Source organism: Panthera uncia, chromosome D1 (genome assembly GCF_023721935.1).
Source record: "Panthera uncia isolate 11264 chromosome D1, Puncia_PCG_1.0, whole genome shotgun sequence".
Taxonomy (NCBI): Eukaryota; Metazoa; Chordata; class Mammalia; order Carnivora; family Felidae; genus Panthera; species Panthera uncia.
Genome location: NC_064808.1, coordinates 41,431,882 through 41,503,970, shown reverse-complemented (window position 1 = coordinate 41,503,970; position 72,089 = coordinate 41,431,882). Strand labels below are relative to the sequence as shown.

At 43.5% G+C, this 72,089-nt stretch overlaps 1 long non-coding RNA gene across 1 annotated transcript; it reads right to left on the bottom strand.

Moving 5' to 3' along the window:
• Positions 1-47,552: 47,552 nt before the first annotated feature.
• LOC125935585 (uncharacterized) lies at positions 47,553-62,942 on the bottom strand. Its single transcript, XR_007461714.1, has 3 exons — positions 62,707-62,942; positions 48,389-48,588; positions 47,553-48,009 (listed from the first exon to the last, which is right to left on the bottom strand). It is a non-coding gene; the product is annotated as an uncharacterized LOC125935585 (long non-coding RNA).
• Between the last annotated feature and the right edge of the window lie 9,147 nt (positions 62,943-72,089).

The following is a 72,089-nucleotide window of genomic DNA, read 5'->3' as shown; positions in this document are numbered from 1 at the left end:
CAAAAACCAGCATTTGACCAATAATTCACATGCCTACACATATATAGTAAACCCTCAGACTCATATAAACTTGAGTAAATTCTTCTATTCATTCAATACTTGTGTTTATTCAACAAATGTTTACTTCCTTCCCATCATAGACAAGCCCTCTAATCTGATGACTGATCTTATTCTGTCTCTGTTTTCTTTTTGTACATCATTGCTTCTGATCAGAGCTTTGATTTATGCTGCTATGACTTGGAAGGAACAAATGCAGCTTCTTTGTGGACAAGCAAGATAACAGCTCTTGGGTCCAAAAGCCAAGGAAGCCCAGGGTGGCTTGATGCCTGCAGATAACTAATTCCATTAGCTCCTTTCAAGGCACAGGTTAGGGGGAAACCTCCCACGAATTTACCAGCTTGTGAAATTGAAATTGAATTTGAAGGGTCTCTTGGGACAAAACCTACACAAACAAAAGAATACTTGGAGTGCAAATCTGTTCTTTTCCTTCCCTAAACTTCATGTGTTTTAACTGTACGATGGAGACAAGAGATATCTACCCCATAGAGTTGTTGCAAGGATTAAATGAGATCATCTATGGCATGTGCTTAGCACAGTGTCTGGTTCATTATAAGGTCTGTTGCTGTTAGTTTTGATCAGAAAGAAGAAGCCAGAATGGCATCTGGAAGTATCTTGGTTCTATCAACTCAAGGCCCTGTCCACCTGCATCCTAGCGGTCCAGGAGGAACATTAGCAACACACAGTCTGGGCCTGGAAGACCCAGCCTTTGATAACTAACAGCATCAAAGCCTGCTAACTAACACACTGAGCCTGCATGTGGGGCTTCTATGCATGAAACTCTGAGCCGTGTGAGATGATGAACCCGTGTGCATCTGCCCCTCTGCCAATCTTCTGATCTCTGCTCATATGCACTTATTGACAATTCTACCCATATACCTCGCAATGCCCAATCCCTGAGCCAACCCTAACGATGACAGAAGGGACCAGCTTACAGTACTTGTAATGAGTCATGCCATCAGAGACCTGGTATTCTATCTTCCTAAGAGGAACTCTGGAATCTACTTTCCCACAACGCTATCCATTTATTTAAACCTTACGGGGCATATGTTGTAGAATGAGTTCCCATGGGAGTCGACTCTGAGACAGAGTCAAGCACACAGGATGTTTACTAAGGAGTGCCCTTGGGTTCAACACTTAGGGAAGAAAAGGAGAAAAAGTAGGAGAGGATGGAGGGAGAGGTCTAGCTGTGATGCAGGCCCAACCACAGGCTTGGCCATCCCCTTGGAAGATGTGGATATAGAATGGCCCTTCAGAGTTTTCTTGGGTGGGCCGAGATGACCAGGCCTTTACACCCCTGCACTGATCAGTCACTGAATGTGGCCTTGGTGAAGGGTGTTACTGTGGGCACAGGGGCCTCTGGGCTGAGGCAACAAGTTCTTCTCTGAAGGGTGACTTAGGAGGCATGTTACAGCAACCACACCGCATACTCTCTACCCAAATGGTCTTCAGCTTCACTTTTCCCTTCAGTGTATTATCTACCCAAACCCACCTCCAACCTTAGCTTACTTGGCTATGGCCCAACAACTGCCCAGTTCTTCCTGACCCCTCTCCTTGGGAAATAGGAGAGAATCAGTTGTGTCCAGCCTCCTTGGCTGGTGTCATGCTCTCAGGGGGATGATCACTTCAGACCTGAATGCTGATACCTGTTGGAGTTTGGCCATAATTTACTGCTTAGAAAGTACAGGTCTGTTCACCAGCTGGGATCTCCTTGGGCACTGACCCCAGCTTAATTTCTACATGTACGGATTATGCATTGGTTTGCCTTTCATGTCACCAAGCCCTTAACAGACACTGCCTCTTCTTAGTCAGGATTTGGGACTTCTCTGCACCTCAGTTTTCTCACTTGCTCATAAGGATAATCTTACTTATGTCATAAAGATTTGTATATACTCAGATAATGAATGCAGAGCACTGAGTCCACTGCTTTGCTGCAGTGCTCAATTGTTGCTCAGAAAAATGCCCATTTTTCTTCCTTGAATTCCCCTCCACCAGCCCTGGCTGGGAGAGGTGACAGGAGTGAGGTCAAATGAGAAAGGAGGAAGAGGGTTACAGGTAGAAACAGCAAAGCATACCAAGACCTTAGACAGGAAAGAGATTGGTGGCAGCTTGTGGCAGGATGCAGTGTGTCATAAGCAAGAAGGAGAGTGGCACAAACTGACCAGTATAAACTGACTGGTCAGTATATACTGACCAGTATAAACATTCAAGGACTAGGTCACACTAAGACCTTTAGGCCAGTGCTTGGTTTTGATCCAAGTACAGGGAGAAGCCATCAGGGGGGGTTTAGAACAGAGGAATGATGTGATCCAGTTCTCACTATAAGAACATCACTCTGGCTATTGGTGGAAATGTTTACAATTCAACCTTTCTTCCTGTAATATCAGCCCTTTGGGTGAAGGAAATTGGGTGTGTGATTATTTAGTTAGTTAGCTAGTGTATTAGTTTGCTAAGGCTGCTGTCTTACTCCTATACCAAAATAACCCACTGCGTGGCTTGTAAAAAATGGAAATTTATTTCTCACAGTTCTGGAGGCCAGAGGTCCATGATCGAGGCTCCAGCTGATTCACTGTCTGGTGAAAGCCTGCTTCCTGGTGCGTAGATAGGGCTGTCTTCTTGCTGTGTCCTCACATGGTGGAAGTGGGGAGGGAACTCTCTGGGGTCTCTTTTGTAATGGTGCGAATTGCACTCATGATGGCTCCATCCTTACAACCTACCCGTTTCCCAAAGGCCCCGCTTCCTAATACCATCATAGTGAGGATTAGGTTTCAACGTATGAATTTTGGTGAGCATAAACATTCAGTTTATAGCAGCTGCCATAATAAAATCCCACAGTGTGGGGGCTTCAACAACAGAAATTTATTTTCTCACAACACTGGAGACCAGAAGTTCAAGATCAAGGTGTCAGTAGGTTTCATTTCTTCTCAGGTTTCTCCCATTAGCTTGTGGATGGTCATCCTCTCACTGTTTGCTCAGCTCTCTTTTCTAAGGGTACCAGTCATACTGGATTAGGGCCTATCCTAACAACTCCATTGTAACTTAATTACCTCTTTAAAGGCCTTACCTTCAAATATAATCACATTCTGAGGTCCAGGTAGCGGGGTAATAATCCATATTCTGTGTCCAGGACCAGGGATGGAATCTGTCACACCTGAATTGTTTTTCAGCAGGGGAGGACACAATTCAGCCCATGTTAGTTAGGTAGTTACTTAGCTAGTTAGCTTCGTTTCGTTCGTTAGTTAGCTAGTTAGCTGGTCCTTCTGCCATGTAGTAGACTGAATAGAGCTAAAATAAACTCATGTGTAATCCTTCCCATATCACATAGTGTAATGTTGGGTCCATGCCAGGAATTCACCATATGAATACATTGAGGTGTTTGGCTTCGTCATGTAAAAACCACAGAAAGGGAAGCTCTCATTATGGTCCATACACTTTGGTGCCACGTACATAATGACTGTGTCATGGGACCAAGGACTGGCTTTCATCCATAGGGGTTCAGGCACCTGCAAAGCCTAAAGCTTGGCCCAAACTTACCAGGCAGGAAAGGCTCCTGCATCATCTCTGACCCAGAGTCTACAGTTGTTGCTTGGACACCAGCAAGGATAGAGTTCGTCACTCCATCAGCGGACAGCCCATTCCTTTCAGTTCTGGATGTGTAAAGAGCAGAGGTAGCAAACTCTTTTGCCCAGGGTCCAGGGTGGGAAAGTAGTTGAGTGATAGGATTGGGGTGGGGAACAGTTTAATTCTCTAAAGGGAGCAGTCATCACTCACCACCAGGTAATTTCCTCCTTGTTGGAACATAGGGGCCAGTGTTACCAGATTTCCCAATTTTCCCACAGATCCCAGAAATCTAGATGCTAATGTAAAATCTCCCAAACTTTAAAATCTGACAGCTCCTTCAGACTAAACACACACACACAAACAAATAAACAAAAAGAATTTGCTGGCCTATAAAGAGTATCTGTAGCCCAGATACTGTCATCGGCCACCTTTTGGTGACCTCAGTTCAGGGCCACAACCAGACTACGTGATGGCTCTGTGCAAATCAGAAAAAGCACTTCTTAGAGGCAGAGACAATAAAGTAAGGCGCAGGTCTCAATCCTCACTCATCACCTCGGTTAGAACCTTGTGCAGTACACAAACCGGCCCACTACCGCAGTCACAGGCCTCTCTTCTGACTTCTAGGCTGAACCCAATCACGCTGTAGTTCCCGCGCACTGGTCCTAATTCTGACCACTCATAAAACCCCAAGGTGCCACTGACTACTCTCCCCTTTTGATGACCAATCACACTTAAAAGTACTCATCCAATGTTTGTCTTTCCAAGTAGATTAAAAGCTCCAGGAGGTCTGGAGGCCTCTTGTTCCCCAGTCTATCCTCAGTGATAAGCACAGAGTCTGGCACATGGAAGACATCCAGTAACTTTGGTAACAGGGGCGGGGGGTGGGGGGAAGACCAAATCTGCTCTTGCTTTCAGATTTGGGTGACTCCCAGATGTGAAGGCAGTTAGTGAAGATCCTCGTCTTCTCCACACCAAATGCTCAGTTCCTTCACCTGCTCCTCATAGGGCCTGGGATCTGGACCCCTCATCATCTTCGTTACTTTCTTCAGGACTGGGTTTAGTTTCACCAGAAACCTTCTGAAAATGTGGTTTCAGCACTCCAGTCTGTGACACCAGCGACCAAAGGGGATAAGAACTCGGTTTTACTTTACCAATCACTTTACATCTGATACTTCATTCAGTCCACAAAACAGCCCTGATAGTAGGAATCAGAGGAAAGACGAGGGCTTCCAGAAGTTAAGTAACTGGTCTGACCAAAGTCACATTGTTTGTAGGCATGACACTGGGATTCAGACTTAAATTGTCCTGACTCCCCAAAGCCATGCTCTTTCCACTATGCCAGGCCTCTCTGTTCCATTGAATTATATTTAACTGTCAAGTCAGGGACTGTCTTGGGTCCAAATATCTCAAGCATGAATGAGCTGGGATTTTCCAGGCTTGAAGGGTCAGAATTGGTGGTAGTTGGGTCCACAGAGAGCAATGTAGCAGGCCACTCCATCGCAGACCATGCATCAGCAGCACAAAGGGAATGATGTCTGGGGCCAGGACAGCTGAAAGGATGTTTATGGGACAAAAACCTGGCGGAGATTAAATCCTGCGCACCCACAACGCCCTTGATCCCAGACTGCTGTTTATGGGCCAGAGCAGTAAAAAGCCAAACAGAAACTTTGTTTTTTTCTTTTTCTTGGTAATTGCTTTGGGGATTTATCTTGGGACAAAGGAAAAAGGTTACTGACCTGGGACAACTGCCCACCGCCCCCTCCAAAAAAAGCAACATAACTCACAAGTCACAAATGGCAATGAGGGGAGGTGAAGTCCAAACCTCTCATCTTTCCATCTTAGCCTAGCTTCCAGCCCCTCGTCTTTGGCAGTTGTCAGTGACTCGAGGAAGTGTCTGAGTCAGGGGTGACTGCTGCCATTCCGTCTTGCTCTGGAGGGCATTTCAAGATGGCTGGGAAAGGAGAGTGAGGCCAGAATTACCCTTACAGTCCAGTCATCTTTGAACAAGGCCCCAACACCTCAGCTGGAAAAAAAAAAGTCGAAATCACGTTTGCAGAGCCAGCAAACATATTTTCTGTTCTTTCCAATCTTATTTTTACCTTCAAAAAATTTTACAAAGAAGACAAGCACGTTGAAAAGAATTGGAGAAAAATTTTGCAGAAGCAAATTATAAAACGAACAAACTTCATCTCTAGTCACCTTTTCCCTCTTCTTTACCTACATGCCTGGCATTTCTATATGTTTCTTTTCCATTTTTTTTCTTTTCTCTCTTCTGTATTGCAACCAGGTTGCAATCAGTGTTCATATAATGCTTGTTTAAGTCTACATATTTCCAATTAACATTAGATAATAAACTTAAAAAAATTAGTCTCTATTATCACTGAGAGCTGCATAATATAGCTTAATTGTTCCTTGACTTCAGCATTTAAACTGCATTTTTATTAATGCTTTAGATTGCTATTATTAATATAATAGATTGCTAGTAAACTAATTATTGTTTAAATTTAGTCATTGTTCTTCAAAACCAAAGATATATGACCCAAAAATAAATAAATAAATAAAAGCCCACAATTTGTAGGAATGTGTAAATTACACAGGCTACTGATTAAGGAAGAACTCGGTCCCAGACTCGTAGCATTCAAAGGGAATGTCAGAGTCATTTCATTCAAAATTCTAACTGGTGATGGTCTCCTTTATGTTCATATAAACAAATTCAGTCATGGGAAGCTCTCTCTTAAGAGAGGCAGCCAGTCCCAAGTAGAACAACTCTGATGTCTTTCTTTCTGTAACCTCCCCAGTGTAATAAGAAAATAAGACTCCTCCCCCTTCCATAGGTGGTAACACTCGTTCCTTGTCCCAATTAAAGGAGCAATCCCAGAAGTCAATTAATTTGTATCTAATTGTTCCGTAAATATTTATCAGGGCTCCAATATGTCAAACCCTTTAACAGACACTGGAGATATAATAGAGAACACAACATGCAAGGCTCTGGGCTTCATGGAACTTTTATTACAGTGTAGACATGATCTGGAAAATGAAAGACATATCAATTGGGTACCTAAGGCAGACCCAAGGCACAGAGAAGGCAGCCCAGTGGAAGTACAAGTGAGGCGGAGACGAGAAGGCTGTTAGCCAATCACAAATTACGGACAGTGTTTCAGGCAGAAGAAAGAGTGTCTGCAGAAGCCTGTAACAGACACTAATCAGAGATGCTAACCTAGAGAGGCAGGCAGCATGGGTCTTGCTCATGCACATAAGGAAATAGCTTTTTGTTGTTGATCCTCCTGCTGATTAGAAAAGCACAGAATATCCTCAGACTAAGGAGCCACAGAGATGATCTAGATCACTATTTCCCTGAGTGTGTGCTGAGCAGTATTAGCACCTTGGGTGATAAAGGCCTATACTGGGGAAAAAAGACTTTTATGTTCAAAGACATTCTGGAAACACTGTTTACACAAAGAGACACAGGTATTTTTGTTGCAGGATTTTTGGAGCCATTCATGGGCACATCAGCATTGTCATTCTCTAAGGGGGATCTCACATGGGGTTTCTAAGCATATTTTGCCATGAAATCATTTTATGTGAATTATTTAGTAGGATTAAGTTTCCCTGGAAACTTCTTTGGGAAAAGGAGATAGAGACCAATCCTGGATTTTTACAAATGAAGAAACCAAGACCTAGAAAGGGACAATAATTTCCCAAAAGCACACAGAGAAAGAGAACAGTAAGCAAGTTCTTCTGACTCTCAGATCATTGCACGCTCCAATGTAATTTAATGTCTTGCGGTCATTAAGCTAATGTCACCATATCCTACTTTTCCTTGTGTACTGGAACCTACAAGATACCCATTACACAGTGTGGGTCTTTTGATACAATGCCCACCATTGCCCTGAGAAGTTCTGGTTTGGCTGCAGAGAATTTTATAGATATCCTGACCTGGAGTTTCCCGTTGCCTGCCATGGGGACCTCTTCCTGAGGCTGCAGCTAGGCCCTACATCCCATCAGATCCTTCCTTGTTGGACCTGCTATTGCGATACGACTGGTGGCACATGGGCTTGGGATTTAGGAGACTACCAAGTAAAAGGAGACTTCAGCAGCCATCCAGTGTCCTTCCTCTCCAACAGAGGATCATATGTCTTTCATGCAAACATTTCCAGAAATGGGTAGCTCACTACCTCAGCCCATTATGGGTCTGGATGGTTTCCAGAAAGAGCAATCCTACAGACCCATTACAGAAGCTTAGTCAGAAACCAAGCATGGAGCTCCCTTTCACCCTGGGAGAAAATGGTTGTTGGGTAGAAACGTGCAGCCTCAAATGCCACTAACTTCTCTCTCCCCTGGTTGCACTGTGGAGAAGGTGACAAGGAGAAGCTGACCCTGGGAGCTCAGTATTGGCAGCCAGCAATCCTCATTTTTGACTTGAGGAACAAAGACTTTCAAGATGATTTGTGTGAAGAGAAGTAACTATGGAGTTGGCTTGGATTGCTCTTAATTCTCTTAAGCAGAAAACCTATAAAGAGAAGCAGGAGGAAGAGAATTTTATTGTCTTTTTTTCTCTTTTTAATGACAAGAAGAGACACACTGAAGAGGAAAGGGGGCTTTCTTGTGGGTGCTTGGTCTATTTGCCACAGGAAGAGGCTGGCTGAGTCCCAGCTCCCCAGAAAGGAACCTGTGAGAAAATGAGGCAGCGGGGGGAACAATAAAATGTAGAAAAGGGTGTGTGTCTTAAGAGGGAAAACCAGAGCTGCTGAAGGAACAGGGAACTCATGCAAACAAGATTTGTGTCTGATTGAGGCTTGGAGCCTCAGGACAAGGGAAAGGGACACTTGGTGAGAGAATCTGCCCTAAGGAAACCCAGGAGGCCTAAAGACAGCATAACTGCACGCTGAGCCTTATTCTTAACCTACTCATCACACAGTGAGAGGCAGCAGGAGCCCCTGCGAGGGTAGGAACAAGAGGTTGGAGTGAGGCATGTCTGTCCATTTGTCTGTCAGCAGCTGCTGTGGCCAAGCCCGCCCTGGGCCCTAACCCTGCAGGCAGAGTTGTTTGCTTGCCTAGTGCCTGTGTATTGTCACCTCCCTGACTGCCGTCAGATCCTGTCCCAGAACAAAGTCATGTCCATAAATCAGCCCCCGCAGGCCCAGGAGAAAGCTCACAGCTTCTAGGCCTGGCCTTGCCCTGGCTGGTCTTGTCGCAGGCCCAGCATGGTGAGACATTCTGAGCCGAGGAACTCCAACTGTCGTCCAATGGATTCGTGGACTTGGAGAATGTTAGGGCTGAGAGGCACCTCTGTGATAACTGATTTTCTTGACCAACTAACAGATGAGGAAACTGCAGAATGGGCAGAGGAAGGGGTAGGCTCAGGCACACGCGGTGGACAAGAGCGGAGCCAGGTGTTCTGGATCTCACGTCAGCTGTCTTCCCTGGGCTCATGACAGAACAGAACCAGTATAAACAAAGAGAGCTATACCACCTTCTCCTCAGGCACCCCCAGTCCACACAAAGGCACATGTTGACATGCCCTCAACCAGAGCAAGGGGAGAAGGGCGTGACAACAGACTTGTCAAACCTACCCCAGGTGGCACTCAAAGCAGGATCACATAAAAAATGAGGTAGTTACCAACACCACTGTTGGATAGGTTTCTGGCTTCCAAATATACAATTTGCCTTAAGCATTCCTTTTATGGTGTGACCTTCTACCCTAGAACTGTCAGAAACTATCCTTTGTCCAGGATATTAAGCCCTGGTATCAGCCAACGTTCAGGAAAAAAAAAAAAAAAAAAAAAGATTGAGCTTCTTTAAAAATTATAAGAAAAAAAAAATAAAAATAACAAGGGGACCCCCCAAATGTAGGAAGAGTTTGGAGAAGTGAGAAGGCTACCATCCGAGGATCAGATAAACACTTACCAGAATGAAGCCTGATGAACTGAAACAGACGAGTTCTCCAACCACTGCAAACATGGAGAGTTAGGAAGAGGTCTGGACGCCTGCCATGTCTGACCACCACAACCTCCTGTGAAGAACGACTGCTTCATTTTCACCTTCCAAATCCCATGCATCTTCTCATGGGCAGACTAACCCAAAATTCTACAGGGAAGCAGATTCATCCTCAGAAGTGCGTGGTGGCAGCACTATGAAGAAGACAACTGCCAATCTGACACAGTCATGTTCTGCATTTAAAAGGCATTTATAGAGGCACCTGGGTGGCTCAGTAGGTTGAGCATCTGATTTCGGCTCAGGTCATGATCTCATGGTCCATGAGTTCAAGTCCCAGATCAGGCTCTGAGCTGACAGTTTGTAGCCTGGAGCCTGCTTTGGATTCTGTGTCTCCCTTTCTCTCTGCCCCACCCGCTCTCGCTCTCTCGCTCTCTCTCAAAAATAAATAAATAAAACTTAAAAAAAAAGGCATTTACAGTTCAGTCCCTCCAGTCTGATACCCCTTCCTAGATAGACAGGGACACAGAAGCATGGTGTCCCATGCCAGCCATTATGTGTGCACAGCTGAGATTATCACAAGTATCATATGGGGCCATCACTGCAGTATCCAGGTCAACAGTTAGGTCATGAAATACTAATGGAACAAAATGAGATAAAAGGAGCCAAGATGGGCCCAGCTGCTGGGACCATGGGATACTGAGTGGGTGGTGATTATAACAAGTGGAGGTGATGTGGAGCCAGAGGCCTGAAACAGATTCTCTAAGCAGCGTTTCAGATATTCACCAGGTTTCCTTAGATCACTTGTTCTCAACAGTGGCTGCATGTCAGAGTCACCAGGGGAGCTTTTACAACATACCAATGTCCATGCCCCAAGCACATGAGGAGTCTTGACAAAGTACAAGAAAATGCTACTGGCTGAGAGTGGGAGTGGAGGTAGGGGAGAAGCTGACTTGGAGACTTACAGATTGAGGAAGATTGGGACTTTTAAAGAAGATGCTAGATGAAATCAACCAAAGGTAAGGTTAAGACCATGAATTTGTAGAGTACCAAAGTTTATCGTTATTTGCTTCTTCTCCAGAATCAATCAGCTCTATACACATATAGAAGATGAATAAGTAGAATATGAAGGAAATTAGAGCTGAGGTTTGTTCAGGCAGATATGGCAGAAAAACAAAAGGGCAAGGAAACTGAGGATGCCTTTGAGAAAGTAATTGCAATGATCAGCCGTGGGATCCCTGATGGATCGGGAAGTGGGGGAGAGAATGGCAGGACCAAGTGACAGTCTGTGCAGGTGTAGTGAGAAGCAGGGGATAAGATTGCTGGAAGGAATTGGTAGTTATGGTCAAATTCGGAAGCAGGAGAGGGACTTTTCTGAGGGAACAGTCCCATGTGATAAGATGTGGCCCTGAAAAGGAATCGAGGAGGCTCAGAAAGTATGAAGCTATACTGTTTGATAGATGACTTATGTAGATATTAAAATCTCCTGGTATTGTGGAATGGAAAGATTGTGATCAACTCTCTAAATCTTCAGTAGGAGAGGGGAAGGGCCTGGAAGACAGTATGTGACAACTGTAGGTGGGGGACATGAGCCTTAGAGTGGATGCTTTTAGATAATTTGGCCTCATTCAACAAATAGCCACCAGGCACATGAGTAGACTGTGGAGCTAACTGACCTTGTCCATCACTCAGAAGTCAATGCCTGACATTGTATTTGGAACAAAATTAGCTACATTTATAAACCCTTATGTGCCAGACCCTGTGTTGGGGGCTTAGGAAGGTATAAAGATGAATCAGTCATGGAGTAAAGAACATCCTCTTATTCCTGGAATATATTTTCTTTGATGACCATTTCTGTGCTGTTTGACATTTACTTTACTCATTTATATCAGGCTGTTTTGTCAACGTCATCATCTTATTTCTTGTTATATCTTGAAGCATCACTTTGGCAGGGAGGGAGGGAAGGAACATTATCATGTGATTCTCCAGGTTGGGATTTGTAGTGGAGAGAAGGTGCCATTTCATACCTTCTTTACTGTCTTAAAGAGTGATAACAAAAAATCAGGAACCCAAGCCTTCAAGAGAACACTTGTTCCATATGAGTCATCAGCCTCTAGAATGTGCAACTTAAATAATGGTAAAATTGGCTCTTCTTCTTTTCTTTCTTCTTCTTTTTTTTAAGTAAATTCTACCCTGAATGTGGGGCTTGAACTCATGACCCAGAGATCAAGAGTCTCATGCTCTATTGACTGAGCCAGCCAGGTGCCCCTGGTTCTTCTTTCTTAATTTAGCTAAAGACAATATAGACAACACTTCAAAGTGAGGTGAGAAGTCACGGAGCAGGATTTTCAAAAGGTATGTAAAAGCCAGGTTATATCACTCTTAACTTCCACCCACAACGAAAGCGGAAATTAGTTGAGTTGGAGTTTAGAAGGAGATTTTGTAGAGAAAGCTATGCATTTTGAACCTCGCGTCCTGAAGGGAGAGAACTGGAAGGTACTTCTAGCTTTACCTCAAGTTAAAAGAGAAGAACTTCAAAGACATGACTAGCAAACCTTAATATAAATCTTCTGGGTGGAGGATCGGGGGACTTCAGTGGTGTAGCCATGTCTAATAAGTCTATAGGGGCAGACTTTACGGCCAGGCAGCTGCTCGCATGGAGGAACAAATGACAGAGAGCTACATTTGGGATACCTCTTCAGATTTGGAGAGGAAAGGAAAGCTGGCCCACGCTTGGGGTCGTGTGAGAGAGAGCCTGCATGGGGCCATCTGAGGTCTTACCTAAGAGGACCTGAATAGATGAGAAGAACTTGGCAGAAACAAAGTTGGGGCACCACCACATGCAAGGAGGCTGCAAAAGGAATAAGCAACTAGCTGGGAGGAGGCATCATCATCGCAAGTGCTGAAGATGAAGACCTCCAGCAATAAGGATTCTGGAAAACCCAGATGTGTGCCCTCACTCAACAGGACCACTCATGGCAGAACTCTTGTGCTCCTTTTCCTTCTTCTGAATCATTGTGCTCCAGCCCCGGAGGTATACAAAGCAGGAGCGGGGAGAGAAGAGTAAAAGCACTGAATGGAAAAGGGAAGAGTGGCCCTTTGGACCCTCTTCTCTCACTTCAGCCTTCCTCTCTGCAGCAAACCCAAGGTAGAAGGAGGAGAAAAGTCATGACTGTAAATCTAGATAGAAAATTCCACTGTGATGTGAGATTGGACAATTTAATTTGTAAATTGAGACTATATTTTGAGACCTTAAATAACTGGTAACTTTTTTTTTTTTTAATTACAGAGAGAGTCCAGGAAGTTCAGGGGATAGCTCAAGTTTTCATCTAGGGGCAGAGGAGGAACTGGGTCCTACCATCCCTTTCCGGTTGTCTTACCCATGCAACCAGCTATGCTCATCTTTCACATGCAAGTGTTTTCCCAAAGATGCATCCACTGTGTCAGGGTGGTGGGGGTCGAGGGTAACACTGTACTAAGAACTACTCCTCCCCTATGACTGTGGAGTGGTACCTGCTCACCGTGAGTCCTCAGATTATTCTCAGTTTTCTGAATTGTTGCTTGTCAAGATGAGCAGTTTGGAAACAAAGCACCCACCATAGTTGCTGTCCCTGGCACTCCTGTTGATGGCCCAAGAAGAGGAAAACAACTGGAAGTCAAGGGTACTGCTCACCTGGCCTGCTCCATGAGTCAGAGGCACTCACCACCAGAATCATTCCTCAGCCAGCCCGCAGGTCCAGAGAAAGTCTCTCCCTCTTTTGTATCCAAGGCTTGTTCAATTTCCCACTCCAGGACTGACTAAAAATTGAAATTCTCACAATATTCTCCATTGCTTCTAATAGACAATTAGAAAAACAAAATAACCTGAGATGGTTACATTTCCCCCATGGTTTAAGAGGTACAGTCTTATTCCATGACTACTTTATTATGTAATTATGTATAAATGTGCCTTCCCCTCTCTCTGGAGAGAAAGACTTTGGAGTCAGGAATCATACTATATCTAATTCATGCCTATATTCCTAGATCCTGATTGTGTATCTGGTACATGGCAGAAACTCAATCAACATTTGTTAAACAGACAGAAAGCTAGTTAGGCAGATGGACAGGTGGGCGGATAGGTGGGTGGGTGGGTGGATGGATGCTTGGATGGGTGACAGATGAATAACAAATTAATAAATCTGTCACCCATCCCAGGAGCATAACAATGCCTCATGAGCCAAGCCCTTTGACTAGAAAAGAGTAACAAAACATCAGTATTATTTATCAGAGCTTAAAAAACTTTCTCCTAGACTTCTACTGACCCTCTCAACAAAGTTATAATGTGGATATTATAATCTGATTTTCAAGATGAAAAAGTCAAAGTTCAGAGAAGTTAAATAGCCAGACTAAATTCAGGTACTGTGCTCCACGGTCCAGGCTGTATCCATCACTGAGTTGCCTCTCATAACAGACAGAGAGAGTGGGAAACCTCTAAATTCTTGAAATTATATTAGAGTTTTTATAGAAATAAATGTTTAGTGTGCAGATTAAAACTCTAATGGTAACATAAAAGACAACAGGGTAAAATGAACACAAGAATAGAGTGAGTTTATTACAGAAGAAATGCACATTTGTATTTAATGTGATTTTACTTTCTTTTCTTTCTTTCTTTCTTTTTTTTCTTCTTCTTCTTCTTCTTTTTTTTTTTGTAAACCACCATCTTGCAGCAATTAGGTTATAGTTACAGGCAGCTTGGAGAAGGATGTTTTGAATTAACAACTAAATTGTCAGGTTTCTTTGTGAAGCATTTTATTGTTGGGTACAGTGAGAGGGAATCAGTCCCGGGGGAGGCCCATTTGTCATTCACTTCATTCTGCTAAACAGACGCCTTGCCCACAAAGCTTCCCTTCTGCCTTCTCCTCAGCCCTCAGTCACGCTTCACCAGGCCACCACGGCTGTGCACAGAGCTTCAGAGCTGGAAGGGACCTTGGAGAGCAGCTAGTGTGAGCCTAGGTCCATGTAGGTCCCTCTTCAATCCCTCACCATGAGGTCACACAGCCTCTGCTTGATCACTTACCGGAATAGGGTCAGCGTGAAGTAGAAATTCAAATCGAAGCTCTTCTCTTGCTCTTCACTAGCTCTGGGATCTGAGGTGAGTTCTGTGACTTCTCTGACTTCCAGTCCTCTCAGCACAGAAAGTTTCAGAGACAAGGTGAGAACTTCATGATCAAAAATACACAAAATGCCTCATACAGACCCTGGTTCATTGTAAGTGCCCAGAAAATGGCAGTATTCCATTGTCCCTCCCTTCACTGGGGGCACCTTTAAAATGTCGTGGGAATATCTTCCTTTGTGTCTTCTGGTTCTGGTTTCTCTGACCATGACAACAGAGCTTAAGCCCTGGGCTCTTCAGCTCTTCCTTACAGCATGGTTTCTTTTTCCCTCTATCTTCTGGTCTCCCTGATCTGCATGCACCCTGCCTCGTGAGTGATGCTTGTATGGTGTCACTGTTCCAAAAAGAAGTCCAGCTAGGGAGGTGATGAAGCTCTTCACAGCTCTCTGTCTTCTCTTCTCTCACAACCCCAAACTCTTTGTGCCTTCATATGCCCCTACCTCACCTCCTCACTGATGGCCCTGAGTAAGTAGGAAAGGCCATACTGTTGAATTCAATCCAAATGCAAGAGAAGATACTGATAGGAGAGTGGGCCCCCAGACATCCCCAATAAAACCCCACATGAGCAACTTGCCCTTCATCCGCAAAGCACCTCATACCTCTTCAACCCCGTCTCGTAGGGGAGGACTCTTATTACCTCCCTTGTCTCCTGATGATGGTGCCAAGGATCATTTTACTTCTCCAGGTGCTTCTGAGTTCCCAGGAGACAGGGGAAAAATCTGTGGAATTTTCCACGATGCTTTTAATTCCTCACAAGTATCAGCAATTATTGCCAAGAGAGGGTAATGGTTGGGGCATCGGCTGAAGTAGGTCCCTCCCTATTCCTATGCCAATTATTGATGTATTTGTAAAAAAGTTAACGCAATATTCAGAATCATAAATATGGGCCAGAGACTTTAATGTATATCCAAAGTATCTGAATACATAAGGAGATTTGCGATAAACTGGAGGCAGATTTCTGAGATTTAGCAGCTCTTACTCTAATCTCTGATTTATTTATTACTGGAAAGTCAAAGATCCCAAACACTTTGTGCCAATGAAGCATCCAAGCCAGGCCTTTAAATGTGTAGGCTTAAAAGAGCGTTAAAGGAAGAGGCATGTCATTTGGCATCAACTCAAGCTTATAGGTGCAAAACCCGGCCTGGGAAGGGCAGTGCTGGGCATTAGGAAGCAGCATGTTTCCTGCAGTCCCCAGCATGCTGCAAAGCTGCGTCATTCAACTGGGTAGGGAGAGGAGAGAAAGGGTGTCAGAGGGCAACGCGAGCTGTTTGTCAACATCTGAAGGGTGACCAAGTGGGGACAGAGCTGTGTACAAGCTGCTGCCTCCTTTCCTCCTAGACCCCCGGTTGGGAGGCTGGTGTGGGTCTTCACACAGCTCCTAGAAGGCAGCAAATTGGAGACTCCTGGTCACGAATGACATCTTGAGAACTCAGGGTGCTGAAACCCCAACCTTTCTTTACAACCAGTAGTCAAGCATCAACAAGGCTTACTCACCGGAATCGTTTGGGAGGTAAACTCCACTCTGCATTAGAGACTTGCTTTTGGAAGTGCTCTCCTAGCACACAACGCACTTCCAAATGTACCAAACTATCCTGTTTTCAGGATGGGAGACAAGGACACACTTCTGGTTTCTGCCTTCGGGCACAGACTGGAGCTCAGGATGGGGACAGAGAGAGTATACCCACACGTCACACGGAAGAAGAGGTAGAACACCGAGTTATACATTAAGCACCGTTTTTAAAATCCTTTTTTCTGCATCTTCATTAGAGTTAAGGCATTATGTCATCTCAGAACAAGCTAACAAATGCCTCATTAAGGAACTAATTTGTTTTGAGCCTATACTCCTCAACAATTACCATTGTTAACTATTACAATTAAGTAATTGTTCTCACAGTTACGCCTTACAAAATCCAAACCTCTAAGGTCAAATCGATTTCTTTCCTTTTTGCCAATTTGGATGCCAACATGCAAAAAATCTCTGAGTGACTTTCCCAAGGTTCAAGGGCTTGGTCACTGAATCCTGCATGATTTCCGCTAGACTTTACCAGTCACTGGTGTCTTGCAAAGGGCTGGATCCCAAGGGGAGAAGAGGCAGTTTGGAATAGGGCGAAAAACTTTGGGGATCTGTACTTACCAGCTGGGAGACCTGGGGCAAGCACTTTTGCCTCTCGAGTCTCGGTCTTCCCATCTGGAAAACAAGAAGCTCACTCCTTACTTTACAGAGTAAAATGTGCATGCTTAGTGTATGTGGCCAGTGCTCCATCTAAATAAGCTGAATCTGGCTCAGGCTCCAGACACTGATTTCAACAAGGAAGCTGGTGGAGAGGTACACACAAGTGGCATGGAACATACTACATGAGAGGAAGACCCATCATCCAGCCTGCAGGGCCCTCAGAGGCCAGCTGCCAGGGTTCCCAGCTCTGGAGGGAGCTGGTGTAACTGGGAGAACAAACCAGAAGCCTGTCTTGCCACCTCCCCAGCTTGGGAGAGACCAAAGATGACACTCACTGTGTGTGATGTCCAAGGAAGAACAAATATGGATGCCCTCATCTTCCCTCAATCATTGGTTGTATTTGTCTTGTGAAAAATTCTATTGCGATCTTTATGACAAATTGTAAAAGAGTATTTTTGCTCCTCATTTATCTAAGAAGAGCACATTGCCCCCCACCCCCATAGTCATTTTATTGTGACTATACTCAAAGCGGAAAACAATTTCATTTTCCCCCTTTGAGGTCCTTGGAAACAATTGTAATTTTGTAATGAAGTGTGGGTTTGCTTCTGAGAGACAGCAGACAGGGGTGTGAAGGCAAGGACCGGGGAGGCAGAGCTGGGTCCGTGGCGGGGAGCTTCCCCACAACCTGTGCTCCAGATGGCTTGGAAAGCATTTCAGAAGCCATCTGTAGTGCTCTTTCTCAGCAGGCGCTGACCGTAGAGGAGAGTGGAGCATGAATTCACTCCACTTGGAAGCAGAAAAGGAAAATATCCACAGGGGAGAAATCCAGAGTTTCAGCAGATCCCAGGCCGTGGTGGAGCTGGTGGGCTCCCCAGAGAGAAATGGATCTGTTCCAAGGTTATGGGGGCTTCCCTGTGCTTCCGGCTCTCCCCTATGAAGAACGGCCTCCCCACTCCCCGCGCTCCAGGCCAGAAACTTGAGTCATACTAGATAGTCCTGTATCCCCACAAGTCTTCAGGTATTAAGTCTCCTTATTTTTCTCTTGAGTTTTTTCCTTGAATTCATTTCTATCCCTGTGGCCACCTTTGCTCAGATACCATCATTCACTCCAGTCTGGGCTATCACAGCAACCTCTGACTGGTCTCTCTGTCTCCACCTTGCTCCCACCCATTCCTCCTGCATGTCACAAACTCTGTCTTACATTTTAGTCTTCTGCTTAAATCTTCCAGCATCCCTTGATTATCTTGAGGATTAAGTCCCAGTTTCTCAGGTTGGTATATAAGACTCCCCATTATTTGACCTCTATTTACCTCTTGTTACTTAGAAAGAATTGCTTTTTTGTGAGATTCTTTTAATTTTTTTATAAAGTTTGTTTATTTTTGAGAGAGAGAGAGAGAGACAGAGAGACAGAGAGACAAAGAGACAGAGCGTGAGCAGGGGAGGGGCAGAGAGAGAGGGAGACACAGAATCCGAAGCAGGCTCCAGGCTCTGAGCTGTCAGCACAGAGCCCGATGCAGGGCTCGAACTCATGAGATCATGACCTGAGCTGATATTGGACACTTAACCGACTGGGCCACCCAGGCGCCTCTGTGAGATTCTTTTATAAAAATGTACCTAAAATCTTATTGACGTATTTCCAACATTTTATGATGAGAATGTTCAACACAGAAGAGTGGAAAGAATTATATGGTGAAACCCATATGTCCACAACTTAGCTTCTACAATTAGCATTTCACCTTTGCTTATAACATATTTTCCTATTCATTTATCGGTCCTTCCATCCATGCATGAATTTAACCTATTTTTTGATGCATTTCAAAATAAGTCCTGGACATCTGTACTTTTCATTCCTTAACTTTCAGCATGCATGCAATCATACAACCATTAGATTTGCTTACCCCTCAAAATGGCTTCTAAAGGGCACCTGGGTGGCTCAGTCACTTAAGCATCTGACTTGATTTCAGCTCAGGTCACAATCTCATGGCTCATGAGTTCTAGCCCCATGTCAGGCTCTATGCTGAAAGTGTGGAGCCTGGAATTCTCTCTCTCCTTCTCTCCCCACCCCTCCCCTGCTAGCACACTTTCTCTTAAAATAAATCACTTAAAAAATAAAAACCTAAAATTAAACTAAAATATGTGGCTTCCAATCAAAGAATGGATGTATTAGAACCAAAAGATTTGCAAAAGACAAAATTAAGTATTAAAAAATAAAAGCAGGATGAGAGGAGAGAAAACTTTATTAAGAATCTCTGACTGGGGCACCTGAGTGGCTCAGTTGGTTAGGCATCTGACTTGGGATCAGGTCATGATCTCACAGTTCGTGGGTTCGAGCCCCGGGTCAGGCTCTGTGCTGACATCTCAGAGCCTGGAGCCTGCTTCAGATTCTGTCTCTCTCTTTCTCTGACCCTCCTCTGCTCACGCTTTGTGTGTCTCTCTCTCAAAAATAAATAAATGTTAAAAAAAATTAAAAACAAAAAAAGAATCTCTGACTGAAGAAAACAATAGCAAGGGAATAAAAAAAAAAATGCCTCCAAACTTCCTAGAAACCAAAAACCATATTAGGTATATTGCTTTAATTTTTTTGTATTCTTGTAGAAAGCCCTGTAGGGACAAGTTTTTCAAGTCTTGAAATCTGTGAATTTGTCATAGGAGTATATGTATGAAGGGCACTTCATAATATAGGAAACAAAGTCAATAGAGTATAACGGTTAAAACAAATTAGATTCTGAAGCCAAAGGTCTTAGGTTCAAATTTAGTTTCCACCCCTTACTATCTGTGTGAACTAAAGGAAAAGCATTGAACCATGTTAAGATTCAGGTTCCTTATCTGCAAAATGAAGATTTCACAGTATCAACCTCATCTTGCTCATTTGGTGACCATAATCAGATTATGTGTGTAAATCCCTAGCTATAGTGCTCAGCACATAGTAAGCACTCAATAGTTGTAGTTGTTGTTTTAGCAATAAAAAGGAATGTTTTAGTGGAAAGTGAGATTACTACATTAAAGCATGGTTTCATGAAAGCTTTTCTGTGAGTGGACACAGTGTTTGGACAGTGTGAGTTGGTCCACAGTGAGTCATAACAGTCAAAACAGGAACAATGTTCTCTCTTAATCAGGCTTAGTACAACAAAAAAGCTAGAAACTCCTGGAGAAACTGAATGCTTACCTACAAATGATCCCTACTTTTTTCTAGCAGCACCCAATTTTTTTTCCAGGTAACAGACAAAATTTGGGGCAATATATTAATTTCTAGAACATGAATCATTCTAATTCTAAATCAAATATGCTCCTTGTATTACATAAGGGAATGACTGATATAGAAATAATTGGTCTACAAGTAATAAGACTTAAGGAACAGTGTGCTGATGTGAGTGTGCAGAGGATCTTTCTGATATAAAGACACAGAACACTCCAAGAGAAAGACCTGTTCTTTACTTCCTGTTTTAGATTTTGTGTGAAGATATGATACAGTGCATTGCAGCAGCCACTTTGTGACCATGAGGAGAAAATCAAGAAATTGCAGACATGTTGACCACAAAGCCTTGTCTCCTAACTTCTTGTTATGTGAGGTAAGTGGATGTTTGAAAGCCACTTTTTAGATGGGCAGTCTATAATATTCAGCTGAAAGTATCCTTAAGTAAACATAAAACAAAGAGCAAATTTTTCCCTTCAGCTCATCCCTGTTGTTTATTAACATTTCCCAGCAGGGTTGACAATAGTTGAAAGACAGATAATGGGCCTTAAATGAGTTAGTCTTGCATTGGGCATAATTGTGGTGTCACTAAGAGCAGACACCAGCATGTTCCAGAAACTCCAAGTTTGAGTAGGTCATATGAGTCATTTCCTACATTTCAGAAGTTCTGTTCACTGAAATTGGCAAATTTTTGGCCAAACAGTCATATCAAAAGGCCCATTGTCCAGAAACTTCATTTAGAAAGAGTAAGCTTGTCACTTGTCAGAGGCATCCTCTGGAATAACACCTTCAAGAGGCTCTTGCAGGTAGAGATTCTTGCTATGTGCTAGAACAAAGGCCAAGTAGTTGTGGCAGATGGGTAAGTCAAGCCCCACAGAGTTAGCCAAATGGCCATTTGCTGTGTATTATGTTTAACACATCAATTTGTTGAAATCTTTCCACAAGGTCAGAGAAACCAATTGTATATTTGGCTACCATATGGCAGGGTTTAGGTGAAAGGAATCAACTATTGGCAAAATTGGGGTACCTGATTGGTGTAAATATAAAAATCCATAAATGGGACTTGTATTCTGTTTGGTGACCCAGCTCCAAAATTATTATAGAAATAAGTGGGACCTAGTTGAATATAAATAATACCTAGAAACATGGAATTCTTCAGGAATGCTTCAGATATGAGGGATGCCTGTGGTAGAGGCTGTGTGCAACCCAGTGCAGTTATGATCTATGTTCCCCATGCAGAGTACGAAGAGTGAGAAACTGGAGAGAACTAACTTGGATGGAAGTGATACAGATTGCTTTCTCTTTGCTAAAATCCATTTCCTTTTCTTCCTGGACACATGGCAAAATGGTGGTTCCCAGCTTCCCTTGTAGTTGGGCATAAGTATGTAAGTTCTAGCCAGTGGAATTTAAGTGGAAGTAACACGGTGGCCACTTTGAGGGTTGAGGAATAAAATCTGCCACATGTCTCACTCCATGCTCTTTCTGGTCCTGCCATTTTGGTGCAGACAAAGACAATGCCCTACAAGATAATGAGTCCCAATATGAAAGAAGGATGGATCCCTGAACTGCTGCATGGAAGAGAGCTGACTATTCCCTGGTCGACCACATGGGATTACCATGTAAGCAAGAAGTAGCATTACATTGCATTTGAGCCATCATACATTGTCTGCTTCTATCTGTGTGGCGTATTCTATCTATTGAATCCTGCCAAGGGATTCAACCATGTATCTAGTAAGTGCAAGGGATGTTCTACTTCTCTGGAATCACAAGTCTACTATAATATACATATGAATATATACAACAAGGTCAATAGAGGGGCACCTGGGTGGCTCAGTTAGTTAAGCATTCGACTCTTGATTTCAGCTTAGGTCTCACAGTTTGAATTTGAGCCCACATCTGGCTCCAAGAAGGTCAGAGTCTGCTTGGCATTCTCTTTCTCTGCCCCTCCCCTACTTGCATGCACCCTCTCTCTAAATAAATAAACAAATAAACTTTAAAAAACAACAATAAGATCAATAGAAGTATATTATTTTAGTCTCTAATAAGGTAATATACCCCAGAAACTCACTTTTGTTAAAAAACTATATGTTTGAAAAGCCTGGTAGGGTGAGGTGGCCTCCCAGGGCTTTCAGTTCTACAGCCCTTCCCTGTGAGTCCTGTGAGTTCCCTCCCATGGGTCCTGAAGGGGGAAGAAGCAAGCTAAATGGTGAAATCCAAGGTATGTCCTGATGTGATTCCTTCTCCATGGCCCCCATAGTATTTACAAAATTAGCTTAGCTCACCAGTGGTTTCAAGTAGCATATCTGGAAGGCATCCATGAAGAACTTCTGAGTTCTGCACTCTTTTGGGCATGGAGGAAAGGGCAGGCATTTCAGATACATGTAGGGTTAGAGCTATTTCGGAAGATGTACAAGGGGCTCTCGGAGCTCCAGAAGGGAAATATTCTCCCTGGAGAAGTCAAAGAAAGCTTTGAGAAGGAACTGTCTTGAAAGATGATGAGTCGGAGCCTGCCAGTCTAGAGAAGGAGCAAGGGCATTCCAAGCAGAGAATAACAAATGGATTTCAGCCTTGTCAGGCCATGGACTTCACGCATTTCCCCAATTACTGGGCCTGGGTGCCTGACCCTGTCGCCCTACCATGGTTAAATGCAGTTAGACTCTCATGACTGTGGCTTGTATTTCTGCTGGTTACCTAAGGACAGGAACATAAAACTCGCTCAGATAAGGGGCTTATGTGCATCCCAGCAATCTTGTCAATTATCCCCAGGGCTGATTTGCATGCCTGCTCCTTCTGGCTGGTAGAGGGGCCACTTCCCTTTATCGGTGCCTATTGTGCTGTCAACCTTGGTTTACAACCCAATAAGCTTACAGACACTTACAATTAATGAGCTTCTCATGAGTGTTCACAAACACATTAAAAATGAGCAGGTAGCAAATTATCTATGGATCCCGATAATCTGCACTTATGTAAATATCCAGGTTTTAGTAGCCTGGAATTGTCTAAAAGCCCCCATCATTTGTCAGGTAGTGTGTCAGCCTAATGGGCCCAGAGCTCCTTTACGGGTCACCATCTTCCACTAAACTGTCTAAATTGTCTGCCTGTGCTTCCAGAAACCCACCCACGCCTAAAGAGGTGACTCCAGAACATGGGGCTTAGCCAAACTTGACATCTGTGTGTTTGTGTACTGCTTCTTGGGAAATACACTGGAATTCTGAAAAAAGTTCTCTTTGTTTTCGTTTGTTTTTCTTTTTCAAAACTGTGCACCCACAAGAGAGATGCAGGTGTGGAGAGAGTGGGGAAAACACGTACGGATTTGGTTTGAATCTCTTTGCCACTTATGAGCTGTGTAATTTTGAGAAAATTACTTAATGGCTCAGTTTCTTCATCTATAAATGGGGATGATAACAACAGATATGACATGAGGATGAAATAGAACAAAGAATGCAAGTGATAGTAAATTTACACAGCACCATGAGCCATGGGGTCGTAAAACACTTTCTGACATTAAATCAATTTATCCTCACTATAATCTTACCTCACAGGGGCACCGGGTGGCTCCGTCGGTTAAGCACCTGACTCTTGGTCTCAGATCAGGTCTTGATCCCAGAGTCATAATTTCAAGTTCCACAATGGAGCCCACTTAAAAAAAAAAAAAATCTTACCTTGCAGAGAAAAGCCCTATATTATAATTCCATTTTTTTGATGGGAATATTGAGGCCCTGGAAGGTTAAAACATCTTGTTTAAAATCACATAGCTAGTTAGTGGTAGGCCCCGGGTTCAAATCAGGCACTAGGATGCCAGAACCCTTGCTTATTCTGCTACACTAGGTGCTGTGGTACCTGCAGAGTAGGAAGTAACTGCTCTGCCCATAGGAAACCAGAGGTACGAATACGGTATACACCCCAACTTTAAGAAAATACCAGTCTGTCAGAGAGAGAAGACAATTTGAGCCCTTGGTTAGTAATACAAGGCTGCCATATGGATCAATTTTGACTGTTGCTAACAAATGACCACAAACTTAACGGCTTCGACCAACACCTGTTCCTTACCTCACAGTATCTGTGGGTCAGGAGTCCAGGCACAGCTCATGTGGGTCCTCTGCTCAGGGCTCAGAGACCGTCATTGAGGAGTCACAATTTTCCTCGCTGGAGCTTGGGGTCCTCCTCTGGCCATGTGACTGCTGGCAGAATTCAGTTCCTTACATCCAGAAGACCAAGGCCTTCAGCAGGTAGAGGCTGCCCATGGTTCCTGCCCACAGTTCCTAAGGCCCTTCCCTCAGGCAGTTCACATCATAGCAGCCCATTTCTTCAAGGCCTGCAGGGGACCCACTCTCTTTAGTCACGAAGACAGAGTCTTATAAAAAGTGACACAACCAAAGGATGGCTATCTTGTCACCTTGGCCACATTCTATTGGCCAGAAGCAAGTCACCAGTTCTTCTTGCATTCAAGGGAAGGGGTCAGAAAAAGATATGACCCAATGGGGGTCACCAGAGGGTGTGTCCACCACACCATACCGTCTACCGTTCAATTGAGACAGTTTTGAAGGTGAAAAGATGCTATTAATGAATCCTGGCATGACAGGCATAAAGCAGGACGGTCCCAAGGAAACTGGGATGTATGAACAACCCATCTATGAACAGCATAAGCACCTGATTACGGGGCCGGTGGGGACAGAGTGTGATTCTGACCATGTAGATCTGAGACTACTCCTTTGAGCAGATGCCTTTTTTATCAGGCTGTGAAGGATGGGTTAAATGCCTACAAGCAGAAATGTGGTGGCAACAGGAGAGCATTCCAGGTAGAGGGGGCAAAGATACAGCATTGGGGACACAGGCTCTCTAAATGAGAGATGATGGAAGAATCTTGTGAAGTGTGTTTCAAGGCTTTCCTTCCAAGAAAGCGGGCATAGACATCTGCTTTGCTCTGTGCTCTTTGGCTGAAGTTTCTAAAAAGAGGGCACCTTTCCAATCCTTAATGCATCTTGGATATTCTAGAAGACCCACAGAATGGGAGAAAGAGGCCCTCAGTTTTCTTCATTCCAGGGGGTGGGGCTTCCCTTGTATTCATATGTGGATCAGGAGCCCCTTACCTTGTCACTCTTGTGGAGAGCATACTAGAAGAAGGAGCAAAAAGGGATCAGCTAGTTCCACAAATTTGATCAATGATTTGTTACAACTGCAATTAAGTAGGCACATTAATCCACAGATTCGCTCCACAGCTGTCTCATTCAGAGCCATAATGGGTACATAATTCAGTCCATCAGTGTTTCCTGTGGGTCTCTTCCATGGGGCAGTGTGTGTCTGACCAACCTCTCTTCCTGCTTCAGGGGGTGGTCTTGTTGGTTTCCCATCTGTCTGAACCCTTCTGTGACTCAGTGATTGATTGCCATGAAAGGGGGTTCCTGACCTTGTACCGCTTCATCCTTCTCTTAAATAAGAGTGACCCTTGACATGGCCATGATGAGGCCTGTGCTGCCACTAGCCACTGGTCAAGTGAAACATGCGGGCACCATGTAAGAACCACCTCCAGGGAAGTCCAGGGAAGGCACCGTAAAAGACAAGGTATTTGGTTCAGACAAGATCTGAATCATTAGACCAGGTTCGAGCAGAAGTTGGGATGGAGACACCAAGTCACAACTGTGCCAACCTGTGATGGCTCCTTGGTTTCTTGTTCAGGAGCAGAGGACTGGCCATACCCTGTAGTCTCAAGGAGAATGACGGGGGTCCACATGATTGGATCAAGGAAAGAAGAAAGAGAGCCAGTTAAGTCCAAAAAGTTGAAACACATTGATTCTTCTCCATTATAAGACAATATAAATTTCTTGGGATCCATATTCCTTCACTCTGCAGCATATTCCTTAGTCTATATTGATCTTCATCTATGTGCCAGGCACTGGACTTGGCAGTGGAAATTCAATGGTGACCAAAACAAAATCTCTGCCCTCATGGATCTTAGTCTTTCTCAAGAGTGGGGAGGGATAATAATGAAGAAAACAAATAAATATAAGGCAGAATAAATGAAATAAGGTGTTTGTTGGGGGGGGGGTACCTGGTTAAATAGAAGGAAAGAAAATATTCTCTAAGGAAGTGACATTTTTTCTGATGTGTGAAGAATGAGTGGACGCCATAAATGCCAAGAACATTTGCAGACAGAGGAAAGAATGTGTACAAATGCGATAGAGTGGAAAGGAGAATTTGAGGAAGAAACAAAACAAAACAAAACAGTATTGTTGAAGTTAATGAGTGAGCAAGAGTGTAGACCTGAATGACACAGAAGTGAAGCTGGAGCTAGGTCACACATGTAGCACTCTGTGGGGAAGGTGACGTTGAGATGGGGGAAGCTATCCATGTGTAGGGGTGAGATTGTACCTTCCTCTTAATTTTTCTGTGAACCTAAAACTACTCTAAAATTAAGTTCCTTAAAAAAAGCTAGCAGGAAGTTAGGGCTCCTTCTCAAAGGTGGGATACTGGATGATTTAAATGTAGATAGTATTCCCTGGTGATAACAGTCTGACAAGAAGCAGTGATCCTGGGATCAGAAAGCCATGGCCATTATTGGGGAAATGGATAGAGTGGCAAGACAAATACCCTGACAATCAGATGCAACAGCCACAAGATCCTCTGAGAAGGCAAAGCAGGATAATAAAGGAGGTCCCTCTGCTGAAGCAACTTCCTTAGGCAGCAAGACCTTCCTGGTCTTCAAAGGGCAATGTCTTCAGGACAAGAGACCCATCGTGCAACATAGTAGAAAACAGAGCATGGGAAAATACATCTGAAAGAAAGAAGAGGACAGAAAGGTGAAATGGTCCAAAGCTGGGGATGGTACTGCCACCAGGTAACACCTACCAGCAAGAGTTTCTGGGTGCCTGGACAAGTGGCACTCCCAGCAGGGAGGCCTGGAATAGAACACAGGAAAATGGAAGAGGCATGCTTCCTTCCTTCTCCATGCTTCAAACAAGGGAATGGCCACATTCATGCTTTTTGTCCACAAACGGCAGACTTTTTAATAGAAAGGGACCGTTACTTTTACCTCCTTTCCAGAAGGGATTTCCCAGTGGAAAAACAAAAAGACCAATGGTGTGGCAGACTCTTACGCATGTAAATTCACTCCAAAGAAAGAGTTAAAGTGCTTTCTAATATAAATTGGTTTTCGGTATTTCAGTGCCAATATAATTAGATTGTAACAAGCAAAGCCCTGTAACATAACACAGCGAAAATTTGAAAATTTGATTCTGCCTGGCAAACAACCAAGTCCCTGCGTGTGCGCAAACCTGACATTAATAAGCTACAAGAGATTACATGATTTAGAAAAGAAGCACTTGGTGTTACCAAATCAAATAATAGATCTCTAGGCTATAATTAGGAGAATTGGGACTCAACAATGAAGTCATAATACTGTAATTTAGCTGTGAGTAACAGAGCCATGGAGGCACATTAGGAGGTGGATGGTGTCTCAGTGGCGTGCAGCTCCCAGGGGGGTGGCTGCTCCGGCACCCCGCACACAGCCACCTGTTGGCACCATCGTGCCACAGGGTGGACCCTGGCCCACTGTGGCTACATAGCAGAAGGGCTCTGGGGCACCCTTCAGAGGCATGACTTTAAAGATGGAGCTCCCTGGGGACAGCCGAGGAGGGTAGACTGGCTGCCAGGGTGATGTGGGCAAATTGCTGCCCCAGAGTGCTTTCAGGGCTAACAAAGGACACATTAAAAACGCAAAAGCATAAACAATGCAAAACAAACACTGTAAAATATAAAAAGGGAGTAAGAGAGGCCAGCAACATCATTCACAGTCCCTGAGCTGTGGGGGATTGTCAGGTTGGGTGAGCGCATTTTTCTTCTGAAATAGTTTCTACATAGACTGTGCAGAGCTTTACTCAACCACCTCCTGGCAGAGTAACACAATCCATGCTCTTAGGTCATAAAACCATATAATTTCACATTGAAAAGAAACCTTAGCAGGGTTTCTTAACCTGGGGTCCCCCAAGGGATCTGTGGATAGAACTGAATTTCAATATAATTGGTTTTCTTTGTAATCCTATGAATTTTATTTTATGCATTTCAAAACATTATTCTGAGAAGGCGGTCTGTAGCAGATGTTGGAAGGTGCCCCTCTGCATATCCCCTGGACCTTTCTTTCTGTGTGCTCGAGCTGGCTTCCAACTGCCAGTATCCGCATCCTCTGGAGGTCTGAGATGTGTCCATTCCACCAACCATGCAAAGCAGTATTGCCTGGTGCCCACGTGTGGAAGGCTGCAAGTACCAGGGCATTAAGGCCCCGGGAGCAAGTGTATAGTTTACCTCAGCTCCCTCCCCCTTCAGGTGGGAAAATGATGAAAAGTGGTCTTACATTCTTTGTCCCAGAATAGCCTGTAGGGCTAAGCTCTAGTTGTCTACTTTAAAAAATTTTTTTTTAATGTTTATTCTTGACAGAGAGAGAGACAGAGCATGAGCAGGGGAGGGGCAGAGAGAGAGAGGGGACACAGAATCTGAAGCAGGCTCCAGGCTCCCAGCTGTCAGCACAGAGCCCGATGCAGGGCTCGAACTCACAGACCGCAAGATCATGACCTGAGCCAAAGTCGGTCGCTCAACCAACTGAGCCACCCAGGCACCCCTCCAGTTGTCTACTTTATTGGCTGCCTTTCCTTTCCCATTTCCCCATGGGCATTTCCTACACCTACCGAATAAATGACTTGCATTTGGGATCTGCTTCTGAAGAACGCAAACAAAGATAGGTTCAACAGATGAGTCAACAGATTACCAAAGGGGTCCATGGCAACAAAGAAAAACATAAAAGAATCCCTGAAAGATGTAATCCAGGTCTTCCCTTACCATAGTCATCATTTCACAGATTAAACATGTGCACAAAGAGTTAGGTGTCTTGCCTACACAAAGGAGTTATGAAGTATGGCATTCACTTTTTATGGCTATTGTTGTTATGAAGATTTTTTACACTCCACTCTTTCAACTTGACTTCTCTTTTCTTCTTATTTCTTCCCAAATTCTCTCCAGCAGCAGCCATTGGCCTGGCGCTGCTTGAAAGCAGGGCCCTTGGCTGGGTATTCTTTTCCCCTCTGCCCTGAATGAGGGCATTAGGCAGGGGCCTTGCACTATATGATGCCATTTCTGCTCCCAGTCCTGAGCTGAGTTCTTGCCCTGAGATGAGCTATAGTAAAGTGTGAGAGAGGCATATCTCCAGCCACACTCAACAGAATTACCACTTGCACTCAGTTACCACTTAGGCCAGATGGTACCTGTATATAAGATTTATCTGTTCCAGGCTTCCACAGTGGGGTTTAACACAGGGCTGGCAAATAGTATTCTTGTTTTATTTACATTTATATCATCTACTTATAAAGAACACTGCTCCAATTATGATTTTAAGCAACTTTTAGAAATACTGCAATATAATGAAAGTGGGATATCAGGTAGAAGGAAAATAGAGATACAATTATAACAGGAAGACGGGGTTAAGTTACACAGAAAGATGCAGTAATAATAACAATAAGAACAGCAACGACAATAATAAAGCTCTTTGTATTGATTATTTTATTTAATCCTTACACTAACCTTAGGCAGTTAGTTGATATTATTGTTTTTAGATGAGGGAACTTCGTCAAAGAGGAAACTTTCAGAATATTTTGCCATTCATTCCTCATGCTTAAAAGTTACTCTTCCTTCTCATAAAAAAAAAATGTTTCTTTCCCCTTCCTCCCCCCAAGTTGAAGAATTAGTCTTGCTTGCTATTAAGGCAACAATCTCATTAAATTCTTTCTTTCTTTATTTTTTTACCTTATTTTGAATGTCCTATAAGACCTCACTCAATGACTGTCTCTTAGTTACTGAATAGGAATCTCTGTAAATTTTGACACATAAAATAAAGCAAAACAAATATCATTTCAGGTATCATGGGTAAACTGTTGTCAGGCAAGGTGACTTTCCAAGAATTCCACAATGTCAGGAACTCCAGCCAAAAAGCAAGTATGGAAGAAAGGAAAAATAAATAAATAAATAAAAAGAAAGAAAGAAAACCGTGGCTAACACAGGCTTTATTTGTGGGCCCTGAAAGTTGATTCCTTTGACACAACAGCCTTGCCCTCCATTTTGTATTCAGAATCTCAACATGATGATTGACAAGAAGAAATCCAACTATGTGATCTCCCTGTTCTGAAACCTTCAGTGCATCATCACCAGAGGATTTATCTCAGTCTTCCTAAAATAACATTCAAGGCCATCTCTTGCTCATATACTTTCACTTCCTTCCTCTCTCCTTTTTACTCTCTCTTCAATCAAACAAAATCATCCATATATTTCATGTTTTCCTATACTCTTTCTCATGATGCTCCCTCTTTCTGAGGAACCACTTATACCTGTTTTTACTCTCACCCTTCTAAAGGTTTGGCTACCCATTCTCTCAGCTCACATAGTTTATTGAATCATTTATTTATATTGGTATGAAATCACAAATACTTTTTTATACTTTGGGTTATAATCCAATACTACTTTATTTACTTGTTTCCCACACTACTCTAGTTTTGACCATTGGGAGATCTTTCAGTTGGCTCCTGTGTCCCTTTGACATAATCCCTATCACTGTGGTGTGTGTGTGTGTGTGTGTGTGTGTGTGTGTGTATGTTTGTGTATGCGCACAAGTGTATATTTATGGGTTTGTTTTTTCTTTAGCAATTCCTTAACTGATGACAATACAAGATGTTCCATGCTTGTACTTCTTGTCCAACTTCTAGAATCAGCCATTTCTTCTTTTACTGGAGAATGGTATTAGAAACCAAGATCTGGATACCAGGAGTGCTCGTTGCTGCTGGAGTGTCATTGTTTCTAGGCACCTTCAGCTGATATAGCAAGGTATTACATGTGTGTATAATAACCTAAGTATATACACATATATATAAATATTTCCATACATAACCATCTGTATCTATATGAAGCATAAACATAAATTATTACTGATGTTTCCAACTTTAATCAATCACCACATGGATCATTCTTGTCTCTTGCCTTTATCTCCAACTTCACACTGCAACAGTGAGAAATCTGGTTCCCACCATCCATTATCCACTCAGCTGTTTAATTCCAGATACATACATAGTAATATCAAAACTGTTAACACATACCAGCATGGGAAACAACTTCATCAACTAGAATACAACGCTTATGTTCAGTTTCCTTTAACTCTGGTTCTTCCAGACTCCACTCATTTCCATGGTTATTGATGCTAGCACCTTTCTGCTCCAGCCCCTTAAAGGAAGTTGTTTCACACATATATTAAAAAGTTAGATTGTTTTGTCACATTCTACATTCCATCCTGGGATCCCATGACCTCCTAAATGATTTTTTTTAATCTGCACAATTAAAATGTACCCCTTTACCATAAAGTTCTATGGGTTTTGACAAATTGTAACTCACAATTATAGCATCGCACAGAATAGATTCACTGCCCTAAAAAATTCTCTATGCTTCACCTATTCAATCCTCCCTCTCTCCCCACCCCTGGAAACCGCTGACCTTTTTATTGTCTCTGTAGTTTTAAGTTTTTAAGAATGTCATATAATTGGAATAGCATTTTATATGGCTTTATCTCTTCACTTAGCATATCAATTATACTTCTTTAAAAAATAATTTTAGTAGTTTCCCTGAGGTTTCCAATATACATTTTAAACTAACCTAATTGCACCTTCAAATAACTTTATATGGTTTCATTTGTATACTTGAACAGAATATTCCCAATTCTTCCCTCTTTTCCCTTATGATTTTAAGGGAAATAAGGTAGATTTTTTAAATTTAATTTAATTTAATTTTCATTCCATTCTCTTTTTACCTAAATGATTTCTGATGAGAAATCTGCTGCATTCTTATCTTGTTCCTTGATAGGAACAAGAATGGTTTTTGATGTGTGTGTGTGTGTGTTGTGGCTTGACTATGATATGCCTAGGTGTAGGTTTTTGATATTTATTGATACTCTGAGCTTTCTGGATTTGTGACAGTTTGTTGTTGATTTTGGAAAATTCTTGCTATTATTACTTGAAGTATTTTTCCTGTTCCACTCTCTTCTTTCTTCTTCTGGTATTCCAATATACATATGTTATACCTTTCGAAACTGTCACACCTCTTGGATTATTATTATTCACTCATTTTTCTCTTTTCATTTCATTTTCAGAAGTTTCTATTGACCTATTTGCAAAATTATTATTTTGTCAGTGTGTCTGGTCTACTAATAAACTCATCCAGGGAAATCTTTATTTTCGTTACAGTCATGATTTCTAGCATTTCCTTTTGATTCTTTCTTAGCATTTTCATATCTATTTTTGCATGCTGTCTGCTTTTTCTACTAGGCTTTTAACATATTAATCATAGTTACTTTCAATGTCCTGTCGGATAATTCCAACATGTGGGTGATATCTCAGTCTGATTTTCATGTTTGCTATATCTCTTTGAACCATGTATTTTCTTGACTTTTAGCATGGCTTGTAGTTTTTTTGTTGAAAGCCAGACATGTTGTATTGGGTAGTAGGAACTGAAATAAATAGGTCTTTAGTATGAGGATTTGGGTTAATCTAGCTAGAATTTGGGCTATGTTTAATGTTTGCTGTAGGTATGAGAGGCTTCATGTCCTCATGAAGCACCATGTCCTTGTAATAGTCTCCTCTGTTGTCTTTGAGCTTCCCCAAGTACTCTTCCTCAAGACAGTCTTAACAAATCTTTCAGCTAAAATCTACTATTCTGCTGGAGGCCTGTTGGTGTGGTGCTAAGATGGGTAAGGGGTAGGATTGTCTAATCTTATGATTAAATCTGAGTCCTATAGTAGGCTTGTCTCTCTCGGTTGTGGTCTTCACAAGTATTCCTACATTGGCATAGCTCCCTGCCCCTTTAGGTGGGACAAACAAATTAGAAGGAGCTGAAATTGGCAACTTGCCCTTCTCCAAGGCAGGATAAGGCTCTGGTAATCTTTTCCCTCCTGGAAAGTAAGCCTTGTTTGTGGAGAACGTTCTGGGCATATTTCACAATGATTATTCTTCCCTTTTCCCTGCCAGGGCCACCAGGGAATTCTTGTTGAATCTTTAACCTTTCCTAGAGAGAGCTCATGAATGTGTGGTGGTTCCCCTAAGTCTGTAGCCCCTAGCAGTCTTCCATGTTCATATTGACCCATACTCAGACTCAGACCATCCATCAACATTACTTACTGTTTCAGTGTTCCTATGAATTTGTGGTTCCAGCAACTTCAGCTCCAGGTAAGTAGATCTCACCTGTATCTTTTTGGATTCACCAGTCTCTCCAGATATTGGGATGTTTGTTTACTCTGTTACCTCAGTTCCCTGATAGGCCTAAGAAAAGTCCTTCATGTTTCCTTTTCTCAGCTTTTCTTGTTGTAAATGTGGAAGTGATGGCCTGTAAGCTCTTTGCCTGTCAGAGATAGCTCTTTCCCATGTCAGAGTCCAGCCATGACATTTTTAACCTCAGAGTAGAAGTTTATGACATGGATGATGGATAATTCTATTCTTTTCTGCCTGAGGATTTTGAGAGAAAGAATAGAGACAGAGGGGGAGGAAGAGAAGGTCTGATCCCAAGGCTTTCATTTCTCCTCCTCCAACATCTCCGAACTGAACCTTAAAGGGGAGTGGCTTAGAGGTATCCAGATTGGCATGAGGGGAGCCCATGGGGGGGACAGGGAATTTTCTGCCATTTCAGATACAGGACTCTGGGGAAAGAGCATATCCTGGCAGCTGGTCCCCTACCCCCACCATTCTGACATTGCAGAAAAGTTAGTAGAAGGAGGTTCTGGTTTACAGCTCTCCTAGGCTTCTCTTGGTTCCCATGGGGTGTGTAAAAGACTCAGAAGTTCCTGAAAGGGGACTCAAAAGGCAGTTGATTTGGGAGTAAATGCACCTGTCATGGAGCCCATTGTAAAAATGGCAGTGGTGAGTCCCAGCAGAGGATGCAGAATGGAGGCCAGGGCTGGTTGTGTTTTGGCAGATGCAGAGCCTCAGATGGGTCTCCAGTGCCAAAGAGAGCTGAGATGAGGATCTTTTGGCAGGGAAAGCTACCAGGTCCAGATTAAGCTGAGAAACAGAAAACAAGGCTAAACACTTTTCACAGACTCAGACACAAATGGGATGAGTGCCACCAGACAGAAGAATCATTACTCCAGAGACCAGAGAAGCTGGAGGACAGTATAAGAATGCCTCACAGACCTGGGGCCCCTGATCCAAGAATAGCACAAGGTGCCAGATAAGACATCCCCTTCTCCATAAACCCAGATGTCTTCTTGATGTGCAGTCAGTGGTGGAGAAGCCAAATCTTAGAGGCTCCTCAGCTTCTTGCATCAGATCAAAATTGCAGATTATGCTAAGAAAGCCAGTCATTTTCCATTCTAACCATCAGGAAGCACATGATGAGTGTCAGGGAAGTTTAGAAACTTAAATAAAATATATTTTCTCTGTATCCATCTGAGTACAGTGGGCAATTTGTGACTCCACTACATCTCCTTTCCATTACTCTGATTTATGTTCTTTATAACACTTGTCATTCTCTGAAGGTATCTTATTTATGTGTTTGATTATTCCGTCTACCCTAGTACAGAGAGAGCTCTGAGAAAACAGTAACCTGTCCTGTCTCAGTCACCAGTGGGTCCCCAGCCCCAAGGGCAGGGTCTGGAATATCAAAGATGCTCAATAAATACTTGATTAAATCGTGCTGTGTAAAGTCTATCAGATGAGACAATGGGTGTGAGGATGTTGAACCTCAAAGAATTATTATATTAGCTAATATTTACCAAATGATAAGTATATAGTGATTCATTTAAACGTTTATAACAATGTAATAACAATGAAGTTAGTAATATTATTATCCACAGTTTCCAAGTGAGAAAATGAAGGCACAGAGAAGTTAGGTAATATGCCCAAGGTCACAGAGCTTACAGGAGCAAAGAAGGCAGTCTGACTGCAAAGCCTGCTTGCCAGTCCAGCATGCCACACTGCCTCTCCAGTCTCATGTGTGGCCTCAGCTCACCGCCTGCCCCCCTCCTCCCTCACACCAGATGAGCCACAGACGGCTAAGTAGGCAGCGAACACTTCTCAAGATGTTTTCATCGATTTTGCCAACACTCAGCTGCTTTATCGGCTCTGATGAAACATTTGTGACAACCACAGCAATTGCAATGATCATTTCCATGCTGAAAACATTTGCCTACAAAGCAGACATTTTCTCTTCAAAGTAAACATTGGTGCTGCTGAGAAGCCGCCACCCATACCCATACATGTTGCTTCCATAGAATTTAGAATACCTCCTAGGCAAATTCCCCCCAAGCACTGCCCACAACAGACAACAGACAATGGGCTGTGATGTCTCCTCCGGGTGTCCACCTGCTGCTTCCAGCCAGTCATGAAGTGTCTCTCTTTATCTCCACCTCCAGTGCCCCTAAGACTGGCACTTACCTCACACATACTAGTAACAGTCTGCCCAGGGATTAACTCTTCCCTATTATGTGTCTGTTCCATCTTGCTTCTGCATGATTCGATACCGATGATGCTTTCTTGATCTTAAGCCCAGCACTTAGTGCATTTGCTTAATTAATTAGTTAGTAGTAAACAGAAGAGGACACCCCCAAATGTGGTTCAAAGAAAAATAAGACAGAAAGCAGTAGAGTTGGGTGGGAGGAGGAAGAACCACCTAAGGGCAGGTTCCTTAAGTATATTTCACTAAGTCCTATTTCAAAAGATATGAATAGGGCATTTGGTGTGGACGGTGGGGTGGGAAGGCTCTCATTGCCAAATAAGACCAATAGATGCAGAGTTAAAAAGCAAAAAGTAAAAAGGCTTCTTGTCAACAGGACTTCTCAGAGCCAGGGTGCATGGTGAATCTCCCAGAGGGGCACGTGGTGCATAGCATTTTGCAAATGCATTCGACCACAGAGCTGTTTCTTTGCTGGGCTCTGCAGGGTCTTAGTGGGTCATAAAACCCACCTAAAGAAATGTTCTGTGCAAACGCAAAGGGAGAACTCCTCAGTCTAACAATATTTTGCTTGGGCATAGATAGGCAGAACACAGAGTGCCTATCACTGGCCTAGATGAAGTCTTCCTGAGAATGCGAAGGCTCTCTCTAGGCCCAGATGGCATCTTGGTGGGAATGGCGTCCCAGAATGTGCTGTAGACATGATGCAATGGACCATTCCATTCCAGGCACCGTGCCAGGTCCTCTCTGGAAGCTGATTTCATCCTGGACAGCACTGTGAGGTTGGCATTATCTTCTTGTCATGTAGACGGGGAATCAAGGACCAGGAGCTTGAGCAGTGGGCTTATGCAGGCAAGATAAGAGTCTCTTGGACATCAACCCGGTGCCTTCCCCTATCCTCCTCGCTGCTTAGATGGAAGCTAAAACCCAAACAGGTGGGCCAAAAGTTGCAAGCAGTTCACCTGTCTTTCACATGTGTGACATCTATAAGACCCAGCCTCTCCTTGCTGGTCCTCTCCATGCAGGACCTGACCAGAAACTGCCTGTCCCCAGGGCAGCCACTGGGGCAGGACAGAGCCTCTACCCCAAGTCAGACAAAAGCCTCTTCTCAGACCTCATCTATACACCGAATCACGAACTTCGCCAGTGCTCTTAAGTGATCGTGACTGTTTCGTTTTCGAAATATCAGTCGGCCTGTTCGAGTAATTTTATACTTAAATTATTTAAATGCAATCTATCCATTGAAGCAATTTCCCCTGCACAGGAGAAGTGTTTTCTTTTTTAGGGAACTGAAGCATGATAAATAAATGAATAAAGACTTGTAGCAGTGTCTCTCTCTCTCCTGAAGAAAGCACTTCGCTGCGAATCCCTCCCGTCAGAAATCTAGGAACTCATAATATTCCCCGTGGTTCTGCCGCTCAGCATTAAAAATAACCAAAGACTCGAGTCACGGGTTTTTTTCTTCTAGACACGAAGCGCATTTTACGCCACAATGCCCGGGATGACACAGGGACTGCTCAGAGCTTGCTAATATTCTCCGCTGCCTCTCTCCCCAGGCCTGCAAGCAGTTAGAATGGCTTAGTGGTGATCACAAATGCTGTCCCATTTGGAAAGCACTTCTTTAAGGCAGCGCAGATTAAAATTCATGAAAGGCGGCTTGCTTGCATAAATAAATTAAAAGCAGCAAAACTAAAGTTTAAACACCCATACACAACTGGCATTTTGCAAACACCATATGCACTGTGGTTCTCAATTCTGGGCTGTCATGCAAGAAGTAGGGAAAGAGGCCTCTTTGGGTTTGAATGCATAAAACTGGAAGCACCTTGATCACCTTTGGCACAAAGGAGCCTCAGCAGCAAAGTGTGAACTAATTGATTTGAACCTTGTCTAAATGCATATGGATTTTAGGGGAGCATGCCAATATCTGGAGAGTATTGTAAAAAGAAACTGGAAGAGAGAGACAGAGCACAGACTTTGCAATCAGACAATGTCAGATTCAAATCCTAACTCTTGAAATCACTAGGTTACCCTGGGTAAATCATGGGAAGTCTCTGATACCTAGTTTTCTCATCCATAAAACAGGCATAAGAAAACTAACCTATCACCTTAGACTGTTGTATGGACGCTGAATCTTCCCATTCAGCAGCTGGCAGAGAGGAGGTGCTCACAGACTGTGAATCCCCTTCTCCCTGCTTTTACTTTATATTTCTACAGTGGTGCCATTGTGGAAAGGAGTGAGTTCTGGGGTCGGAAGACTCAGATCTGAGCCCCAGCTCTGCTACTCGGGGACTCTCTGACCTTAGAGAACTCACTTCATCTGTCTGGGCCTCAGTTTCTTCATTTGTAATATGAAGATGGTAACGTGACCTCTCTCCCACATATATATAACAACTGTGAGGGATCTGGCCCTTGCAACATGGCCAACTAGGCATGGCTGACCAGCTTATCTTCATTTCCTTAGCAAAAAAACAAAAACAAAAACAAGCAAACAAAACACCTGGCGCTAAGAGAGAGGGCAGAGTGAGCCCAAAGTGACTTAGAGGGAAGTAGCAGACCAGACACAAAAGGGCAGATGAACCAAACTCCTCTGTCCATGCACCCTGGGTACTCCTCCCACCCCAGTGCCTCTTACCACCCCACAGCTACGCAGGATCTGCCAGGGAAGCACCTGGTCCAGTTCTATCCCAGCTGTAGGCACTGAGGGTCCTGTTCCACCCTGATGGAATGAATATGCTTTCATCCCTATACTCCAAAGCCTTGCTGTCAAATTCTGATTCCTCAGTGCAATTGGCATCAATAGGCTGGATGTCAGTCCCTCCTAAGTAACAAATGTGCTTCTTGCTAGGGTTTTCTGAATCCCCAAGCTCCTACCTCAGACAGGAGAGTGCTGGAGCTAGAGCTCCACGAAGCTTGTACACGGGAGTGCTGAGTTCATGGGGTCTGCCTAAGTCGGCTTGGAATAAGATACTCTTTCTGAACTGCTCTAGTGGGGAATCATGTAGGGAGCCTGTGAGTGCCCGTCTGTCATCCTCTAGCTGGAACTCGCCAGCAAAACATTAAACCTCAGGGAACAACAAGAATCAGGCCCAGGCCCAAAGGGGCAGATTCTAACACACAAATTATATCTGTCAGTTAGTCTTGATGGAAAGCAATGGAAATACATTCTGGCTATTATAATCAAATTAAAAGTGTAAAAGGCTAGACTGGTAGATTTCAGATTTGAAATCCTCCTGCTAAAAAATACCTAGAAATGCTAGAAAGAAATGATAAAATGCATATGAGCTTAGAAGAGCTTTAAGTAAGAGAAATCCAAGGGGGTTAAAATAAAGGAGAAATTACACCCCTGTGAGCTGACCCTGCAACTTGATAAGTAGGGGGGCAGATGAAAAGGGGTTTGGGAGTGTCAGTCTCATTGACCTAAAGGCTTGGATTTTTATGTCTACATGAGAACAAAAGGCCAAGCCTAAGGCCTGCACAAGTTGATGCTTGAGTGAAAGCATAAAGCCAGGACTCTCTGGGTAAAAGAACAGACTTAAAAATCCACTCAACCCATTCTCTGTGTACAGGTTTGCTTGTCTATCTTGGTTGAGAAAAAATAAAATCTTCTCTAAGATTTTGGGAGAAAAAATAAAATCTTCTCTAAGAATATGTAACCATAAGGACATGCTTCACACAGGTTTGGAGTTCAAATTTCTATTATCCATATTGTTTGGTGACCCTGCCCTCCCAACACGAGAAGTTAACAAAAAAAAAAAAAAATGAAATTCCAAACAAGGGATACTTTGGGGAACCTGGCAGCAGCAAGGCTGGAAAACTTGGGAGGACTGAACCTTCAACCCAAGTGGTATAGGAGTCATACAGTCATACTAACCCCACTAAAGATGTGCACATAATTCGATATTATGGAGTATTTGAGTGTAGAGAGTTGCCTTGTTAGTTATATCAAGAATTTCCACACTCTCTTGCTTAGCTCTTAAAAGTTACCAAATTCCCTGGCAGCTGGGGTAGCCATATGACTAAATTCTGGACAATATCTTATAAGCAGAAGTGGTGTATGGGAGCTTTCAGTAAATTTCCTCAAAGGGCAGCTGATGAGTGCCCTTTGCTGCTTCTTTTTTTGCCCACCCTGCTGTTTGGGTCATGGATGTGACAGCTATTGTTCTACCTGGAACCATGAGGAAAACTGTGGAGTCACCTTAGCAACACAGACTGCTTACATCACATCAGGACATTTATATGAGAAGAAAAGAAACTTCTATTTTATTTATTTCTGTAATTCACAGTAAAAGCAAATCCTAACTAATGAAATGAGGGGGAAATCTACCAAGAGTTAGGTTAGTGGGTAAAATAAAAAGCAGGGCTGATGCCAAAAAAACAAAAACAAAACAAAACAAAAAGTAGATAATATAAATGTTGAAAAATGATTACAAATTAATTGTCTCAAAGAACAAATAATAGTAATAGAAATTTAAAAAATGAAGTCATTGAAACAAACAACCCCCGCCACCCGCCCGCAGCAATGAATGAGTTAAAGAATGCATTACCTGGAAAGGAAGACAGAATTAGTGACCTCAAAGGTACATCTGAGAAAATTACTCAGAATGTAGCAGAAAGAAGAAAGAAAGAAAGAAAGAAAGAAAGAAAGAAAGAAAGAAAGATGAAAGATGTGAAGATAAAAATGAAACTATCCAACACATGTCTATTAGGAGTCCCCAAAAGAGACAATATAGAGAATGGGGGAGATGCAGTATTTGAAAAGCTAATGGCAGAGAACATTCTATACTTAATAAAGGCCACAAATTGTAAGATTTGAGATTCACAATTAGTCATAAGAAAGAGATTAGATACATAGATGGTAGATAGGTGGGTAGATAGATAGTAGATAGATAACCACAAAGAAATACATTACAATGAAACTTTGGAACTCCAAAGGAAAGATCTCAAAAGCAATGAGAGAAACGAATAGATTAACTAACAGAAGACTTCTCAACAGAAACAAAAGACAACACACTATAGTGGAATAATATCTTCAAAGTGCTGAGGGAAAATAACGGTCAAGCTAGAATTCTATGTCAGGCTAAATATCATTTTTCAATCATAATATTGAGGACAAAGACATTTCTGGAGACACGAAAACTATGAGAATTACCACTAATAGATTTTCATTCAAAAAATTACTCAACGCTATATTTGAAGAACATTGAAAGAGTGGATGGTGACCAAGTTGCAAAACTGAATGATGAGCAATGAACTTGGAAACCATGTGAATAAATCTAAATAAACATCAAATTATTATGAATTAATAATATGACTAACTTGAAGGTAGAAGAAAGTAGAACTAAAATACAGGACAAAAAGCATATGAAATGGGAAAAGTACGATTGGTGCTAAGGCAAGCATGTTAAAAAAATTTAAGGGTAATGACTACAAGAAAAGATACAGAATGAAAAGTTTCCAAACCCATGATGGGGCAAGAGGATAAAGAAAACATGGTCAATCCATTAAAAGACAGGGATTGGAAAGCAAGCAGAAAATCAGAGGAAATAAAAAGAGTAAAATGAGAAAATAGAAATAGAACAGAAATAGAATTATATATATGTATAATTCTATTTAAATACACACACACACACACACACACCAAATATAAGCATACTAAATCTGTAACCTAAAAGATAGAGAGTGTTAGGTTGGATTTAAGATAAAAGTTTACTGGGAAATTAAACTGGTTCTAATAAAGTTAGTTTGATAAGATCCTTCTTCTCTAAACATGTTGGCAATATTAGGGCTTTCAGAGGGCAAATACGTAATTTTCTCTCCCCTCTCCCATCCAAGTTTAGGACCAATTGAGAGCCAGGCATTAGCAATCAGATATATGGAAATCAAAGTATCACATTTATTACCAATAACAGCTCCACTGTATTCTTAGGTGGGCGACAACACAGCCTTGCTTGTGCAGAATCCCAGAAGTTAGATTGATTTGCCCATCCAGTGATGGATAGTATTAGACAGCCTCAAGCCTTACCCCTAAGGGACGGGGTCACCTCTTATAAAAGTTATGACATGAGGACAGAGAGAATTGTCTGCAAGAGATAGATACAAAAGAGAGGGTGGATGGGACTGAGCTAGTCATGCTCAGCTTCAGGCTCCAAAGTCACCAGTCTTGGGAATAGGGGGTGGGACAAAAGTGTGGGAAATCAAATAGCTATATCCTTCCTGGGTTAGGAGATTATAGGAAATGCATTGCAAAGCAGAACACTGCTTCCTGGGAAAGCTAAAGCCACACTTGGTGACCCTGACGTGACAGTGATAGCCTTGAGAGGAAGATTTTCAGGTGGCAGAATCCACATGTTCAGGAGAAGAAAGTGAAATTGTCCAGACTTCAGATCCCAGTAAGGGACAGTAGTGCGCTTGGGATAGCTGCCAACGTATGTAGTTTTCAGTGAGAGTATTTCTTTTCTCTTTCTTTATCATGGGCCAAAAAATGACAAAGGAACAGCTATTATATTTAAAAACTTAACAGCAGCTTTTAAAGGTGGCTCATTGTACTGTCACAAAAGATCGCTTAAGTTGTTATGAGCAATAGAGATGCCTGCCCCTGGTTCCCCAACCATAGTGCAGTTGATTTAAATCTATGGGAACAAGTGGGAAACTTTTTTAAAAGAAAACATGAAAAAGGAGAGAAGGTTCCTGCTCCTATCTTAGTGACCTGGAATTTAGTTCCTACGGCATTATGCCCATTACACGTATCTCCAGAGAAGGAACAAATTAAGAAAGAAAGCCTAACACCCACCTCTCCTATGGCACCTCCTATAATGGAGGATGACTCCCTTCCACCGCCTCTTCCTGTACCTATTCCTCCCAATCCCTTAAAGCCAATACCTGTATCAGAGGGACATAAACTTTTGTTTACGCAGCAATGTTTACAAGAGGGATACGCTGCTGGGCAGTTTCATGCATTCCCTGTCATTACCACTGCTGGACACCAACCTAGGCATCAATCCCTCCCATTTACTGTCTTTAAGGAATTGAAAGGAAGTATTCCTGAGAATGGTATCCAAAGCTGCTTTACTAAGGGGATAACTGAAGCAATAGGAAGTGGATATGAAATGACACTTTGGGATTGGAAGGCATTAACAAAAACCATACTTCCCCCCACTCAGCATGCTGTGTGGACTTTAGAATATCAAGAGGGTTGTACCACACAAGCAATTCGTAATTGAGATTTGGGTATTCCGATAGGAACAGAAATGCTACAGGGTGTTATAGTCATTATGGTTGGCCATTATACCCCAGCTCAAGCTCAAGCCCAGGCCGATCGTGGGTTATTCCAACAATGTTCTCCTATTGCATCTGCTGCCTCGTCCCGAGTCCCGGACACAAAGACAAAACCAGGTTCCATAGCCACTATACGGCAGGGAGCCACTGAGCCTTATGTTGGTTTCATGAATAGGTTGCAACAGAGTTTTCTCCAGGTAAATAGATAATGAAGAAGCTGCTCAAGTTTTACCGCAGCAACTGGCCTACGAAACGGTAACGCGGACTGTCAGGCGACCTTCTCTGGCATATGTACTCAAGCCAGAGGTATTGCTGAATTCATTAGGGCATGCCAAAATGTGGGGACTGAAACACATTAGCGCACATGTTCTTGTGGCTATTATGAAGCCGTCTCCAGCCTCTCATGCCTGCTTTAACTGGGAAAACCAGGGCACACGCAAAAGGACTGTCACCAACAAACAAGGGGACAAACCAATAAGTTACCCAACAAGGATTGTTGAAAAGGAAAACATTGGGCAAATCAATGCCAATCTAAATTTGATAAGGAATGACAACCCCTTTTGGGAAATGAGGAAAGGGGCGTCAGCTCCCACGCCCCCAATCCCAAGTGGAACAAAACCATACAGAACCCTATTCCTCAGGTTTTCTTAAATCAGGTCAAGGACGGGTTACAGACTTGCAAGAAGCCACCACAGGAAGTGCAGGATTGAACTTACACCCTGCCTCAGAATTAATTTTAAAGGAAAAAGATCATGTCTGTATATGGCCCCTTACCCACAGTGGGGATTATTCTAAGATGTTGCACAACAGAAAAAAAAAGGGAGTTTTTGTACTACCTGAAATCTTGAGTATTCCTTTCTGCCGTCCTCGGCTCTGCTGGGCAAAGCTAGAAGCCGAACCCACACCAAAGGGCAGGCATTCTCCTCGAGTGGATCTTCAGCCACAGGGCAGCACGAAGCCTGGAGAGACTAAATTCTCACCCAAGAGTCTTACTACACAAAAGATAAAACTCAAGAATCCAAAGCAGCAGAGCCAGGCTATAAAACAAGTGACCACAGCTGTGCACCAGAAACAGAGCAGAAAGGTGAACCCCTAGTGGATAGGCCCCAAGGGCCTGTTGGGCTGTGACCAGTTCCAGGCTGAAAGTGCTCAATACAAGATGAGTCCTTTGTTGGGGTGAGGCTGTGAAACTTTGAAAACTGGAAACGCTTCCCACTTCCTACCAAAGCCAGACACGTTAGAGGACAGTCAGAGCTTCCCAAATAAGGATGCTGCTGGCTTAGTGATTCACTCAATAAACCCACTGTCCCCCCTGGGCTAGGTATTGCCACATGACAGCACACCTGATTCTTAGCTGGGGATTTGGTGCCCAGTAAAAGTGACCATGAGAACCGGTCTGCAGGGAGAAGGAAGCATTAAGAAAGAGAAGGAAAAACAGCCTAAAATAAAACCTCCCCTGAAAATGATCCTATTGACCAGAAGTATAAAACACATTTTAAAAATCCAAAGCTAATAAAGAAGCTAACAACATTAAAAATCAGAACATGTATTCTCTCCACATAAAATTGATTTTATTAAATCAGTCTGCCAAAGATATTAAAGTAGGAGTATTTAAAATTCTCAAAGAGAACAACTAAGAAATAAATTCCATGAAATAAGAGCAAGAAATAGTGAACCCCCCCACAAAAAAAATCAGGAAATGAATGTGAAGTATGTATGAAAAGGAACCAACTCACATTCTTAGAAGTGAACAATGTAGTCATTGAAATAAAATACTAAATAAAATAAACTGAATCAGACACAGCTGAAATGAAAATTAACAAAGCAGAAGTTAAGAACAAAGAATTCAATCACACCTCAGCAGGAAGGGTAAAAAATTGTTTTGTTTTGTTTTTTTAATTTATAAAAAGGACTATTAACAGACCCAGAGGATGGATTGAGAGGCTCCAACATACATCTAATTGGAGTTTTTGATAATAAATGAAAGATAAGTAGCACTTGATAAACTAAAAGGATTGAAGACAGATGTGAGGACTTTTGGCTGACAATAGAGGACTAGATGTATTCATTGAGCTTTTATCCCTACCGAAATCCCTCAGTAAAATGACAGTAAAGGGATTTTAAAAGCCATACAGTTAACAAAGAAAAAAAGGACAAGAGAGAAGGCAATAACAACACAACTGTGGCAGCTACAAATCGAAAGCTGACTCCATAAACTTGAGAAAGCTGAATCCTAAACAGCGGTGAGAAAAGTGAAGAGACAACCCAATTCATATCCCAGAATTCTCCAAAGGCTCAGAGACTCACCGCCGCTAAGAACTTCTGAACACTGGAGGAAGATGGGGTTACAACCAGTGGACTTGGATGAAAGTCTAGTAAACAATCAACTAGACCCCACCATCCTTCCCAGCCAGGCAACTGTTCCTGCCCACCCAGCTGATGATTGGAGTTCTGTTCTCTAAAGCAGTGGTCCTCACCCTAGAGTCCCAGCACCAGCAGCTTCAGCATCACCCGAGATATTGTTACACATGCAAATTATTGGGCCCCAGACTTCCTACAGCACAAACTTTAAATCTGGTTTTTTTTGTTGTTGTTTTGTTTTTCTAACAATCTCTCCAGGTAAGGTCTGAGAACCACTGCTCTAAAACAAAGGGTTTTTGAACTGCAGGGCATTAAGCATAATTGAGATGAATGTGCACACTAAAAATAAGGGGAGTTAGAAAAATTCACTTAATAAATGCTGACCCTCAGCATTATTTCCTCCTTGAGTCCTGAATGCTGGTAGATAAAGCACATATAGACTCCAGGAAAGAGACCAGCATCATCTCTGGGGCATCTGACAAACACAAAAAGCACAGACTGTGAGATGCTGATATGAAGAGTTCTGTAAGCTAAAGCCCACCCACATTATCTACCTTGAATTTCACTGTTGACAAGTCTCTACTCAGCTTTGAAGTCTCCCATCCTGAAATACAATCAGACAACTGAGGATGATCAGAAATCCAGGTATTTAATGAAATGTTCCAACATCAGATGATAAAAGAAAAAAATGGGGAAACATGGAGAAAATAGAGACTAGGAAAAGGCAAACTTTTAAGAATACCTATCATTTACAGCTTTTGAAAATTATTGTTGTGGCCATGCATAGGAAGATGGAAACAAAATATTCAAGGAGCAAAAAGGAGATCTTGGAAATTAAAAAAATTAATATTTATTTATTTTTGAGAGAGAGAGAGAGAGAGAGAGACAGTGTGAGCGGGTGAGGGGCAGAGAGAGAGGGAGACACAGACTCTGAAGCAGGCTTCAGGCTCTGAGCTGTCAGCACAGAGTCCGACATGGGGCTTGAACTCATGACCTGCAAGATCATGACCTGAGCCGAAGTCAGACGCTTAACCGACTGAGCCACCCAGGTGCCCCAAGAGATCCTGGAAATAAAAAACATGTTAACAAAGATGAAAAACACAACAGAAAAATTTAAAAGATCTCCAAGAAAGTGGACAAAGCTAAGAGAGGAAAGACCAAAAAGTAAAATATAACATAAAAATATAATTCCTAAAGATCTTATAACCAAATAACAGGAAATTTCTAGGAAAGCTGAGGCAATGAGGTAAATACAACCATCAAAAATATATTTCAAGAAAATGTCCCAGGACTAAAAGCATGAGTTTCTGATTAAAATTATTCATCAGAACAATGGATTAAAAAAAAATTAAAAAACAACGTATACCAAGGCACAACATTGTGAAATTTCCAAAGAATAAGGACCACGACAAAATTCCATAAGTTTCCAGGGGTGCGGTGGGGGCAGAAACAAAACAGGTCACACAGTTTCAGGAATCAGAGAAGCTATAGACCAATGTCAATCTGGGAGATGGGAGACAATGGAGCCATGCCTTTAAAACTCTGAAGGAAATTAATTTCCAATCTCGAATTTTATTCCCAAACTATAAATAGATCCAATAAATAAAGTGTGAAGGTAAAATAAAAACACTTTTAGATCAACACACACACACACACACACACACACACACACACACACACACACAAATTGCCTTCCATTCTACTCTCTCCGGAAGCCACTAGAGGAGGCACTCCAACAAAATGAGGGAATAATCAGAATAAGACGATGATGTAGGTAGGGCACAGTTCACAAGAGGGCCAGACCAGGCCAGAGGTGAGGACAGCCCCACAGATGCTGGGGAGGCAGATGCCAGGAGGACTGCTGTGCACAAGGCAGACCCAACGAGGTCAGGAGGCTCCTGAGGAGAAAATGATGACAAACTTTACGTAAATGGAAGTCTTGAGGGGAGAGGTAGACATTTGGCGAAGAGTTTGGAATTTAATTACTGATTCGTACATGCCATCCCAGGCCATGAAAAATATGACAAATATTAGTTCTAGGAAAAACCAAATGTTGTGAAGGAAAGGAAAAACGATCAGGTGGCTAAATGCATCACCTGTGAAGATCATCACATGGAATAATAATATAAACACTGGATTTTTATCTCTCAAAACCATACTATTGCTGTATTATAATGAGGATGTGGGGAATGGGAAGACTGTGAAGTGGGTTCGGGAGAGCAAAGACAGATAAATTCCGTCTTCCATGATGGAAAGTCCTTAGATGGTGTCTATAACGAACACTCAAAAAGTAGCACTATGAGTAAGGGAGTAAATAACAAAATTCTCAGCTTCTTGGGGACAAGAGGTTGCCTCTGAGAAGGGGGTAATGAAGATGACGACAGAGTGCTTCAGTTTGGTATAACTGACTTTATAAAGCTAATTCTCCAAATGTTGTCCATAATTAACTTTCATTAAAAAATTAAAAAGAAAAAAAAGAATTTTAAGGGGGAAAAATAGTATAGATAAAGGCCTGAGATGTGGGTTTTGACTCTATCTAAAGTATAATCTTGGGGGGCAATGTGTACCAAGAAAGTGTGTTCATTTTTTTTTTTTTTGTACTTAATTTATTTTAGTCAATATATTTTTAGGGAGGAAAAAAAAAGGCTGTTTTTCAGGTGACGTGAAATGTTCCAAGGACATGTTGGTCTTTTCACTGCCCTGGGAAGACAAAAGCAGAGGAGAGAAACAGGAGCCATTTCTTTTGGTTGCTCGGAGACCTTGCGGGGGTAACGTGAGAACACGAGGGCATTTGAGACACGCCTGACAATGTCGAAACAGCAAGCGGCCTCATCTTCCATTCTATATTTTGAAATAGGAAAGAAAACAGATGAAATAGCTTTTTCATTATTTTCCACATCCCGAAAGGAAATTCACTTCAATTTTAATAACATTTCTATTTCTTATTTATCATCATGCAAACCTTATAAAACTTGCAAACCCCAAATTTGGAGAGATAGGGTGGCAGGATGAAAATGTTTCTGCCATCAGTCCTTTTTTTTTTTTTTATTGAACTAAAAATAAAATCTATGTTACTTTTGAAGGAGAAAACAGATGGATAATAGCTAATTCAACGAATGGCTGTCAAGTCTCGGGAACCTGGCTCAGGGCTACACAGCCAGAAGCAACACCCAAGGTCACGGCATAGAACTGGTCAAGTGCAGACACCGGTCCTGCTCACCTCGCCCTGACCTTGCATCTCACGCTGACGACACAACCAGCCCTGGACAGTGTCCACCACTGCTCCCACTCAGCCACGAATGATGCGCTCATCCTCGGCCACCGGCCACGAAAGACTCTTCCTCTTCATCTCTCCTTGCATCGCTGACTCCTGATTTGAAACCCAGGTGGTGTTTCTGCACGTGGGGCTTATAACCATCCCTAGTTACAGGGAGAGCGAAGAGTGAGTATCTGGAATTTCCAACTACCCACCAAAATTCCTAACATGGAAGACAGAGTTGGTGATGTCAGGCTGATGGCAAAGACATAGTAATAGCAATGATGGCAGTCATAATTTGGGCCCCATAAGGTGCATTCAGCCTAACTGGGTTAGAACCCTTGGCCCTTCCTTTTCTTAGCAATTCAGCCAAGCAGATTCTTCCTTAAAGGCCTTTGTTCCTGCTGGTCCCTCTCCCTGGGATTCGCTTCCCTCCAACATGGGATTCTTTGTTACTGGTGGGGGAGTCTGCATTGTGTGAATGGAGGTCTTGGTTCTCGGATCCCCCAAGAAAGATTTACCTGAGGAAACTGGCTTGAATCAAAATAGCCAGAAGGAAAGTACCAAGCACAAAGCAGTTAATTAAGGACATACACTCTCCAGGTGGGAGAACCAGCAGGCCCAGAGGTGGCAACAGCCCTGAGGCTACAGGGGTCTTCATTTTATGTGAGTGCGGTCTTGTGTAATAGATGAGGTGGCTTCTAATAGAGGCTCCTTCCAATCATTTGGGGGACTCCTCCCACAGGTTGGGAAGTGGAATTTTTGACCTTACAAGGTTTGTGTGTGTGTGTGGGGAGCCATCATGGCAGCTTTCCCCCACAGTGGGGGGGTGCTAACCTCTATGCAAATGAATTATAATGAATCTAATCGTTACCCTGGGGCAGAGGTGGAAGAGGCGAGCACAGGTTCTGCACCTGCAGCTCTTGGTTTGTTAGCCACAGGGGTCTTGGAAGCCACAAAGTCAGGATGTTGTGCCCTCAGGCTTCCAATGTGTCACCTATTTATCATGGTCCCTGCCTCCAGCTCCTGTCTGTCTACTCCATCATCTTCACCCATCTTATCATCTCAAAAAGGCAAGCTGTTCAAAGCCATATCCTCCTTGGCATTTCATAACCCCCTTCCATGATTTATGTCTCTCCCTGGAGCTTATCATGGTGAGATAAACTATATGGTTTACCTGTTGATCTTTTCCCTTGCTGCTTCTTCCTTACTCCCCACTATCCCACTTGGATGTAAGCTCCATGAGAGCTGGGGTTTTGTCTGTATTGATTACTACCGTATTCCCCCCCAAACCCAGAGGACTGTTTGGCACTTAGTGGACATTCTATAAATATCTCGTGACTGAATTAGGTTCAACACCCAAGTCGTTTAAGCCTCAGCTCATCATCTGTAAAATGGGGCTGATAATAGAAACTACATAATAAGACTGTGTGAAAAATTAGGTAAGATTTGTATTTGTGCCAGGAGAGGGTGAGTGTCCCTGTACCAGGCCACCTTGCATTCCTTGCTTTCATGTCCACCCTCACTCACCAGGTCAGTTAGACTGAAGCCCCTACCACTTTAGGAAAGGTGTCATGGTAGGACCTGAGAAGAGAGACATTACATTCTTGGCCATTGAGGTCAATGCTCTCTGTTTAGAAGCAAGACAGGAAATACTTAGAATATGTGATCAACTGGAACCAGTTTTTCCTGTCTCTTCACCACCCACCCCCATAAAATCTCCAAAAGTGGAAGGAGGGAGAGAACATCTGAGACAAAGCAGTGGGACTCTCAGAGGAGCTGCTCTTACACTCTACACCAGCCTCCCTGGCCCTGGGGGGCAGCTTCCAGAAAGAAAGAGGGATCAGAATACTCTTCCAGAGACAGAGGCCCTGGGTGCCCATGAGTCTCCAGTGGCCCCAGCATGGTGCTGGAAAACAGCTGGGCTTTCCTATACCCCATAAAATGGTTTCAGAATTAGGAGAGAAAGATGCCAGAGAATGGCAGAGACCAGGCAGCCAGGGACCAGCTGGGACAGAGTGGTGTCTGCACGCCTGAGGCAAGGATACCAGCGACCAAACACCAGGAGATACATCTGGGCAGCCACCATCCTTGGAAAAAGAATGACCTTGGGCCAGAAGCCTCAGCCTTTTCTCCACCCACACTCATGCTGAGACACTACTCAACTCCAGGATGTAGATGCCACACGGAGGGAAAGGAGGAAAAAGGGAAACATTCTGAATTCACTGAACTCAATGCAACTTGGAAAATACTAAAGTCACCTTGAGCCCCAGTGATGAGTAGAAGTGGGTGTCTGCCATCACTCAGAATGGGGGCTTGAAAAAAAACTTTTATAAATGAGTAAGTAATTAATAAAAATAAAGTTATAGAGAAATACAGAGGATGATGTTTATTTGATGAGTGTGTGGCCTATAAAAATTATCTCTACTAAAATATGTAAAGAACATATTACAGCATCTGGCACTTAGTAAGCGACTAAATAAATGGAAGCTACAATCATCATCATTATGACCTGCCAGACCCCATGCCACTCACTTTGCATGGGTCAGCTCTAATTCCCACAGCAATCCTGCAAGGGAGATATTATATTATTTCTATTTTGTATTTATTTATTTATTTATTTATTTATTTATTTATTTATTATTTTTTTAAATTAACATTTATTTATTTTTTGAGAGTCAGAGAGAGACAGAGCATGAGCAGGGTTGGTGCAGAGAGAGGGAGACACAGAATCCGAAGCAGGCTCCAGGCTCTGAGCTGTCAGCACAGAGTGCGACGCGGGGCTCGAACCCACGAACCGTGAGATCATGACCCAAGCCGAAGTCAGTCACTTAACCGACTGAGCCACCCAAGCGCCCCTTCTATTTTGTATTTAATAGAAATAGGACTTGAAAAGATTCGAATAATTGGCCAAAGTCTCTTGCTTAGGGAAGGTCAAAGGTGGGGTTTGACGCTGGGTTGCCTGACGCATCCAAGGCTCTCGCGCTGCCTCACAGGGGGTGGGAGTCCTTCTCGGTGAGGTAGGTGAGTGCTCTGTCCACAGGGCTGGATGGGGCTGCCAGGGACCGGTGGGCTGCTGTCGGTCACCGCAGTGATCCCATGCAGCCAGTGGAAGTTAAAATCCATGTTGGCCTCTCCAGAGTTTCCCAGATAGACAGGCATTGCTTTGTGATATAGACCGAATCCAGGGGCCAGTGGGCTTTCAAGTGAGACACTGGTTGATAACCCTCAAGGGGCTTCTGATCACTCAGCCCCAAGACCCTCAAGTCAGAAAAGTATGCATGAGAAGGGCAAAGTCTTCCATCCCAAAGCCTAAAAAAATGAGTTGGGGAAGGAAATCCTTTCCCATCACAGCTGGGGCGACACCTGGATGACAGTCTAACTCCAACTGATATGATGGGTTGGCCCTGCTTTGTGAGGGCAAGAGGAACCCAAAGAAGGGGTCAGCATCCAAGGCAGGAGCCACAGAACCTAAAGGCCCAAGGGATGGGCCAGCAAGGGATGCCAGCAAGGGATGCCAGCAAGTCGCGTGGGTCTTCACTCAGAGCTGTGAGGGGACCAGTGGGGGAGTCGGGGTGATTTCTGTGTCCATACCCACGCACACTTGGATTTTCCTGAGTGCAGGTGAGCCAGAGAAACAAAGGATGTGCAATTGTGCACGGACTTCAGAGTAACTCTGCTTTCTCTGCCCACAAGTCACACGTATGCGCACACACACATACATACACACACAGGCCCTGGACCCAGTCTTGCTCTTGTGCCGGCTGCCTTTTCTGAAACAAAAACGGTCCTTCACGTCTAAGTCCTTCACTTCCTTCCACTTGTTGGAGTTGCTATTTAAAAGATTGATTTGTATAATGATCCATGTTATCACCTGGGTTCTCCACTCCATCCCCAACACTTACCTCACGTTTTCTTCCAGGCTTTATGGGCTCTTGCTGTTTCTGGTGTTGTCTCAGTGACTGGCAGAATACAGACTCATGTCGCAGGTGGATGTGCCCTGCTCTGGTCAAAAGGTAGGTCTCCCAGGACAGTGGTATCTGGGAATGTCCTCAGCTGTCATCTCAGACCAGAAAGGACCCAACGCAACCCAGACTAAGGGTTCCAGGGCTGAAAACCCAGCCGTCCTCAACCAAGTAGAACTCCCCATAGGGCATAAGGAGATGAGGATTTGGGAAACATGGAGGAGTTGCTATTTTTCATAAGGACCGATGACCAAAGCCACAAAAGTGGGTACTAGAGTTGAGCCCAGTTAAAAAGGCCTGATGAAGTCCCACCCCTTTCCCATCTTCTAAGATCTCTATGTCCATGCATAATGAAGGGGTGGGGGCGGGTTCCTTGAATGGAAACTTTCTGGACAGAAGCCCAGGATGGTAGGAGCAGACTCCTCAGCACTCGGAAACTTTAAGAGATTAAGCGAAAGACTGGCCAAAGACATGCACTAAACCACACTCAGTGAGAGAGGGGGGGTCTTTGTGCCCAAGATGCAGGCAGGCTGCAGTGTGTCTGTTCCAAAAGGAGGGAAGGGTCTTTGGGGATGGGGAGGGGAAGGCCAAACCCACTTCAAAGTGCACTCCCAAAAGTCTTATGCTCCCTCTGATGGTGGCTTCTACGGTGATGTCTCTATCCTCATAAAAGCTCACCATTCTGGCAGAGAAAGAAATCGCCCAAAGACATAGCATCAATTAGGTCTCAAAGAGCTCCAAGATGATAACTAGCCATTACTGAGCTCTTAAAACAAGCCAGGCCCTGTTCTAAGTGTGATTTGACTCTCAAGCTGTGGTATTCTTACTACACCCTCTGAGGTAGGTATCCTTTACTCTCTCCATTTTATAGGTGAGGAAACCAAAGCACAGAAAGCCTAACACACACTACTCAGCCCAAGGTCACACAGTAGGAAGTGGCCAAGCTGGGATTTGAGCCCGGGGAGCCTGACTCCAGCACTGAGAGCTAAGCCACCTCACCACACTGCCTAGCCTGTGCTCACTTCTCTCAGAGCCCTTCACCAAATGCACTGCCATGCTCTGGTTACTAGTTCATCTCCTCTGCTCTTGACCATGAGCTCCTTGAAGGCACATAACATATCTTAGTGTTCTCTATTCATTTTTAAATCCTAACAAAAAATATGGTTCCAGTAGGTTCTCAGTAAATGCTGAGTTAAACGATGGGTCTGAACAATTCTTACAAAGCTTGCACTATTGCAGGGGAGAAAGTGACTAAGAAAAAAAGTTTGTTGACCTTTTGCCATGTAAGCAGTTCCATGCTGAGCACACTGCACTTAACCCCCACCTTCATTCCCTAGAATTCTCTGAGGGGTAAACACTATCACTAGGCTGGTTTCACAAAAAAGAAACAGAGGCACAGGGAATGTAAGTGGCAGACACAAGGCCCCACAACTAGGATTTTCATTCAGGCGTTTGACTGATTGCCCTAGCACTTAATGATGACCCAATATAGTGCATCCAGGCTAGAATGGGCCACGGGGAAAGAAGACATTGAGGCATCTAAGGGCCATGGTGGAAGAAGAAAGAATAATGAGGGGTCTGAGGAGGAGGGTAGCCTTTCAAGCAGGGGATCAAGGAAGTCTTCCTGGAGGAGGTGGCACCTGAGCTATATCTGGAAGGATGGGTAGGATCTGAACAATCAGAGACAGGCAGGGCAGGGCAGGGCACTCCATGCAGAGGAAACTGTATGCGCAGAAACAGGGGCAGGGCACTATGGCATGTGCAATAAAGAACCAGATGACTTTCACTTGGCTTCAGTTCAGGATGAGTGACCAGGAGTGCCTGGAGCCACACTGCAGAGAGTTTTGAAAGACAGGCCTGCGTGCTTGGATTGAGTTGCTAGACAACAGGGAGCCATGGGATGCTTTTGAGCAGGGGGTGATATGTTAGGGCTGTGCCTAGGATGACTTCACAGTCATAAAGAGTAGGGTTTAAAGCAGGAGGGGTATCGGCAGGGTAAAGAACAATTAGGATTACTAAAGAAATGGGGTCAGAGTCTTAGCCAGGCATGGAGAGGGGAGAGCGGAAGCAACACATAATTTGAAGCCAGAACCAATTACTTAGCTACTGGTAAGGTGTGAGGGCCGAGAGGGAGAGAGTTAAGAGAGATGTTAAGGTTTTCCTCTGGGCTCGGAGGATGACAGCTCCCTTAGCAGAGAGCACGCACGAGGGAGCGCAGACCGTGTCAGGGCTGGTGGGTGACTGAAGCTAATGAGCCGATCCCCTCACACTGGGAGCATTTTCTAAAGGGTCAAATCTAAATTCCAGGCCATCCGCCCCCTGCGCCAGAAGAGCTTTCGTTGGTAAGTCGGGCTCCACTTCCATTTCTTAGACAAATTCTCTGTTTAGATTTGATTTATGCAGGGCAATGTATATCAGATATCAGTGTCAGGCATCAACAGCTGCCACACACACACACACACACACACACACACACGCCCACCGCCACTAATGACCAGCAGCTTAATGAAACCCCTTCCCCTGTGTGAGCCGCATTAGTGAGCTGATCCACTAATAGAAGACAAGCCGTACAAATCAAAAACTAAAAACTTCCAGATTTCATCCTGCTTTTCCTTATGTCACTTATTTTATGCCGCGTGAATTGGATATTAGTTTCCCAGTTTCACTGAGATGTCGGATCACTAGGGTAGCTTGAGCAGACTCAATTTCGCTTCGAGTAATAGAGTGAGATTATTCAAAATTATTTCCAGTGGGCTGAGCCTGCCTGTTCCTTCTGTTATGAGAATAGAAGTAAACAACTCGACACCCTCCTCGCAAGCTGACATCCTTGACACAGCGCCCCTATGCCTAGCTCCTTAATCGCGAGAGCATTTTGGTTTTAGCCACGCTCAATTAATTCATCCAGGAAAGGGTCCAGTCAGAAAGAGTTGATTTAAAGTGAGATAAACTGGGCATCTGCTTGGAAAACCAGATGATCCCAAATATGTCTTTCATCGTGAGAAAATGAAGAGCTCTCTCCATATTTAGAGCAGGAACTTCGCGGCTGCATTTTTTTTTTTTTTTTTTTTTTTTCCTTGAGAGTTTCAGCAGTAGCAGTGACAGAAGCCACAAATGGGACGCCTCTCCTGGAATCGAGCGGGTCTGTGCTGCTGGGGATGGAGAGACCACCCACCTGCCCACAGCCCCTGCTGGCCTCTGGGTCCTGTGGGGCCCGCGAGGAGGGCTGTGGAGTCCAGTAGGGTCTTTATCCCCAGCTAGACACACAGCTGGTCCCTCTCGCAGTTGAACACAGAAGAGCTGAGCTAGCACTTGGAAAAGTGGGATGTCGACATTTTTTGCTCAAATTTGATAAGCAGCGGAAGATTAGCACCTTCCTCGAAGTCTCTGTTTGGAACAATGTTCCTTTCAAGGCATCCAAATTTGGCAGAAAATTCAGAGCCTGCAGACAGGCCTGAAGCTCGTGGGGAGAAGAGAGGGGTGGGAAGATCTGAGCTGGGGAAGGAAGAGATGCAGTGACAAGCCCCCAATCCACAGCTTTTAGGGCTCCAGGGGAGAAGGAAGGCCTACCACGTGGATTGTCTGCCCTAGCAGCCCTCCTTGGGCCTGGTTTCGGGGTGTCTGGGCTAAGCAGAGAGGCCAGGCAGCAAAGCATCTGTCTGGTGGGCAGGGAGACCTGGGCTCTGGTGGCCTCGAATCACCCCGGGCACCCTGCTTCAATGTGCAGAAAGCATTACATGGCACAAACAAGCTGAGGAAATAGGGGACCAATCGGAGCATTGAAAACAGGCTTTTCTGGCCTCCCAGGGAAGGCTAGGGTTTCGGCTCTGCTCCCATCTCCTCACATTTTCCACTGATGTCACCCCAGGCAAATAATCGGTAGAGAGCAGACTTAAGTGGAAGCGGGGTGCAGGGGGCTGCTGTGTGAACAGAGCAGTGGGATGGAGAGAGAAGCAGGGCCCGGACTGGCCCCTGCTGTGACCCGAGGTGTGGCCTCCTCACTGTGAAGCAGGACCACAGGCCAGGCATTTGTTGCAGCATGAAACCTTCCTCTTGTTTCTTGATCAAAACCACGCTAGTGAAGTTACGCGTCTCTTCAGGAGCACAGGGATTTCTGCTTCAGGCCAGCCCTGACTTTGGCTCCCATTGTCCCAGGCAGGCAGGCAGCGTTGCATAGCAGGCAAGCATGGGGCTGATCAGGAAGGGGGTTCTGGCCTTGCTCCACTGCCCTCTGTGCCGGGAGGCACCCTCAGCCCTTCTCTGGGGCTTGGCTTGTAACAGGTACCTGGCCAGGGACTTTGGTCGCGTAATGGGCCGTTCAGTGAACGTGTTACCAAAACCCAGTTTGAAGGTCCCTGCAGATGAACTTCTTCAAACCAGCCGAAATTCAAGAAATATTAATTCAGTGTCTCCTACATGCCAGGCATTGGGCTAGGTACTTTCATATAAATCATCGATATGCTTATTTAAAAAAACATTTTATCAGGGCACCTGGGGGGCTCAGTCGGTCCAGTGTCCAACTCTGGATTTCGGCTCACAGTTCATGAGACCGAGCCCTGCATTGGGCTCTGTGCTGACAGTGCAGAACCTGCTTGGGATTCATTCTCTCTCCCTGCCCCTTGCAATCTCTCTTTCAAAACAAATAAACTAAAAAAAAAAAAAAAAAAAATTATTGGGTTATCTGTTCTGTGTGATCACTTTGTTAAGCACTGGAGATAAAGCAGTGAGCAAGATAGACACAGTCTCCCTCTTCTCAGAGCTCATGTTCTAGTTCCCTCATTCATACCTGGCAAAACGGGGATATAGTATTATTAGCAGCATTTTAAAATTGAGGAGAGAGATAGAAGCTCAGAGAGGTGGAGTGCCTTGCCCAAGTTCACACAGCAGTTAAGAGCATAGTCAGAAGCAGAAACTCAATCTTCTGGCTTTAAAACCGGATTTCTTTCCATTATATTACCCTGAATCCCTATGCATGGAATAGCAGGAGAGGGCAAAACAATCTCCCCCGCCTACCAGAAAGAAAAGGGAGAGCGGGAAACAGAGAGAGACAGAAGAGAGAAGAGAGTAAGCTTCTGCTCTGAAATTCTGACAACAAAATATTTTTGTAAATCCTGTCTCCGGCCATTACTCTCCAGGTGGCCAAAGCTCTGACCCGCCCAAATTCTATTCCTGTACTCCAAATATTTCTTATACCAACCAGGCAAGAAATGCTGAAGGGGCTGACCAAAAAAAATAAGGCTCTAATAATAATAATAATAGGCTTGCATTAAACCAAATAAAGTCATTCTGAAATGACTAAAGAGAAATAGCAGAGGAGAAATGCCCCTGGGCTCACGCTCTGTTTATGCATTGCACATTATACCTTTTCATCACAATTACCTAAAGTGGTACATTTGTACTTCCATAATGTATGGAATTCATTACATAGTTTTGCAATGAAATTATCACACTGTGCCTGGGACATCTGCACCCTGTCATACATCATTCTATTCATTTCTAGTTAATTTAATCCCAATATCTGCCCACATGATAAGACAGATGTTCAGCTACGCTGCAGCTTCAATGGTTTTCTGCCTTGAAGAAACTTGAAGCCGTTGAAAGAAATGACATCTTTCAGACAGAAAGCTTACAGTATTAAAAAGTTTGGGGCTTTTGCCACTTGACTATTATCAGCTTTATTATGTGTTGGTCTATCATAGTAACCTCTGCCGTGAGGATCCACATGTGAGATTAACAGGCACATAAGTCTAATGGGAGTATTTCTATGAGTGTTTCTATAGCCACTAGAAATGAATCCCCATCAAAACTGGTTTAGAAATATCTGCAGGTCACTCAAAAAGAAAGAAAATCGAGACATTTCACACTATTACATTAGTCACAGTTGCTGCCTCGCAGGGAGAGGCAGAAGCCATTGTTGCCTGAGTCCCTACTGTTCCCTGCACCCGTCTGGATGCCTGGCTCACCTGACCTCCTCCACTCCATGCTGCGCCCCCGGGTGGTGGCCACTGTGGTGATTTCGCCGCCAGAGGCTGCGACTTGTGTCCCTCCACGCTTTCTACCACTGCCCTGACTGTGTGTCCGTACCAGAAAGTGCACAGGCCTCTGAGACAGTTTTCCTTCAGTGTGAATTCTGGCTCCACCCCTCACTGTCTGGGTAACTCAAGGAGAGTAACTCAGCCCTCCTGGAGCCTCAATTTCACCATCTGCACGAGGAAATAATGACAGTTATTTCACAGAGATGCACAGATTCGATAACATGCATAATGAATTGAGCACCATGCTTCATGCCATAATATTAATATTACTTTTAGCAATAAGAGTAATTTCATTTTCATTTTCATATATGAAAAATGTCCAGCATAGTTCCTCCCTCACAGTAGCCTCTAAAGATATAGCAGGCATTATATGATTACTAATAACATCATTGTTATTGTTACTGTTGTACAATAAATCCTATTATAAAGACAACAATTTTCACACTCCGAAGCCACAGGTGGGAACAATTTCCGATTTTTGCAGCTGTCAGCTCTTGTTTTTATTAGGTCACACAAGAACTGCAGTGGACCCTGGCATTCCATGCACATTAAAAGGGATTTGGGTAAGGGAATCACAGATGAACTAAAAACATACGGAGCCAGAACAGAAACTTCTAAATGCATCATTTGTACGACCTTTGAGTAGGCGGCACCCTGAGGACAGGAGGAATCATTACATGACAGAAAAAGGATCCAATTGCATTCCAATCAGTTTATTCAAGAAACATTTAATGAGCAGTGAGCCCCAACTAAGTGCCACAAGGCGTGCTGGGCTGTTAAGGGGGGCAGGGCTGGTAAAGATATGGATTCTGCGTGAATACGATATATATACACACACATACACATATACATACACACACACTCACAAATATTTCTAGACAGCTATCATTTTAACACAGAGATATATTTTAGCACAAAATAATGGATTAGCCCATGGGTCTAGACGGAGCCTTTCTTATTCGGGGATCTCCTGCTAGCTTAGCATATGCACACTGCTCACCAAGTTGCAGGCATGTTGCATAGTCATATAACTTAGTCTCGAGAGAATCTTGCAAATCCAACCTATTGAACTCACTCAGTAGAAAATATTCAATGTCTTTTCTCCACCATCTAAGGATAGCTTAATATATAGCCTCTCTATTTTGTTCTTTTTTTCTGTTCTGTTCCAAACTCATGCATTTATGGTACTTACCTACTGCATTGTACTTTGGACACACTTCCTAAATACACCTTCCAAATACATATGTGTACGCAGTGTCTTTCTTATTTTTTTCCTTCCAGCTTGGTCATAGGCATAGCACGTGGCTTTTTTTATTATTTTTATTGCACGGCATTTCACGATCATCCTTCATTTCATTAAAGGATTGCTTAAAGTCTGGGTGTATACACTTATTTGCCAGCCTACCACCACTGAAAATTCCTTATACTTGAGTTGCTCTTTCTGGAATTCCTTTGGAAGGAATGGTGTGCCCCGCAGCTAACTCTTAGATGACCTGGAGTCAGGGAGAGGACAGGGAAGGTACACAGTCTCTGCTTTTTCTGATCTAATAAGAAGTTAGAAGTCAGGGGCTTCTGGATGGTCGAAGAAGAAATAATGACTCAAGGCCTGAGCCAAAACTGAGCAAATGTTGCAGTGCTTGCGAGCCTGAGCATAAGAGAACACGGAACAACACGGGGATGGGATTCACCCTCGGGCCGGCAATCTGTGACCCACAGGCCTTCCCATCAACAGCATCAATCAAAGGCCAGGATACAGAATGACTTGGTTCCCTGGCCAGAACCAGGAGTCCTGTTCCTAAGATGGCCTCCCCAAGTGCTAGAAAATATCAGAGGTTAAAGTGGCCTTGGGGACCAGCTGATCCACTGGTCTTTAAAAGAAGAGAAACAGGAGACTGAAAAGTATCTGTTTCACCAGCCCCGTGCTTGGCGCATAGTGGAAGTGTAGTGACAGTTCAATGAACCAGAGTGAGCTGAGGCCCAGAGAACTCGTGGGGCACACCAAATCAGTGACAGAGTCCTCCGTGGAACCCAGACTCCCCAGCTCAGATGTCCTTATATCTGGTTCTGGTCACCAGACAGATTCACCTTTCCAGAGCCATGAACCCAGAGGGTCTCATGGTCAGGAATGACATGCCAGAGGGCTAATCCCATGACTTCCATCGCTCACAGCACTGCCCACCTTCCTATGTCCCGCAACATTTGCCCCATCAGCAATCAAAGGTCAAGTCCCTTTGCTCTCTGACCATTTTCACCATCTTTAACTTGAGGCGATTGGTCCACATCATTAGAATATACACAGGTCCTTCACAAATATTTAATGAAGGAACAAGTGAATGAATGAGTAACCACGTATTCCATTAGGTTTCAGCGTATGAGCTAACAACTATTACAAGTAAATTCCTAGAGTTCTGCTTTAAGAAGAAATCTCAGGCAGTCTCTGGGCTTTCTGGAAGGGAATGTTATAATTAATTAGTAAGGCTTGGCATGGGTTCAGGGCCCCATAGTGTGGCCCAGGTACTTGCTATTGCCCAAACAAGATAATTAGGTAGCAGGAGAGAGAGGAAGAAAAGGGTGCATTTTGGTTTTGTGGAAGGGGAAAGGGTGGGAAAGCAGAACCAAAGGTGGGATTAAAAGATAAAGTCACTATTTCCATTCCAAATTACTCTGATGTTGCTGACACCATGAGAGAAGACACGTTCTTGCCTTCCTAAGTAGTGTTTCCCTCCTATTCACACTTGGTTTCCATTTGAGGCCTAGCTAAGCGCTCCCCGCCAGACCCCTGTGATCTCTGCTTAGGGGGGCTCCTCCCTCCTCTCCTGGAGCAGGTCCACTGCGGGCCCACCTCCTAAGTGGAGGAATCTGATCAACCTGGCAGTGTATTTCCAAACTGCACCAGAGCCCTTTGTGGAGACTGGTTTTGATTGTAGGTGATACCTAGCCTAGGTTCTTAGGCCAAACAGATCTGCCATCAGCCATCGGTTTTGCAGATTATGCTTTGTCTGATGTAGGGCAAACTATTTACCTCCTTTGTGTAAAATGGAAATAATAATAATGCCACCACATCCTAGGACTGGACAAAATGGAACAGCCCCTGTAAAGGGATTAGCACACTTTGTACCTTTGTATGAAGCTATCTGCCCCTCCCCAGCTGCAGTTTGCTTTAGGCCAGCCACTTCTAGGCAGCACCAATATTGTTCCCAAAGAGCCACCATTGCTTAAATGGATGGAAAAAAGGGGGCCTTTCCTCTGTGGTTTGCTGCAAGGGTAGCTGCTTTTCCTAGATCCTGGAAGCCAGCTTAATATTGAGTTCCCTGGCTGGGGGCCTCCAGATAAGCCCTGAGCATATTGAGCTCCAGCTGTTGAGTGGAGGAACAGCTGGAAATGACACAATTGACACCTAAATGGAGGCGATGACCCTTGTACAACCGCCTCTCGATTGCCTGCACATAACTTTCTGCCTCAGCCTTGCTGATTTGTGAGTGGCTGCCCAGCCCCGTGCTGGCTTCTCAAGGTGGCCCAGGCTGGAGTGGTGCCTGCACGGTGGTAGTCATGGTGGTGCATGTGCACGCGTGTGTATACATGTGGTTATCACCACCAGCCTCCCATGTAGCCTGGGGAGTGCACACCGATTTCTCTCATCTATGCCTCTGCTTCCCACTGTATCTGGAAACCTGAAGCAGTCCTTCAAATAGTCACCCACTGGGCAGAGCAAAACCATTCTTGGCTGCTTTTCAGCCCCAGGGCCTGCAACAGCAATCTTTCCTGGGCCATTCTCGAAGGCAGGCAGGATGGTGTGCTAGGAAAAGCACTGACTTCTGCTATCGCAAAGGCTGATTCCCAGCTCTGTCATGTCCAGCCATATGACCTTGGGTGAGTTATTTATTTTCTCTGTCCTTACATAAACCTTGCCCAAGGTCACATTTGGGATTACTGACCCTGGAGCCCTTCTGTCTGACCACTGGGCAATACTGCCTTCCTCGTTTCTGCATTAATCCAATCTGATTCCAGACAGGAGTGTGTACCTGTAGGCCTTGCCTAGATCCGTCCACCCCACAGGCTGCCACTCCCTTCAAAGCAAACTGGGGATGTCTTTGTAATCCCGGTAAAGATGGGAGCTTCTTTATACGCCTTCCAGTCTCTCTTTTCTTTATTAAAGACAAGGAAAATAAAATAAGAATTTTTGTATAACTATATCTGTTAGGGGCTATAGTTGCTAATAATCCCACCAAGTCATTCCTGGCTTACAGATGAGGTTTCTGAGGATCACAGAAGTAAAGTGACTTACCTGTGTTCACATAGGTGGTAAATAAAATGGCAACTTGCTTTGGAGACCAGCAAGGGTGGAAGGGTAGCCACTTAGCCAGATGGCAGGATCACGAGACACTGGTCTGGACCTCATCCCCCAATTCTTTGGCAGTGACCGGGGAGGAAGCCTGTGGGGATGACAGGAGACCCAAGGTGACCTCAGGGGGACGGCGAAGAACCACATGGCAGACAGCAGGAGAAGTGGGAAAGAATGGGTCTGAGTCCCCCCACAAGCCTGCAAAGGAGAAGGGGGAGTGGGGCAGGGGGATGGGGAGTGAGGGAAGCTGGAGTGAGGATATAGACTTCCCTGGTTATTTTTCATTATTATTGAGACCTATCATGTGACCCTTCCTTCTTAAGCTGGAGCAACTTAAAGAGAAAAATCTGTCACACATTTCCAGAAAGAGCATCCCTATCTTCTACATGCATTCAGAGTATGTGTGTGTATATATATATATATATATATATATATGTACATATATATATATATATATATATTTGAATTTAATTTGTTCATTTTGAGAGAGAGAGAGAGAGAGAGAGAGAGAGAGAGAAACATGATTGGGGGAGGGGCAGAGAGAGAGGGAGAGAGAGAGAATCCCAAGCAGGCTCCACACTGTCAGCTTGGAGCCCAACACAGGGCTCAAACTCACGAACTGTGAGATCGTGACCTGAGCTGAAGTCCAACGCTAAACGGACTGAGCCACCCAGGTGCCCTGAGAATATATTTTGAGTTCCTACTCAAAGCCAGGCATTGTTGGGGACTCAGGGAATACAATAGTATGCAAGCCCAATAAGGTCCCTGGCCCCATGGAACTTCTGTTCCTGTGAAAAGACATGTCTGATAAACACATAGACTGGTGGTTATGACCCCGGGCTGGTACTGCCTTCCACGTGGGGACATCACGTGTTTGTGGGAGATATGGTGGACTGGGGGGCAGGGTGATTGTCGAGAAGACTTTCCCTCCACACCTCATCCCTGCTCTGGCATTCAGGTTCTACCAGGATTGTAAAATGCTAAGTGTCCTGAAATCAAGGATTCATTTCTGCAAAGTTGAAGATTTGCCCTGCTCAAAAGCCAACAGCACTCTGGTTGAGAACACAATGGATGAAAACACACAAAGAAATAAGGAGACTTTAGACAGTGAAAAATGCTACACAGGGAAGAAAACAGGGTAATGTGATGGAGGGCACAGTAGGATCCACTTTGCATTGGCTAATGTAGTCTGAATGGTGGCTCCAAAGAGATGTACCTATGTCCTAATACCCAGAATCTGTGAATATGGCTTTATTTGGGTAAAGGGTCTTTGTAGATGTGATAAATTAAGGATCTTGATATGAGATCATTCTGGATGATCCAGGGGAGCCTTAAATCTAATGATGTATGTCCCTCTAACAGAAAGGCAGAAGGAGAGTTGATCAGACAGAAAAGGACACACAGACACACAGAGGAGACAGTCATGTGAAGATCAGACTGATTGTCTAAAAGGCAAGGAACACAAGGGTTGCCACGGCCACCAGGAGTTAGGAGAGAAGTAGAGAACATACTCTCTCTCCCCTGGAACATCCACAGGGAGTGCCATCTCCAGAACTGTGAGAGAACACTCTTGTTACAGTAAATAAATCTGAAGATGTCACATTTATGTTGAGACTGCAAAGAGGGATGAGCCACACAAGAGACATAACACACGCCAAAATCTGACTTCTGTAGGTAGGAGGAGAGACAAAGTCCAGGCCAAAAAGATCCATGCAAGGGGCAGAATGGAGTAGCTTAACCAGAGCTAGAGTAGAGTAGCCTGGATCCAACTCCTGGGGTTCAAGTCCTGGTTCTACTAATTAGTAGCCATGTCGTGGCTGTGGGCAAGTTGTGATCTGAGCCTGTTTTCCTCACCTAAAAACAAGCTTAATAATAGTGTTCCTCCCGGGTTGAAAGGAACGAGTTAATAATCATTAACTCAATGCTTGGCACAGAGTGTGAGCTCTCAATAAATGGTAGTATAATCACTATTATTATTATTATTTCAATTTGAAGTCACAAATGGCCAGAATTCTCTTCTGCTGATCACAAAGGCTCAGGTGGGAAGGCTGAAACTGTGCATAAAGCTGCAGAAGAGCTACCTTATGTCAGCTGAGTCTTCAGGGTTGGGACTTCTCATTTCAAGTCAGTGGTCCTTGTGAGGGCGGGAGGAGAGCCACCAGCTCACAGCTCCCTGGAGGACAGTGCTGGGGGACAGCTTGGCTGGAGCTGTGCACAGCTGGCAGCTTTCTGCCTTTCAGAGGTCGGCTTACATGCCACCCAGCTCCCCCTTAAAAGGCACAAAGCCGCCTGATAAACAGAAGATTGTCAGGTCCTCTGATCCTGCACCTGAGGGCCGGAGGGAAGGGAGAGGCCCTCTGTGCTCCTTTCACAGGACGTGAGGAGCTGGCTTGGCAAGCGCAGTCCTGCACCACACCTGCCCCTCCTCGAACATTTGAGGGCTCCAGGAAAAAAAATCTCCTGGTGCAGATGAAGTTTCAAGAGGAAGGGCCACTTGCTAAGTTACCTCCCAGAGAGGACACTGATTCCTGGCCTGCAATTAGCAAGTCAATGAGCAGTGCTCCTCCCCACTCCCAACACCAGGCTGGACAAGGTCAAGTTGGGTCCCTGTGCATTCCAACCCCTGTGGATCGGTGGGGAGAAGAGGCCAGGATCAGGCTGAGGAAGGGAGGCCATAGGGATATGTTGAGGGCTGAGCAAAGGCTGAGCCAGGGACTTGATTAGCAGGCAGGTTCATTTAGCACAGGAGTAGTCAGGGTGGGCCTACTACACCCCAGGCATGTGCTAGGTTCTAAGATATAAAGATAAGTCACATGAGAGTGTCCCGCCCTCCCAGTGCTGATGGTCTGGTAGGGAATCTGAGTCTAACCCAATATCTGCACAGACAAGTGCACAATTACCAAGTCAGAACAACTTGCTCCAGCCACCCCAGGGTCCCCATTGCTCTCCCCTGGGGCTTCTGATTTTACCCAACCAGACACAGGACTCCTTCCACTGTGTGTCTATCCACCCATCCCGGGCAAGAGGGGCCTCCCCTTGTAACTCTGCAAGGGTTCAGTCCCAGCAGCCCTAGTCTCTGAACTCGTCTCGCCTCCAAGATGTACAAATGGATTTTTCCTCTTTGTCTTTTCCAGAAGACAAAAAGTAACTTTTAATTCAATTGCTTAAATGAGAGGAGACTGATCACTTTTAACCAAAAATTCGGTGCTTATCAAGTACAGATAATTTCCAGGTATCGGCTGGGTGTGCCATCAAGAGTCACACACACAATCAATGCACCTCCCCCCCCCCCCCCCACACACACAATTATATAAGATTGTCAAGTGCTGGCTTCTGTTCCCCAGCATGCAGCCAAAAAAACAGAACTCAGAGGCTGGTATCTGCTGATGAGGTGAAATGTCGCCCCCCATTTCCAGATTCCCAACAATTCCAGAGTTTTCTTTGCTGACAATAATTTCAGTATTTCTACAGAGTGGAAGGAGTTGCCATTAAAAAATGTGTCTGGCCATTTATACGCTGGTAAGTGTCTAACCAGGGAGGCAGGCACCCTTAGCAGTGGCTGGCAAGCAAGGATGGGTGTGTGAAAACAGCAATTAACAGGATTTTAGGCAACAGTATAATTTTGGAACTGGCTACTACCTTTTACATTGGCTGGCATTATCTGTGGGCCTGAAAGCTAATATGGATCTAATATTAAGGAATCATATACAGTGTTACGCGTAAAACGGCATCCGAGCTCTTTATTGTCTGCCAAAATAGCTTCCAGTGTCTTAGGTCTGAGAACAAAGACTAATTTGTGGATTACAAAGGTCCACTTACAAACATGCCATTGCAGGTATTTTCATGCCAGACTTGTGTGCATGAATTTGCAGTTGGTTCGTCTGCTTGTGCACATATGCATGTGTGCTAAGCATTAGAAACTGGCTTTGGAGACCTCCACCCCATCTATCTGACAAAGATTATAAGACCCAGTCTAATCACTCATATGCACAGAGTTCACCCCTAGTGGGGGAGATTCAGTATGTACATAAATAATAACGGCACATGTACACAAATGCCATGAACGATGTCCAAACAGAACACACAGAGTTCTGGAGGGAGAGAGAAGTCTCTGGTTGAATTTCTGGGGCTTCAGAGGTTTTATCTGTCCTTGAGGGTTTCACTGGACAGGCTGAGGTCATTTTAGACAAATTGTATGGCATGAACAAAAGTACGAAGGGGTAGAGGAGAAAGTCAGGGAACAGTGATCCAGGCAATCACAAAACCCCTTGCAGGTAACAGGTCTTCAGTTCAAGGGGGTCTCCTGGAGACTTTATCCTAAAGCATCCTTTGTGTCCTTCAACCTGTCACATCTCACCTCCTAAAACTTCACCAACAGTTAAAGCCTCTTTGTTCTCCTTCTCAACTATAACACTGTATTTACCTGGACTTCCTGCAGGTGTTTTAACTGCCCTGTAAGTAGTCAGGCCACCCTTCAAGACTGGCCTCCTGAGAAGGTAACAAGATCCTAATCCCAGTAAGTATTCAACCCAAGGCAGAATGTCTTCTTGTTTGAAATATGATAAATAAACACATATGTCTGGGCATTATAAATCACACCAGTAAGCAAATGTTAGTTGTTGATGTTGTGTTCATGGCGGTCATGTTGAGGATGACCGTGTCCATCAGATGAGGGCTGGGCTAGAGACCTAGTAAACCTGAGACAAGAAGCAAATTTCCAAATGAATTAAGTGACTTACCCAAGGTGGTCCAGCTAACAAATGGGGAGACCCCACATCTGGGTCCTTTTCATAGCGCTGCACTGTCTAAATAGTGTTTAACATTCAAATCAATACACAATATCCATTTCCATCTGCCTAAATAAATTATAGGTTTCTAAAAATGGCACTACTGGGTGTTAGCATTTATGTTAGAAATACCAAAGTTAAAAATAGTTTTCAAGCATTATGGATTTTACCTTCAAAAGTTACATTCAGATGATTGTATAATTTGGGCAATTAAATGCATTCTCATTATGTATCCATTGGCACTGACTTTCTGTCCATCTGGACACGTCTAGTGTAGAAATCAAGGACTTGGAACCAGACTGTCTAGTTTTGACTGACACACTAAAGTGCAAGGCCTTAAGCAAGATCTTCAACCATTCTATATCTCAGTTTCCTCATCTAGAAGATAGTGACAAAAATAGTACCTATCTTACAAGATGTGAGGATAGAACAAGTTAATACATATTAAATGGTTAGAACAGTGTCGGGCGCATGATAAAAGGATAGTAAAAGCTTGATACTCTTATTATCATCAGTTAATAGGGTAATTTTACCTAGTAGAAGCTCTTGATTTCCATATTAAGGGCTCAGAATTTGATTAGAATCAAGCACGCCATATCTTTGTCCGTGTACTTCTACTCCTTGTGACTGGGTCTGAGTTACTCAAAGCCCTAAATCATGGTCACGCAGCAAAGAAATGGCACACTCAAACAGGTAATAAAGGAGAATTTAATGAAGGAACTATTTATAGAGGTGTGGGAAGGATCAAAGGAAACTAACAAGGAGTGTGCAGCACCCCAGGGCTAGCAACGGTGGGAGCCACGGCCACTCCTTGGTCTGAAAGAACAAGTTAGGTAGTGTTTAGGGGAGTGAAAAGAGAGAGCTACAGCTGTCAAATAGGGTCACTTGATAGGAGCTCTACCCTTCATAAAGGGATATAACCATACAAAGTTCTCTGGTAGAAATGGAGCCAGGTCCCATGTAGCATTCTCCTGCTGGTGCTTTCCATAGGCCAAACCCAACCACAGCTGGGGAGCAAGAGAATCTGAGCAAAGCAATGCAAACAAGTTAGCCTCCTGGGCACGGACTGGTAGAGGTTACAGTGGAGCCAGTGGAAAGAACCAGCACAATCTCTTTCTCACTTTGCTATGAGGTCCTATAGAAAATTTACCAATGGCAACAATATGACCGTAACCATAATCAGGAGGGTAGTTGTTCCTTATGCCTTCCCACCAAGAACATGACTTATAAAAATATTTCAGCTCAGTATTTTCCATTTTAAATCCTGCTCTAGCTTGCTGCAATTAAACTAGTGAACTAAATAAAACACACACCAGATTGCAAAACGTATGAGACTTGGCACCTGAATTCTGAGTTCAAATACCAGCTCTACGTCCTGTCACCTGAATGATTGGAGCCTCAATGAAGTAAATACAATGGCAGTGAGGACAGGTGAAGTAAGACATGGGAAACATTTAAACAGCACAAACAACAGGGATTGATATGTACTTAGATGTTGGGGGCCTGTATGTAAGGGTATGGTGGAGGAAGCCAGGAAGATGGCAAAGCCATGGGCTGAGTTAGGGGATCCAGAGGAGGAGATGGGTTATCTTTCCCTGTAGGAGCACCTATTATTCCCACTCTTTCTTCAAAGTCCTAAAGTCCTTCACTTTCCTGGTAAATGGACCCAGGAGGAAATATTCAAGCCAGTGGAAGCTGAGGTCTATGCTGGCCCAGGTCCCCAGCACAGAGCGACCACCTTGGAAAATCAGTAAGGAGTTTGGACTGATTCCCCATTAACTAGGAATCTGCAATCTCAGGAGAGGGATAATTAGCACAAGTGGTGCAATTTGGCTTGTCCTCAACTGAAAGCTGCAAGGAGACAATCAACATCAAAAAGCCTCTTGGTCCGGAAGTCTGCAAGGAAGTGGCTAAGGATGGAGGGATTTTGATTTTGTGCTTTTAATTTTCAGCTAAGCCAGGACCTAATTGGAACAATATCATTAATTACACATTTGTCCCCATGTGATATCTGGGCTCATAATCTGTGGCAGATAAGGATCCCTACCATGGGATAGTTTATTATCATGTCCTCTATCTTCTGTTACAGTTAAAGGCAGTTGTGGGAGGACTTGTTTTGCTGCTAAGATAGCAAATGCAGCTGGCAAATTTATTGGGTTTACCCCTCCTTATCCAAACAGATTGCTCTTCTCTCCCTCCCTTGCTGATGACAACCCCTGCAAAGAATTGCCATAAATAAGATGTCTGGTCACCAATGTCCGAAAAGGAGGGAGATGCGCTTTAATAAGTAATTTCCAGTGAAAAAGCTTCCCAAAAATTTGCTTGGGCCAAAGACTTTTCAGACTTTTCTGAACTAAGTGATAAATTTCTATTGAGTATCTGTGGTGTACTAAAATTTTGGGGACACGATGACATTAAAACACAGCCTTTGCCATCAGGTAGCTTTAGATTTAAGTTAGTAAGACAAATGCATACACATAAGCTGGTGATTGGCGATATAAGTCAACCAGAGGGAACTGGGCTTCATTCTGACTCCAATGAGCATGGGATCATGGAGTATCTCTGAGCCACATAGTCTCAAAATCTTCCACTATAAAAGGGCATCATAATGCCTAGCTTGTGGGATTGTTTTGATAATTAAAATAGAGACTGCTTGTGAAAGCATCTTAAAAACAAATGTAATCATTATTACTCATTGTGAATTACAAAAGTAAATTGAAAATAACTTAATTTCCCAATGATGCCAAGTGCAAAAGTAATTTTTGGCAGTGTCCGCTTACAAAATTATTTAATCATCTAAAAAGTTGTTTGGAAGAACCATAAAATACTCATGTTATACCATTAAAATGAAAAATCAGGAATAAAAATTTCAGCATGGTTCAATTTCAAGTGTTTAAAAATAACATACAAGAAAAAATTGCAAAAAGAAATACCAAAATGTTAAATTAAATATTAAATGTTGAAATAATATCTTCCTTGGTAGCAACAGGAATACCTAGCATCCAGATCTTGGTTTCCAAATACCATACCCCACTGGAAGGAACCAGGAATCCTTAGATAAATGGCTGATTCCAGGGATGAAACTGGGAAAATGTAAGATGTGCTTGAGATATCATCTTGTCCCCAACAGTATGTAAGTGCTCAAAAAAATGACAGGGGTGTGTCAAAAGGGCACAGAAACCAGTTTCATGTGAATCCCACTGGCCAAATCTAGGACAGTTTGAATATCTGAAAAAATAATAGTAATGGTTTATAACCCACAGAATAAAATAAGAATCCATGAGCTTATACTGAAATTAATTAAGTTCAGCATAGTATAATTTCAAGTTTAAAAAAATGTATGGGGGGAAATGTATTAATCAATTTAATTAAAAAACTGAAGAAAATAGAAAAGTTATTTTTATAGTAGAATTTCAACAAATGAATGATCATAAAATTATAAAGTCACTATCTGACAACCATAATAATAAGTGAGTCAAGTAAGAATTATTAATATATGCTAAAACTTTATCAGGTAAAATTTTAGTGAGGAACAAAACATCTACCTTGTCTCAAAGTATCTTCTCTCCAAACCCTTATTAATTTCAAAGTGGGAAAGAGTAACTTTACAAAATGAAGCCTGTAGATACCACCTTAGTCAAGTTATCTAAGTTAACATTTTTAGTAAGGGGACAAATCTACATCCCGTGGCTGATATAATGTGATGAGAAGGTCACTATTTTACTTCTCTGATGTTCATGCCAGAACTACATAATTTGAATTCCATCACAGGGGGAAAAAAGTCACACCAATTTGAGAGATGGTGTACAAAACTGACCAGGAGTCTTCAGAAGTGTCAAGATAATAAAAGAAAGAAAATAAAAAGACTGAGGAACTAACTCTTCCAATTTCAAGGAGACCAAAGAGGCATGAGGAGTAGATGTAATTCATGATCATAGATTAGATCCAACAGCAGGGTTTCTTTCTTTTGTCATAAAAGACATTGTTGAGATCATTAGAGATATTTGGTTGAGGTCTATAGATTAGACAATAGCATTGTACCAAGTTTAATTTCCTAATTTTGCTAAATTAACCTTTGTTATGGAAGATATTATCCTTTTTTAAAGGAAATACATCCTTAAGTATTCAGGAATAAAAAGACATCACGTCTCCAACTCACTCTAAATTCACTCCGAAAAAAAAGGTAATGACAGGCAAAGATACATGCCAAGAATGATGACATATATGTGATAAGATGTAAACATTTAGGGCATCTGAGATAAGGGTATGTAGAATTATTTATATTATAGTTGCAATTTTTTTAAAGTTTGACTTATTTAAAAAGAAAAAAATTTAAATAGAGTAATATTACACAGTGGATAATATTTTCTTTATACTTTCTTGCACTTCTAAAATGTTATATAATTAGCAGATAGACTCATATCTATTTCATATCTATTCATATCTATTTCACATATGTGAAATAAAGTTTTTATGTCACTCCATTAACACTACTCCTTTTGTATTTTGTGTACTCTCATACTGTAATACATTGCTTAT